This window comes from Hordeum vulgare, chromosome 4H (assembly GCF_904849725.1).
Source record: "Hordeum vulgare subsp. vulgare chromosome 4H, MorexV3_pseudomolecules_assembly, whole genome shotgun sequence".
Classification (NCBI taxonomy): Eukaryota; Viridiplantae; Streptophyta; class Magnoliopsida; order Poales; family Poaceae; genus Hordeum; species Hordeum vulgare.
The window spans coordinates 549665447-549737535 of NC_058521.1; positions in this window are offsets into that span (position 1 = coordinate 549665447).

Consider the following 72089-nt stretch of genomic DNA (forward strand, 5'->3'; position numbering starts at 1 on the left):
TTCCTTGTTATATCACCATATTAATGCTATCTAATTTAATGCACCTATATACTTGGTAAAAGGTGGAAGGCTCGTCCTTTCTAGCCTGGTGTTTTGTTCCACCTTTGCCCCCTTAGTTTTCGGCTACCGGTGTTATGTTCCATAAACGAGCGCTCCTAACACGATCGGGGTTGTTATGGGGACCCCCTTGATAATTTGTTTTAGATTAAAGCTGGTCTGGCAAGGCCCAACTTTGGTACTACTTTTGCCTAACCACTAATGAACTGCATAGGGAGTAATTAACCTGAGGATAATTTAATCAACCCCCGGGCCAGTGCTCCTCATGAGTGTTGGTCCAAATTGGCAGACTACGGGGCCACCGCGGGGCAACCCGAGGTTTGGTTCTCCTAGTGTGACCCATCCGTCGTGTCCTGAGAACGAGGTACGCGACTCCTATCGGGATCGTCGACACGTCGGGCGGCCTTGCTGGATTAGTTTTACCTTTGACGAAATATCTTGTGCATCGGGATTCCGGTGATGCTTTGGGTAATCTCAGAGTTGAGGTTTTCCACTAGGGAATCCGACGAGATCGCGAGCTTCGTGATTGAGGGTTTCTATGCGGCTTATGGTAATTTGTGATGGACTAGTTGGAGCACCCCTACAGGGTTAAATCTTTCGGAAAGCCGTGCCCGCGGTTATGTGGCAACGTGGATACTTTGTTTAACACTGGTTCTAGATAACTTGAAGTTAGCTTAATTAAAACTTGCCAACTGGGTGTGTAACCGTGACTGTCTCTTTCGTGAGTTCTTTCTCCGATCGAGGACACGGTGGGGTTATGTCTGACGTAGGTAGGTGTTCAGGATCATTCATTTGATCATCAGTAGTCACGTCCGCTATGCGTAGATCTTCCCCCTCTTATTTCTTGTACACGTAAGTTAGCCACCATATATGTGCTTAGCCGCTGCTGCAACCTCACCACTTAACCATGCCTCCCCCATTAAGCTTTGCTAGTCTTGATACCTTTGGAAATGAGATTGCTGAGTCCCCTCTGGCTCACAGATTACTACAACACCAGTTGCAGGTACAGGTAAAGGTTACTTGACGCGAGCGCGTTGATTGGCCATTTGGAGTTGCTTCTTCTTCTTCTTCTTCTTCTTCTTCATCGATCTAGGATGGGTTCCAGGCCGGCAGCCTGGGATAGCAAGGATGGACGTCGTTCTTCTTTTGTCGTTTGTTTTCGTCCGTAGACGGACCCTGCTCTTACTCTTGATGTTATGTAATGTACTGATGTGACTCTGATGTAGCTTGTGTCGAGTGTAAGCAACTCTTTATATATTTCTTCTTTTCAGTACATGTACTTGTAACGATATCCATTCTTGCGACACGACGAGATGCGCTTCTATCCCTGACAAGGCCCTCGTGCCAAATTGAGGATAGGGTCGCATCTTGGGCGTGACAATGTAGTTCTTGTCCCATAGGATGACTCCACCCAGTACTTCTCCGAGTGTCCTCTCATCTTCGGGTCCAGCTATGTCGAGCTCCATATCATGAAACCCCGTCATGATTTCATCCACCCCGAGTTTAGCAAAGCCAGCTGGAATCTCACGGCCATGCCAGCGTGCATCAGAGCCAGAAGGTAAAGCTTGTCCGACGGCCACCTTCATGGATATGTTCTTGAATTTCTGATGGAGTTCACATGATGTTGACTCCTTGATTCCATCCACGGGGTAGTCGGGACCACCCTCTATCATTCTTCGTGCATCGTCGGGCGGGGCCTCAGATTCAGCCACGCTGCTTTTCCGCTTAGATGGGGCGCCGGTAATATCAAGTGTAGGATCTTCCTGGCGCGCTACTCCTCTAAGCTCATCAATCTGCTTCTGTTGCTCGTTAATCCTGGCAAGCAACTGGTTGAACTTGTCATTCTCCTCATCCTGCTGCCGCTTCTTTGCTCTTTCTCGGCTTCTGTAAGTGTCTTGGTCTCTGGCAAACTCAAGCCACCATGGGTAAGAAAGACCGAAGCCTTGTGTTCGTCCTCCATGTTCGTCATTGCCGAGGACCAGTGTGAGCAAATCTTTCTCTCTATCTTCAGTGAACTTTCTTTTTCCCTCCTTAATTTCTTTCACTATCCTTTTCCAATTCTCCCTGGGTATCCTAAGACCGTCAGTGCAGATGAGGTCCCCTGTTTTTTCGTCGTACGAACCACCATGCACAAGGAACCAATTTCTTGCTCTCAATTCGCACTCATCACGGAGTGGTTCAGGTACGATGCCTTTATCTAGCAGATCTTGCTCTTTCTTATCCCAGTTTGGGATGGCAATCTCATAGCCCCCTAGCCCCAGCTTGTGGTGATATTTCTTCTTGTCGGCATTTATCTTGTTCTTTTTTGATAATGCCTGGGCATCTTCTGACTCCTTGTACTCTTGAAATGCCTTCCAGTGATTCGTCTGCTTGGCTAGATACCCCTCGAATACTGGCACTTTCTTTGTCTTCAGATAGTTTTTCCATAGCTTCTTCTTCCAGCTACGGAACAGTTCGGCCATCTTCTTTAGAGTCCACTGCTTGACTTTGGCCCTCAGTTTGTCTGCGGTGTCTTCATTCTCACATTCTGGCAGGTTGAAATGTGACATGAGATTATTCCAAAGATTATCTTCGTACCTTTCGGCGACATAGTCACTATCGGCTGCCTCTTTGCGCTTGTTCCACTCGCGAACGCTGATCTATTTCTCCTCTTCTTCTACTTCTTATTCTACTTCTACTTCTCCTCTTCTTCTACTACTTCTCCTCTTCTCTTCTTCTACTTCTCCTCTCTTCCTCTTCTAATTTTTTCTCTTCTTCTACTTCTCCTCTTCTTCTCTTTTTCCTCTTCTTCTCCTCTCCTCCTCTTATTATTCTCCTTTTTCTTCTTTTCTTCTCCTCCTCTTCTTATTTTCCTTTTTCCTAATTCTACATATTACTAACCCTAATAATGTAGCACAAACCTAATAACAATAGGAATTAAATGACAAAAAAAATCTTTTTCTTCCTTTCTTCTCCTTTTTCTTCCTTTCTTCTCCTTTTTCTTCCTTTCTTCCCTTTTTCTTCTTTTCTTCTCCTTTTTATTCTTTTCTTCTCCTTCCCTTTTTCTTCCTTTCTCCTCCTTTTTCTTTCTTTCTTCTCCTTTTTCTTCCTTTCCTCTCCTTTTTCTTCTTTTCTTCTCCTTTTTCTTCCTTTCTTCTCCTTTTTCTTCTTTTCTTCTCCTTTTTCTTCTTTTCTTCTACTGGCCGGAGTGTTGGGGAGGAGGGGGCGGGGGGCTTACCAGCCGGAGGTGTCGACGGCGGGCGGCGAGGAGGACGGCGGCGCGCGACGAGGAGGACGGCGACGGCGAGCAGGACGACAGCGACGACGAGGAGGACGGCAGGCGGCGGCGAGGAGGACGGCGGCCTGCGACGAGGAGGACGGCGGCGCGCGGCGGGGAGGACGACCGCGGCGAGCAGGACGACGACGACGGCAGGTGGGGGCGAGCAGCCTGACGGCGTTGTCGACTTCGTCGCTGTGCCGCGCCAGGCAGGAGAACGAGAGGAAGAAGAAGAGAAATGGACGATTTGGGTTCGAAATTTTCCAACTCCCGCTTATACAGGTGGATCTTTAGTCCCGGTTCGGGGCTCGATCCGGGACTAAAGACACCCTTTATTCTCGGTTGGAGCCACGACCCGGGACTAAAGGCCCTTTTTCGGCAGACCAAAAGGCGGGAAGCAGGGTCCTTTAGTCCCGGGTCATGGCTCGAACCGGGACTAAAGACACCCTTTAGTCCTGGGTGGAGCCACGACCCGGGACTAAAGGCCCTTTTTCGGTAGACCAAAATGCGGGAAGCAGGGTCCTTTAGTCCCGGGGCGTGGCAAGAACCGGGACTAAAGTGTTGCCTATATAAACCCTCGCCCCAGCCCACCATATCCCCTATTTTTTGGTTGTTGAAGTGTGACCATGCCATGCTCTTGCCACTCTAGTTCATGCACATGACGTGCTCGATGAAATGCCCGAGCCACTCTACTTAAGCTTTCTCCTCTCCAAGCTCGACCTCCAAGCTCCATTTTCCTTAATATTTGTCTAGGTTTGGCCGTGCACCAATTGCACAAGTGTTTTATCTTCTTTTTAAAAGAAAAAAAAATCTTCTTTTTAAAAGAAAAAAAATCTTACTTGTATGATTTAGATACATACTTGTATAAATTACTAACTTTCATTATTTTTTGTTATTATATAGTGTGATGGTTTTGGTATCCGCCTCTGTCGGCCCTCTTCCTGTCTATGATTCGGATCTGGTATATATTATCTTTTATAACTATTTGTTTTATTTAGTGTTTATGACAATTATGACGACCAACGTGACATATATTTTTTTAATCTAGGAGGTATGTGAACCGGAAATTCCAACCCACATAAAAATTCTTGTCGAGAAGTTAAATTTGGTTGAAAAAGAAAACAAATAATTGAATAAAAAATTGAAAATAATTGAGGATAAGAATATGGAACTGGAGTTGCATGTTGCCGATGTCATCGATGATCGCAAGATGAAGATCGATGCGATGCGGTTGAAGATGGATGCAATGCGCTTGAAGATGGATGAAATGCGCTTGAAGATTAGGAATATTAGAAAATATGCCATTGATAAAGAGGCTTGGTATCATTATGCTGTTGGGTCAATTGTTACCTTAGTTGCGATTTTGATCGCGTTTGTTGTTGCATTTAAATGTTTTACATAGTTGTATGTTGTTTTATGAGAGAACTTTATGTATTTATTTTTTGCAATAATAACATTTGATCACTACTGTTCTTTGGTTTTAATGTGATGATGAACTTGTACTAATTTGGTCATATGTTCTGCAATGGTTTTTTGATATATTTAATTTCATAATAGAGATGAATCGCCAATTTGACCCTGAAATTGAAAAGCACTACAAATGAACTCTGAAAATGTTGAAAGTTGGCATGCTATCATCATTTCACCCACATAGCATGTGTTAAAAAGTTGAGAGGGCTACGACAAAAACTGGATGCACTTCGTGTACAAAACAGATAATCTCTCTCGAAGTATCAGGGTTTCGAACGAGAACTCATCTCTTACATGGATACTATGTAAATGAAAAGTGTTTGAAATTTAGTACATTCCATACATGCATTACATAATAGGTTTAATACATTATTACATTATTGCACTAATATTCCTATCTATTATTTCTGTTTTCTTCCGGGTCGTAGCCATGGAGAATCTTCATCATTCAGTAGGATGCTTGGGTCAGTTTTCACTTTGAAGGGCGGAATTTCATGAAACTTATTATAATCTTATGACATGTCTGTCTTGTCATCTACTCCCACGATGTTTCTTTTCCCTGAAAGAACAATGTGGCGTTTTGCCTCATCGGACGATATCTTCTTTTGCTGATTTCTTTTTCTCGTTTTTGTAGACATGTCCTTCACATAGAAAACCTGAGCGACATCATTGGCTAGGACAAATGGTTCGTCCATGCACGCAAGATTGTTGAGATCCACTGTGGTCATGTCGTACTTTTGGTCTACAACTACCCCGCCTCCTGTCAGCTTCACCCATTTGCACCGAAACAAAGGGATCTTAAAAGTAGGTCCATAGTCAAGTTCCCATATCTCCTCTATGTACCCGTAATATGTTTCCAAACAGTGCCCATTCTCGTCTGTTGCATCAAAGCGGACACCACTATTTTGGTTGGTGCTCTTTTTATCTTGGGCAACCGTGTAAAATGTATTCCCATTTATCTCATATCCTTGGAAAGTACATATAGTCGAAGATGGTGGCCTGGCCAAACAGTACAGCTCATCTTCAACGGTGTCGTCATTCATGAGATGTGTTTGCAACCAACTGCCAAAAGTCTTCTCGTGTTCCCCTTTAATCCAAGAGTCAGCCTTCCCCGGGTTTTCGGAGCGTAGAATATTCTTGTGTCGCACGATATACGGAGCCACCATGGTGGAATTGTGTAGAACTGTGTAGTGTGCTTGAGAGAAAGAATGCCCGTCCATACATACTTTTGCTTTCCTTCCTAGTGTGCCTTTTCCTGTCAGCCTACCCTCATACCGAGATTCAGGAACACCAATCGACTTAAGGTCAGGAAGAAAGTCTACACAAAACTCAATGACCTCCTCTGTTCCATAGCCCTTGGAGATGCTTCCTTCTGGCCTAGCACGGTTACGAACATATTTCTTTAAGACTCCCATGAACCTCTCTAAGGGGAACATATTGTGTAGAAACACAGGACCAAGAATTCTAATCTCTTCGACTAGGTGAACTAGGAGGCGTGTCATTATATTGAAGAAGGATGGCGGGAACAACAACTCAAAGCTGACCAGACATTGGACCACATCAATCTGTAACCCTGATAGACTTTCTCGATCGGTTACCTTCTGAGAAATTGCATTGAGGAATGCACATACCTTCACAATTGCCAAGAGAACATTTTCCGGTAGAATTCCCCTCAATGCAACCGGAAGCAATTGCGTCATAAGCACGTGGCAGTCATGAGACTTTAGGGTTTGGAATTTTTTGTCTTTCATATTTACGATTCCCTTTATATTCGACGAGAAGCCAGTCGGGACCTTGATACTGAAAAGGACTTCAAAGAAGATTTCCTTCTCTTCCTTAGTAAGAGCGTAGCTGGCACGCCCTTGAAACTGCCCTCGATGCATGCCATCTCTTCCTTTATGACGTTCCTAGTCCTCCCGTGCTTCCGGTGTATCTTTTGACTTCCCATACAAGCCCAGGAAGCCTAGAATATTCACGCAGAGATTCTTCGTCAGGTGTATCACGTCGATTGCCGAGCGGACCTCATGGACTTCCCAGTAGGGTAGCTCCCAAAATATAGATTTCTTCTTCCACATGGGTACGCGCTTATCAAGGCCGTTAGGAACAGGTTGGCTGCCAGGACCCTTTCCAAAGATTACTTTTAAATCTTTGACCATATCAAATACTTCAGCACCAGTACGGATGAGAGGCTTCCCCCGGGGTTCTGCCTTGCCATTGAAATGCTTGCCTTTTTTCTTTAAGGGATGCTTGGGCGGAAGAAAACGACGATTGTACGGGTACACATTCTTCCTACATTTGACCAGATATATACTTTCTGTCTGATCCAAACAGTGTGTGCATGCATTGTATCCCTTGTTTGACTGTCCTGAAATGTTACTAAGAGCAGGCCAATCATTGATGGTTACGAAAAGCAACGCTCGAAGGTCAAATTCCTCTTGTTTGTGCTCGTCCCACACACGTACACCTGGTTCGGCCCACAGCTGTAAAAGTTCATCAACTAATGGCCTTAGGTACACATAAATATCATTGCCGGGTTGCTTTGGACCTTGGAGGAAGGTTGTAGATACATAGAGTAACGGGCCAGGTGCTGTGACTGCAACTCTGCTCCCCAAAAGGATTCATGCCATCTGTACTCAGACATAACCATAAGTTCCTTGCGTCAGCTACAAATCTCGGGAACTCTCTCTCCATTTTTCTCCACTGCCGACCATCAGCGGTGTGCCTCAACTTATCGTCTTTCATACGATCTTCCATGTGCCATCGCAACAACTTCGCATGATCTTTATTTCTGAACAGACGTTTCAACCGTGGTATTATAGGAGCATACCACATCACGTTGGCAGGAACCCTCTTCCTGGGTGGCTCGCCCTCAATACAACCAGGGTCATCTTTTCTGATCTTATACCGCAATGCAGTGCATACCGGGCATTTATCCATATTCTCGTACTTCTCACCGCGGTAGAGGATGCAGTCATTAGGGCATGCATGTATCTTCTGCACGTCTAATTCTAGAGGGCAGACAAGCTTCTTTGCTTCGTACGTGCTGGCGGGCAATTCGTTCTTTCTTGGAAGCATCTTCTTCATCAGTACCAGCAACTTTTCGAATGACGAGTCAGTCACACTGGTCTCTGCCTTCTACTTCAGCAATTCCAGTGCGCTACCCAGCTTCTTCTGGCCATCTTCACAAGTTGGGTACAACAATTTGTTGTGGTCCTGTAACATCCGCTCGAACTACAACCTCTCCTTTTTTGTGTCGCAACCTCGCCGTGCATCAGAAATGACCCAGCCAAGATCATCAGCGGGCTCATCTGGTTCCCGTTCTTCATCCTGATCTTCTTCTTCGTTGTCTTCCATTGCGGTATAAGCATACTCAGGGAACATAGATCAGTAGTTGTCATCATCGTTCTCTTCTTGGGGCCCACTCGGTAATACAACATCACACACACACAAGCCTTGCAAGCAATGTGACTTAGTGTAAGTTGCGGGATCTTGTATTACAGAACGAGTAAAGAGACTTGCCGGTAAACGAGATTGAAATAGGGATGTGGATACTGACGATCGAATCTCAGGCAAGTAACATACCGAAGGACAAAGGGAATGACATACGGGATTATATGAATCCCTGGCACTGAGGTTCAAATGATAAGATCTTCGTAGAATATGTGGGACCAATATGGGCATCCAGGTCCCGCTATTGGATATTGACCGAGGAGTCACTCGGGTCATGTCTACATAGTTCCCGAACCCGCAGCGTCTGCACACTTAAGGTTCGACGTTGTTTTATGCGTATTTGAGTTATATGGTTGGTTACCGAATGTTGTTCGGAGTCCCGGATGAGATCACGGACGTCACGAGGGTTTCCGTAATGTTTTCGGAGTTACCGGGAATGTACTGGGAATGACGAATGGGTTCCGGGTGTTCACCGGGGGGGGGGGAGCCCACCCCGGGGAAGCCCACAAGCCTTGGGGGTGGCGCACCAGCCCTTGGTGGGCTGGTGGGACAGCCCAAGAAGGCCCTATGCGCCAGAGATTGAAAATCAAAGAGAAAAGAAAAAAATGGAGGTGGGAAAGGAGATAAGGACTCCACCTTCCTATCCTAGTTGGACTAGGATTGGAGGAGGACTACTCCTCCCTTGGTGGCGCAGCCCTTGGGGCTCCTTGAGCCTCAAGGCAAGCCTCCACTCCCCTCCTCCTATATATATGAGACTATTAGGGCTGATTTGAGACAACTTTTGCCATGGCAGCCCGACCACATACCTCCACGGTTTTACCTCTAGATCGCGTTTCTGCGGAGCTCGGGCGGAGCCCTGCTGAGATTAGATCACCACCAACCTCCGGAGCGCCGTCACGCTGCTGGAGAACTCATCTACCTCTCCGTCTCTCTTGCTGGATCAAGAAGGTCGAGATCATCGTCGAGCTATACGTGTGCTGAACGCGGAGGTGCCGTCCGTTCGGCACTAGATCGTGGGACGGATCGCGGGACGGTTCGTGGGACGGTTCGCGGGGTGGATCGAGGGACGTGAGGACGTTCCACTACATCAACCGCGTTCACTAACGCTTCTGCTGTGCGATCTACAAGGGTACGTAGATCGGAAATCCCCACTCGTAGATGGACATCACCATGATAGGTCTTCGTGCGCATAGGAAATTTTTTGTTTCCCATGCGACGTTCCCCAACAGTGGCATCATGAGCTAGGTTCATGCGTAGATGTCTTCTCGAGTAGAACACAAAAGTTTTTGTGGGCGGTGATGTGCGTTTTGCTGCCCTCCTTAGTCTTTTCTTGATCCCCCGCGGTATTGTTGGATCGAAGCGGCTCGGACCGACATTACTCGTACGCTTACGAGAGACTGGTTTCATCGCTACGAGTAACTCCGTTGCTCAAAGATGACCGGCGAGTGTCGGTTTCTCCAACTTTATTTGAATTGGATTTGACCGAGGAGGTCCTTGGATAAGGTTAAATAGCAATTCATATATCTCCGTTGTGGTGTTTGCGTAAGTAAGATGTGATCCTACTAGATACCCGTGGTCACCACGTAAAACATGCAACAACAAGTTAGAGGACGTCTAACTTGTTTTTGCAGGGTATGCTTATGATGTGATATGGCCAACAATGTGATGTAATATATTGGATGTATGAGATGATCATGTTGTAATAGATAATATCGACTTGCACGTCGATGGTACGGCAACCGGCTTGTGCTTGCAGATACGTTTGTGCTTGCAGATACGTTTACTATTTTGCTAGGATGTAGCTTTAGTAGTAATAGCATGAGTAGCATGACAACCCCGATGGCGACACGTTGATGGAGATCATGGTGTGGCGCCGGTGACAAGAAGATCGTGCCGGTGCTTTGGTGATGGAGATCAAGGAGCACATGATGATGGCCATATCATGTCACTTATGAATTGCATGTGATGTTAATCGTTTTATGCACCTTATTTTTCTTAGAACGACGGTAGCATTATCAGGTGATCTCTCACTAAAATTTCAAGATGAAATTGTGTTCTCCCCGACTGTGCACCGTTGCTACAGTTCGTCGTTTCGAGACACCACGTGATGATCGGGTGTGATAGACTCAACGTTCACATACAACAGGTGCAAAACAGTTGCACACGCGGAACACTCGGGTTAAGCTTGATGAGCCTAGCATGTGCATACATGGCCTCGGAGCACATGAGACCGAAAGGTCGATCATGAATCATATAGTTGATATGATTAGCATAGGGATGCTTACCACTGAAACTATACTCAACTCACGTGATGATTGGACTTGAGCTAGTGTAAGTGGGTCATGAACCACTCAAATGACTAGAGATATGTATTTTTTGAATGGGAGTTTAGCAAATAATTTGATTAAGTTAAACTCTAGTTATCTTGAACATAGTCTAAGTCCACTTTTGAATATATTTGTGTTGTAGATCATGGCTCACGCGACAGTCACCCTGAATTTTAATACGTTCCTAGAGAGAGCGAAGTTGAAAGATGATGGAAGCAACTTTGTAGACTGGGCTCGTAATCTTAAGTTGATCCTACAAGCTGGGAAAAAGGATTATGTCCTTAATGCTGCGCTAGGAGATGAACCACCCGCTACGGCTGACCAAGATGTTAAGAACGCTTGGTTAACACGTAAGGAGCACTACTCAGTAGTTCAATGTGCAGTCTTGTATGGCTTAGAGCCGAGACTTCAACGTCGCTTTGAGCGTCATGGAGCATATGAGATGTTCCAGGAGTTGAAGTTTATCTTTCAGAAGAACGCCCGGATCGAGAGGTATGAGACCTCCGATAAATTCTATGCTTGCAAGATGGAGGAGAATTCGTCTGTCAGTGAACATGTGCTCAAAATGTCTGGGTACTCAAACCGTCTAGCTGAGCTGGGGATTGAACTCCCGCAAGAGGCTATCACTGACAGAATTCTTCAATCACTGCCGCCAAGCTATAAGGGCTTTGTGTTGAACTACAACATGCAAGGGATGAACAAGTCACCCGGTGAGTTGTTTGCGATGCTGAAAGTCGCAGAGTCTGAACTCTGTAAAGAGCATCAAGTGTTGATGGTGAATAAGACCACTAGTTTCAAGAGAAACGACAAAGGGAAGAAGGGTAATTCAAAGAAGAACGGCAAGCCTGTTGCCAATCCGACGAAGAAACCCAAAGCTGGACCTAAGCGTGAAACATAGTGCTACTATTGCAAGGGTATGGGTCACTGGAAGCGCAACTGCCCCAAGTATCTGGCTGATAAGAAGGCGGCCAAAGAAAAATCAGGTATATTTGATATACATGTTATTGATGTGTACTTAACCGGCTCTCGTAGTAGTGCCTGGGTATTCGATACCGGTTCTGTTGCTCATATTTGCAACTCGAAACAGGAACTGCAGAATAGGCGAAGGCTAGCGAAAGATGAAGTGACGATGCGCGTAGGAAATGGTTCCAAGGTTGATGCAATCGCCGTCGGCACAGTTTCACTTCAGTTACCATCAGGATTAGTTACGAACTTGAATAATTGTTATTTAGTGCCTGCGTTGAGCATGAACATTATATCTGGATCTTGTTTATTGCGAGACGGTTACTCTTTTAAGTCACAGAATAATGGTTGTTCTATTTCTCCGAGTAACATCTTTTATGGTCATGCACCCAATGTGAGAGGATTGTTCATATTGAATCTTGATAGTGATAATACACATATACATAACATTGAGACCAAAAGAGTTAGAGTTAACAATGATAGCGCCATTTTTTTGTGGCATTGCCGCTTAGGTCATATTGGTGTAAAGCGCATGAAGAAACTCCATACGGATGGACTTTTGGAGTCACTTGACTTTGATTCCCTTGACACGTGTGAACCATGCCTCATGGGCAAGATGACAAAAACTCCGTTCTCCGGAACAATGGAGCGTGCCAGTGACTTGTTGTAAATCATACATACCGATGTGTGTGGTCCAATGAGCGTGGAGGCACGCCGCGGATATCGTTATTTTCTCACATTCACTGACGATTTGAGTAGATATGGTTATGTCTACTTAATGAAGCACAAGTCTGAAACATTTGAAAAGTTCAACCAATTTCAGAGTGAAGTTGAAAATCATCCTAACAAGAAGATCAAGTTCCTACGGTCTGATCGTGGGGGTGAATATCTGAGTTTCGAGTTTGGTGCTCACTTAAGACAATGTGGAATTGTTTCACAGTTGACACCGCCTGGAACACCACAGCGTAATGGTGTGTCCGAACGTCGTAATCGTACTTTATTAGAGATGGTGCGATCTATGATGTCTCTTACCGATTTGCCGTTATCGTTTTGGGGTTATGCATTAGACACAGCTGCATTCACTTTAAATAGGGCACCATCAAAATCCGTTGAGACGACACCATATGAACTGTGGTATGGCAAAAGGCCAAAGTTGTCGTTTCTAAAAGTTTGGGGATGTGATGCTTATGTCAAAAAGCTTCAGCCTGAAAAGCTGGAACCCAAAGCGGAAAAGTGCATCTTCATAGGTTACCCAAAAGAGACAGTTGGTTACACCTTCTATCTCAAATCCGAGGGCAAAGTGTTTGTTGCTAAAAACGGAGCTTTTCTCGAGAAGGAGTTTCTCTCGAGAGAATTGAGTGGGAGGAAGATAGAACTTGATGAGGTTGTCGAACCTCTCATCCCTCTGGATGGTGGCGCAGGGCAAGGGGAAACCCCTGTCGTTGCGACGCTGGTTGAGGAGGAAGTTAATGATGATAATCATGAAACTCCGGTTCAAGTTCCTATCGAACCACGCAGGTCGACGAGACCACGTGCTGCTCCAGAGTGGTACGGTGATCCCGTTTTGTCAATCATGTTGTTAGACAACAATGAACCTGCAAATTATGAAGAAGCAATGGTGGGCCCAGATTCCAACAAATGGCTGGAGGCCATGAAGTCCGAGATAGGATCCATGTATGAAAACAAAGTGTGGACTTTGGAAGTACTACCTGAGGGCCGCAAGGCTATTCAGAACAAATGGATCTTTAAGAAGAAGACGGACGCTGACGGCAATGTGACCGTTTATAAAGCTCGACTTGTGGCAAAGGGTTTTTCACAAGTTCAAGGAGTTGACTACGATGAGACATTCTCACCCGTAGTGATGCTTAAGTCCGTCAGAATCATGTTAGCAATAGCTGCATTTTTCGATTATGAAATCTGGCAGATGGATGTCAAAACGGCGTTCCTTAACGGTTTCCTTAAGGAAGAGTTGTATATGATGCAACCCGAAGGTTTTGTCGATCCTCAAAATGCTAACAAGGTATGCAAGCTCCAGCGATCCATTTATGGACTGGTGCAAGCATCTCGGAGTTTGAATAAACGCTTTGATGGGGTGATCAAAGCATTTGGGTTTATACAAGTGGTTGGAGAATCTTGTATTTACAAGAAAGTGGTTGGAGCTCTGTGGCGTTTCTAATATTATATGTGGATGACATATTACTGATTGGAAATAACATAGAGTTTTCGGAGAGCATAAAGGATTACTTGAATAAAAGTTTCTCTATGAAGGACCTAGGAGAAGCTGCTTACATTCTAGGCATTAAGATCTACAGGGATAGATCGAAACGCCTGATAGGACTTTCACAAAGCACATAACTTGATAAAGTTTTGAAGAGGTTCAAAATGGAACAATCCAAGAAAGGGTTCTTGCCAGTTCTACAAGGTACGAGATTGAGTAAGACTCAGTGCCCAGCAACTGATAAAGATAGAGAGCATATGAGCACTGTCCCCTATGCTTCAGCCATAGGATCTATCATGTATGCAATGCTGTGCACTAGACCGGACGTTAGCCTGGCCATAAGTATGGCGGGCAGGTTCCAGAGTAATCCAGGAGTGGATCATTGGACGGCGGTCAAGAATATCCTGAAGTACCTGAAAAGGACTAAGGAGATGTTTCTCGTGTATGGAGGTGACGAAGAGCTCGTCGTAAAGGGTTACATCGATGCAAGCTTTGACACAGATCCGGACGACTCTAAGTCGCAGACCGGATACGTATTTATTCTTAATGGGGGTGCGGTAAGCTGGTGCAGTTCCAAGCAAAGCGTCGTAGCTGATTCTACATGTGAAGCGGAGTACATGGCTGCCTCGGAAGCGGCTAAGGAGGGTGTTTGGATGAAGCAGTTCATGACGGATCTTGGAGTGGTGCCAAGCGCACTGAATCCAATAACCTTGTTCTGTGACAACACGGGTGCCATTGCCTTAGCAAAGGAACCACGATTTCATAAGAAGACCAGACACATCAAACGACGCTTCAACCTCATCCACGACTACGTTGAAGGGGAGGACGTAAATATATGCAAAGTGCACACGGATCTGAATGTAGCAGACCCGCTGACTAAACCTCTTCCACGGGCAAAGCATGATCAACACCAGAACTGTATGGGTGTTAGATTTATTATAATGTAATTCGCATGGTGATGTGAGGGCTAGATTATTGACTCTAGTGCAAGTGGGAGACTGTTGGAATTATGCCCTAGAGGCAATAATAAATATAGTTATTATTATAATTCCTGTATCAAGATAATCGTTTATTATCCATGCTATAATTGTATTGAATGAAGACTTATATACATGTGTGGATACATAGACAAAACATTGTCCCTAGCAAGCCTCTAATTGGCTAGCCAGTTGATCAAAAGATAGTCAGGGTCTTATGACTATGTACAAGATGTTGTTGCTTGATAACTGGATCACATCATTAGGAGAATCACGTGATGGACTAGACCCAAACTAATAGACGTAGCATGTTGATCGTGTCATTTTGTTGGTACTGTTTTCTGCGTGTCAAGTAGTTGTTCCTATGACCATGAGATCATATAACTCATTGACACCGGAGGAATGCTTTGTGTGTATCAAACGTCGCAACGTAACTGGGTGACTATAAAGATGCTCTACAGGTATCTCCGAAGGTGTTCGTTGAGTTAGTACGGATTGAGACTGGGATTTGTCACTCCGTGTGACGGAGAGGTATCTCGGGGCCCACTCGGTAATACAACATCACACACAAGCCTTGCAAGCAATGTGACTTAGTGTAAGTTGCGGGATCTTGTATTACGGAACGAGTAAAGAGACTTGCCGGTAAACGAGATTGAAATAGGTATGTGGATACTGACGATCGAATCTCGGGCAAGTAACATACCGAAGGACAAAGGGAATGACATACGGGATTATATGAATCCCTGGCACTGAGGTTCAAACGATAAGATCTTCGTAGAAAATGTGGGATCCAATATGGGCATCCAGGTCCCGCTATTGGATATTGACCGAGGAGTCACTCGGGTCATGTATACATAGTTCTCGAACCCGCAGGGTCTGCACACTTAAGGTTCGACGTTGTTTTATGCGTATTTGAGTTATATGGTTGGTTACCGAATGTTGTTTGGAGTCCCGGATGAGATCACGGACGTCATGAGGGTTTCCGGAATGGTCCGGAAACGAAGATTGATATATAGGATGACCTCATTTGATTACCGGAAGGTTTTCGGAGCTACCGGGAATGTACCGGGAATGACGAATGGGTTCCGGGTGTTCACCCCGGGGAAGCCCATAGGCCTTGCGGGTGGCGCACCAGCCCTTGGTGGGCTGGTGGGACAGCCCAAGAAGGCCCTATGCGCCAGAGATAGAAAATCAAAGAGAAAAGAAAAAAAAGGAGGTGGGAAAGGAGAGAAGGACTCCACCTTCCAATCCTAGTTGGACTAGGATTGGAGGAGGACTCCTCCTCCCTTGGTGGCGCAGCCCTTAGGGCTCCTTGAGCCTCAAGGCAAGCCTCCCCTCCCCTCCTCCTATATATATGGAGCTATTAGGGCAGATTTGAGACAACTTTTGCCACGACAGCCCGACCACATACCTCCACGGTTTTACCTCTAGATCGCGTTTCTGCGGAGCTCGGGCGGAGCCCTGCTGAGATTAGATCACCACCAACCTCCGGAGCGCCGTCACGCTGCCGGAGAACTCATCTACCTCTCCGTCTCTCTTGCTGGATCAAGAAGGCCGAGATCATCGTCGAGCTGTACATGTGCTGAACACGGAGGTGCCGTTCGTTCGGCACTAGATCGTGGGACGGATCGCGGGACGGTTCGTGGGACGGTTCACGGGGCGGATCGAGGGACGTGAGGACGTTCCACTACATCAACCGCGTTCACTAACGCTTTTGCTGTGCGATCTACAAGGGTGCGTAGATCAAAAATCCCCTCTCGTAGATGGACATCACCATGATAGGTCTTCGTGCGCGTAGGAAATTTTTTGTTTCCCATGCGACGTTCCCCAACACTATCTACCTCTCTCTCTCTCTCTCTCTCATGTTCTTGATATGACACAATCTTGATGTATCACGGGCCTTATTAATCTAGTTGGATCATATGATGTTATTCCCTTGCTACCTTGTTGTCGGTGAATACTCACAACATATGCCATAGGTAGGCTAAAGTCGGTGAGAACCGAAGGGACAAATGTGGACGCTGGGAACGAGGTTGGTACACGCATGGGACGCACGATGTACCCAGGTTCAGGGCTCTCCGTAGAGATAATACACCTAATCCTGCCGGAGTGTTTGATGTATATGAACAGAGTACAATGTCGCTCCTGGAGCTGTGTTGGGAGGAGGAAGAGGGGAGCAGCCGGCTCGTCTCTGCCTCTCTCTCGGTGGTTGGTGAAGATGTTGTGTCGTATGGCTAGTGAGTGATCGGCCCCCCTGCATGGAGGGCGACCGGGGAGATTTATAGACGAACCCGCCGGCTTACAATTTGGATAAAGGGTACAGGTGTGGGACCCGGCTGGCAGCCTCGCCGGCTGGCCAGGGCCCCACAAGAGTCTTGTCTTGTCGCGTGAGGGGCCTGCCGGCTGCATGGTCTCGATTGCCCGTGGGACCCGCCGGCTGGCCAATGAGGCTCTCGCGTAAGGTTGACGCCGAGCACGCGCTGTATGCCAAGCGTCACCCCGCGAGATTCTTCATGGGCAGGTAGTACGGACGCCTCCACTGTTCCCCACGCCGAGTGCAGTAATGGAGTGGGAGTGTGACGGTCCGACACTATGCTAGGTGATGGATGAGAGCCGGGGTAGGTCAGCGGCGTGGCTGCTGACGCTCGTACCTTCCGGGTGCCCCAATCCAGTACCTTTGCTGACCCATAGCTACCTTTAATCGTGAGGTCTTATCCTAACCTACGATCTGATGTGACCTGTGACCTTCGGCCGGCTAGCCTGCTTGGCTAGCCGGCTTAAGTGTGGCCGCCTCCTCCCCAGTCCGGCTGGCGGGACCAGGCTGGCTCAGAAGAGGAGGCCGCCTTGACTCTAGCCGGCAGGGGTTGCCTGGCCGGCCAGAAGGATGGATGCCTCATCCTCTAGCCGATAGGTTATGCCTAGCCGTCCAGAAGACTTGGGCCTTGGGAATCTGTATACGTTCATGTCCATTGGGCCGGAAATGAAGGAATAGGCTTGATGAACCTACCCCGGGATTATCCCCCTGACAGTAGTCCCCGAAGCTGGCGAGGCCTGCCGTCTGCGGGCGGGCGGCCTCACCGGCTTGTTGATTTGTCTTGATATTTCGACCGCTATTCGCAACGAAGGACGCCGGCTTCGAAACCGGGTGGCTACGAAGCGACGCTTCGGTCTAGTCGTAACTTGCTCGAAGAACGCCATGTGCCAGGCCCCGCCTGGCGTAATGATGGCGATTATTGCTGACGGGACCAGGCCTGGGCCTTGGGTCCCGCCACGACGCCTCCTCGGCCTCCGTGCGGGAGATCCTCTGTGGATTTACTCCGCGACGGTTGGGCTTAGGGAAGCGCTACCGCCCGTAATACATGGGGTTAATGGGGCCCGGTGCGCACCGGATCCCCGCCCCACGATGCTTCGTGGGGGTTTAAATGGGATGCGAGGGTTCCGAGGAGGCCATTCGGACCCCTTCTTGCCCCGCATCCACGCTCTCTTCCTCCCTGTGCTCTGAGAAGAAGAGCTCGCGCCCTTCGTCTTCTTCGTCTTCGTTGTCGCGACATCGCCGACCACCTCGGGCTCTCGTCACTCGCAGCCATGGCCGGCGGTTCTTCCTCCAAGAAGTCCTCGGCGCAGAAGGCGTCCTCGCAGGGAGCCTGGTTGGGCAGCGATGTCGAGGAGGGGCACATCGAGGCGCTTCGTCACCATCGACTGCTGCCCCCGGCTTCCCAGGTATTGGTGCGCCTCCCTGGCGCCGAGACCGCTCCCGCACCCGCCGCGGGAGAGGTTGTGGTCTTCGTCGAGCACTTCTACCGGGGCTTTGGGCTCCTTGCTAGCTCTTTTTTCGTCGAATGGCTCGATTTCTTTGGCCTGCAGCCGCATCATCTCGCGCCGAACGCCATACTGCAGCTGGCTGCCTTCGTGGTCCTGTGCGAGGGCTTCATGGGGATCGAGCCTCGCGTCGATCTCTGGCGCAGCCTGTTTTTCTTCAAACAGCAATCCATCGCCATGGAGAAATCCAAGGTGGAGAAGCTCATAGGGCCGCGCCCAATGACGTCGTGCGGGGCTGCTTTGGTGCATCACCGCTCGAAGTCCGGCTTCCCCCAGATGCCTCTGCAAGAATCCATGAAGCATTGGCAGAAGGGTTTCTTCTACGTGAAGAGCGCCGACCCGGCCCAGGACGCCCTCAACATGCCCCCGTTCACCATCGCCCCGCCGACGCGGCGGAATTTGGATGTGAAGACTCCCAAGCCGATTCCTGAGGTGGCGCTTATGTGTGCCCACCTCGACATTTTTGAGAAGAGCGGCCTCCTTGGCCGCGACCTTCTCACCACCATGGTGGTCCGCCGGATCCTGCCCCTGCAGAGGCGGCCGCATCTGGTTTGCCAGATGGGCGGCCGGCATGATCCATGCCGGCTATCCACCAAGAGGTTCACCCCAGGCGCTGTAGCATGAAGGGTGAACCTGATCTCCATTGCCCGCATGGATGAGAGCGGGGAATGGACGTGGGGGATGTCCCCGTTCAACGGGGCTCATCCGCCTCCGATGGTAGGTGGCCTCTTTCTTCTCTGTTGTTTGTTCTTGAAGCCGGTTGCGTTGCTGAGCCTTTGGTTGAATTCTTTTCCGTAGCTGTTCAAGACCCTGCAGGGGTCCCTCCGTCCGCCCGCTCCCGATGTGGAGGTGTCCGATGCCTCGGAGATTGAGGACGAGGGCGTGATGGAATCCCGCTCAGACTCCTCCGCCGGCTCGGAGGATCCCCTGGAGTCGGAAGGGACAGAGCCGTCTGGTGAGTACGCACGGCCCGCCGGTGCAGACTGGACGGACGACGACGAGATAGCCTCATTCTGTTCTGGTGCATCCTTCGAGGAGGACTCTAATGAGGTGGAGGAGGTCACCAGCCCGCCACTGACGCGCGGCCGGCGTCAAAGGGGCGGAGCGACCGCTGCTGACGAGGCAATCGGAAAGAAGGGCAAGGGTGCCGCAGCTTCCCGGCCGGCTTCTGAGCGGCCGGCACCGGGTCCTCCAGCCGGACAGCGAGCAAGCAGCATCAAGAGACGCCGCGGTGCTGGCCGGAGGCAGGTCCCTGTGGTAGTGGGGTAAGATTTCCTCCTCTTTTCCTTTGTCCATCTTCTGATGAGCTTTGTCCCTTAGGAGTTTTGCTTGATAGGGAGGCGGAGGATGCGGATGAAGACACCGCCTCCGCAGCTGAGTGGGCTGGCTGGGCAGCAGCTGGTGCTGCCCAGAGAGAGCTTGAGACGGAGTCCAAGCACCGGTGGGACACGGCTGCGGGGAAGGCCGCCGTGGGCCAGCCTCGCCCCAGCCGGCTCAAGAGGTCGGTGGAGAAGCGTGCAAAGGCTAGACATGACCCCTCCGCACATGCTTGTGCGGAGGAGCCAGCTAGCGAGGCCATCTCCAGGCCAGCCCCAAGGGTTGAGGGGGCCCAGCCATCACAGCCGGAAGCCTCGGCGCAGGTGGACCTGGAGACGGTCCCTGACTCTCCTAGGGCCGAGGCGGCACCCGACGCGTCGGAGCTGGACTTGGCTGCGCCAGACACGGCCCCTGACATCCCAGGGGCGACCATCGATGCGTTGGACGCGGCCCATCCGCCTCCCGTGGAGGAGGTAGCGCCGGCCGGGATGGCGCCCGAGCCGGCTGCCGAGCCGGCACCAAGAGCCGGTGCCATCGTCGTTCCCCAGCACGACCCTGTTGCGCGAGGAGCCGAGGGCCGGGTTGGAAGACGGCCCATGAGGACATGGCGGGCGACGAACCTGGCCCGCCTACGACTGCCCACCGACACTGTGCTTTCCGGCATACCAGAAGTGGTGATGATGTTTTCCAGCAGCCGGTCCAAGGTGGAGCAGTCGGCCCGCGTGGTATGCAGCGACATGGAGCGCTTGGAGGCCCGCACCCAGGTAGGTGTTGCCTTTTTGGCTTTTTTTACTTTTTTCTCTTCCTTTGGCGTTAGTGGGGGCGCGACAGCGCACCCACTGGGTGTAGTCCCCGAGAATCGGGCGGGTCGATTGTCGACCTGTCCGAATCTCTTGGAGGCCCTTTTCCCTGCATAGTTTTCTTTAGTGGGGGCGTGCTAGCGCACCCACTGGGTGTAGCCCCCGAGAATCGGGCTGATTACGTCTTAACCAGGTCGAATCTTAATCCTGTTCCCTTTTTCACTCTTTTGGCAGGCGCTTTATGATGCTCAGGTACAAGCATACAACGAGCTACGGACCCAGCACCTGGGGGGCCGATAGCCGGATCGACGAGCTTGAAGCCCGGCTGGGTGAGGCTGCCACGGAGCGTGACGCCCTGCGTAACGCCGGCGACCAGCTCCAGGGGAAGCTGGACCTTCTTTAGGCGGAGAAGAAGGAGCTCGAGGCAGCCGGCCGGGTCGAGCTGGAGCGGCTGCATGCCACGTTGCAGGAGAAGGAGGCCTCCTACACTGCCGACGTGGCTCGCCTCACGTCGCTTCACCTGAAGGAGATGGACCTCAAGGACTCCACCTTGAGGGAGAAGGAGGATGCCCTTGTCCAGAAGCAAACACAGCTGGCCAAGGCTTTGGAGTCTGCGGCGACTCTCCAGGAGGAAGTTGTCCGCCTTATTCATGCAAATAAGGTGTGGGAGCGCGAGGTCCTCGAGGTCTCCCATGAGATCGATGGCGCCTTCCATCGTGGGTCTCCCTTCCTTGTCTTGTTTTTAGTCTTTTTGGCCGTCTCCTCTTTTTGTTGTGTCCTTTCGTCCTAGCTGCCGTCATTCCAGGTCTCTTCCCCGAGACCCGGATCGCGGCCGACACCGCCGTCGAGGTGTGCCGTGAGGAGCGCCGCACGGCCGGGCAGGAGGTAGACACTACCTCCGGCTGGAGTGTGGAGGAGATCGGGGTAGGCCTTCGGGCCTGCCTACGCGCCATGGGCGAATCTGTGGCTCAACTCCAGGTCGCAGGCTCGTCGATGGTGGCGGCCTTGTGGCCGGAGGGCGTGGAGCCAGCTCGCTCGCTTTCTTGTAGCGGGTGGAGAGCGCCTGGATGCCTGGCGTGCCTCTGCTGCGTGGGCTGGGGCTTACATGGCCCTACGCTTGGCCAAGTCCTGGTATCGGAACCTGAACTTGGGCAAGCTGGCCGCCCAGCGCGACGGCTCGGAGGCGGAGTTGCAAGGCATGGAAGAAGAGCTTCGTGTGAGGGCCAGCACCGTCGCCGAGTATGCAGCCTGGGATGACTTTGTTTTGGAGCGGGGTGAAGATGGCGTTGTGATCGCTGAAGATCTGCACGGCCTTCAGCCCTATGACGCCGACGGCAGCTCCGACGAGGCGACCCGAGCTACGGAATCTGCTGCCGCCTCCAGCGGTGCGGCGTATGCCGACTCCGGTGTGGACGGAGCCGGGAGCCCTCGCGAGGAAGACGGTGCAACCGCCTTAGGGGCAGCCGGAGATGGTGATGCTACCACATCAGGAGCAGCGGCCGGGGCGACTGATGAGGCCACAGCCCCATAGCCGGTGTCCTTTTGTGTTTTGTTTTACCCCCGGAGAGATATAATGAACGTGGGCCGTGGGCCAATGCTTTTGTGAATGTATATATTCAGCATTATATTCGTATGCCAAGCGTGTTGTCTTATGACCTTGTCTTTTGATTCCTGGTTGACTCCTTTTTTCGAAGCCATCAAGACTTAAAGAAGAAGACATAAGCCAATCAGAGGCCTACTTGAATGAGATCGTATATATGATCGAGCCAGCCCGAGCCGGCGACCCTTTGTAGCCGAACTTTGCATGTACCCGACCTGACCTGGCGTCACCTCGCAAACCAGGCGGCGGAGCCAGCCCACAGGCTCGTACGAGGTGACCAGGGATCAGCCGTTTATTCTATGTGTTCATTTACAATAGGGAAGGCGTCCGAGCAGCTAGCGAGCCCCCGAGCTTGTTAAAGCCAGCAAGGGGCGTGCGCTGCGTAGCCTCCGAGCTTGATTAAGCCAGCAAGAGGTGTACACGGCGTAGCCCCCGAGCTTAATTAATGAAGCGAGTCAGAGGGTGTACACTAGGTGAAAACTCTCAATAAAAAGAAACATGAAGCATGCTCTTTTTATTGCATTTGTTGTTGTTCCCTGAAGAGGGAGAAAGATACATGTGCATGCTCCTTCCTTTGCTTGACTTTTGCCTTTTAGCAATAGAACGGGCGAAGCAACGCCGCGTTCCATGGGCGTTCCGTTTCTTGGCCGGAGTCGTCCCTCTTGCGCTTCCTTGGCTTTTGGGCGTCAATCAGGTAGTAAGCATTGTTGTGCAACGCCCTACTGATGATGAATGGTCCCTCCCATGGGTATGAGAGCTTGTGCTGGCCGGCAGTGCGCTAGATTCTTCTGAGAACCAACTCTCCCTCCCTGAAAGAGAGAGGCTTGATCTTTTTGCTGTGGTAGTATCTCAGCTTCTATTGATAGATGGTCATCCGGCTCAAGGCCAAGTCCCTGGCTTCTTCGAGGAGATCCACACCGTCTTCTCTTGCCTCCTTCGCCTCCATTTCTGTGTATAGGGTGACCCGAGGCGAGTCGAACTCGATATCCGTGGGAATAATAGCCTCAGACCCATATATCAGAAAGAATGGAGTGAAGCCGGTCGACCGGTTGGGCGTGGTGCGGAGGCTCCATATCACAACCAGCAGTTCTTCAATCCAGCAGCCGGCTGACCTGACCAGTGGTGCCACCAGCCTTGGCTTGATGCCGACCAGAATCAAGCCGTTGGCCCTCTCTGCTTGGCCGTTTGACTGAGGATGTGCCACTGAAGCCAAGTCGAGACGGATGCCTACCTTGGAACAGTAGAGTGCCAGAGCACCCTTGGTGAAGTTGGTGCCATTGTTGGTGACGATGCTGTGGGGAACGCCATATCAGACAGAGATGTCTGTGATGAACCTGACAGCAGTGGGGCCGTCAAGCTTTTTGATAGGTCTGGCTTCGGTCCACTTGGTGAACTTGTCGACGGCCACCAAAAGATGTGTCATCCCTCCGCGAGCCGTATTGAAGGGCCCTACCATGTCCAGTCCCCAGACGGCGAATGGCCATGATAAGGGAATGGTTTTGAGGGCCGAAGGCGGCATGTGGCTCTGCGCGCTGAAGCGCTGGCAGCCTTCGCACTTGTCAACCAGATCCACGGCCTCCTCGAGGGCCGTGGGCTAGTAGAATCCATGACGGAATGCTTTGGCCACCAGGGTTCTGGAGGCGGTGTGATGCCCACACTCCCCCTGGTGGATGTCTCTGAGGTTCCCTACCCTTTTTCTGATTAGACACAGCGTTGGAACACACCGGTCACGCTGCGTCGTACCAGTTCGCGATTGATGATGGCGTAGGTGGCGGATCTGTGCTAGATCTGTCTCGCCTCCGCCTCGTTCTGAGGAAGTTCGCTGCGAAGAAGGAAGGCCAGAATAGTTTGAGCCCATGATGGAGCCGACACAAGGGTCGCCTCCGCTTCGTCTTGACTGTTGGGGGCTTCTGCAGCCCCCGAGCTTGATGGTGTCTCTCGTGCTATCATTGCGGCCGGCTCACCGTCTACCTCCATGACGTCCACCCACTGGGAGGATTCGATCCCGGGCCGAGCCGGGGTTGTTGTTGTAGCCGGCGCCGCCATTGGAGTCGGTGGGACCAATGGAGCCGGTATAGGAACTGCAGCCGGCATAGTTGGTGGAGCCGACGGCGCTTGCACCGTGGATTCAGTCGGTGCCGCATTTGGAGTCGGCGCCGTCAGCATAGCCGGCGTGGGGTCCGCAGCCGGCGTAACTGACAGAGCCGACGGCGCTTGCGTCGTAGAGTCGGCCGGCACAAAGATCGAGGCCGACTCGGGAGACGGCTTATGGAGTTGCTCGAGGGAGACGCCGGCTGGAATGGCCTGTCTGGTGGAGCCGATCTTCGCCAGTGTATCGACCGCCTCATTTTCCGCCCTGCGAACATGGTGAAATTCACAGCCCTCGAAAGGACCGCTGAGCTATTGGATGAGGAAGAGATAGCTTGCCATGTTGGCGTCCGTGGTGTCCCATTCGCCAGAGACCTGCTGCACCACTAAGTCTGAATCGCCGAAGCATATGAGCCGCCGGATGCCGATCTCCTTGGCAAGCCGGAGGCCATGAGCCAGTGCTTCATACTCGGCGACGTTGTTGGAGGTGGTGAAATGGATCTGGAGAGCGTACTTGAGCTTGTCCCCTTTTGGAGACATCAAGACGATGCTGGCTCCCAGTCCTGTCCTCATCTTCGAGCCATCGAAGTGCATTCGCCAATGCGTGGAGTCTGGAGGCGGTGGCTCAAACTGGGTCTCGGCCCACTCAACTAAGAAGTCGGCCACCACCTGTGATTTGATGGCGGTGCGAGGCTCGTACCGAATATCATGGTCCGCCATGGCGATTGACCATTTAGCAATCCTGCCAGTGGCATTACAGTTGCCCATGATCTCTGAAAGCGGAGCAGTGCTCACCACTGTGATGGCATGCTCTTGGAAGTACTGGTTCAATTTCTTTGCAGCAAGGTAAACATCATAACACATTTTTTGATAATGTGGATAGTTCTGCTTAGAGGCGGACAAGACCTCGCTAAGGTAGTAGATAGGGCGCTGTACTGGCAGGGCCTTGCCTTCCTCTTTACGCTAACCTACCAACACTGCGCTAACCACGCGAGTGGTCGCCGCAATGTATATGAGTATGGGTTCCCTTTCAGACGGGGCTGCCAAGATCGGTAGGCTCGAGATTACCCGCTTGAGGTCGCGGAAGGCTTCGTCCGCCTGGTCATTCCACTCGAACTTCGTCGTCTTCTTTATGATCTGGTAGAGTGGAAGGGCCTTCTCGCCAAGCCGGCTGACGAACCGGCTGAGGGACGCCAAGCAGCCGGCGAACTTTTGGACGTCGAGGATTCGAGCCGGCCACACCATTCGCTCGATGGTGCCGATCTTCTTGGGGTTCGCCTCGATGCCGCGGGCGGACACGAAGAACCCCAAGATCTTGCCACCTGGAACCTCGAAGACATACTTCTCAAGGTTGCGCCAGATCTTGTATTCGCGCAGATTGGCGAACGTCTCCCGCAGGTCGTTTAGGAGGCTGAAGTGCTGCTTCGTCTTGACGACGATGTCATCCACATAGACGTGGATGTTTCTGCCAATCTGTGGCAATAGGCACCGCTGCATGCAGTGTTGGAATGTCCCTCCTGCGTTCTTCAAACCAAACGTCATGGTGGTGTAGCAGTAGGCCCCGAAGGGTGTGATGAAGGAGGTCTTCAGGCGATCAGCTGGATCCAGCTTGATTTGATGGTAGCCTGAATAAGCATCCAGAAACGACATCAATTCGCAGCCTGCAATGGAGTCGATCACTTGATCTATCCTAGGCAACGCGAAAGGGTCTTTCGGACAGGCCTTATTCAGGCTAGCGTAGTCGATACACATTCACCACGTGTTGTTCTTCTTCAGCACCAAGACTGGGTTAGCCAGCCAGTCCGGGTGGAAAACCTCCATGATGAAGCCGGCTGCGAGGAGCCGGGTGATTTCTTCTTCGATCGTGCGCCGCTTCCCCTCGGTGAAGCGGCGCAAGGGTTGTTTCACCGGCATCGCATCCGGTCGCACGTGAAGTTTGTGCTCGTCGTACTTCCTTGGAACACCCGACATGTCCTTGGGGGACCATGCGAAGATGTCCCGATTCTCACGGAGGAAGTCGACGTGCTCGCCTTCCTATTTGGGGCTAAGGCCAGCCCCGATGGTGACGCACTGTTGCGGGTTGGCAGGGTCGAGTGGGACCTGCTTGGTCTCTTTAGCCGGCTTGAAACAGCCCTCGCCGGCCGATTGGGACGGAGCAGAAGGAATTGCCGGCTGCTCGGTCGCCTAGGCCACGAGCCGGTCGATCTGCCGCTTCTCCTCAGCAATCACCAAGGCGTCGGCGAGGCGGCTGCTATCTTGGGCACACTCGAGCGACTTCTTGTAGTCGCCAACAACAGTGATGATGCCCTTGGGACCCGGCATCTTCATCTTTAGGTAGGCATAATGCGGAATAGCCATGAACTTGGCCAGAGCCGGTCTTCCCAGCAGCGCGTGATACGGGCTACTGAGATCAACTACCTGAACCATATGGACTCACGGCGGAAGTGGGCTTTGTCGCCGAAGAGGATGTCCAGCTGGATCTTGCCGATGGGTGAGCAGGACTGCCCAAGGACGATGTCATGGAAGACAGTACTGGTTGGTAGCACGTCCGTCTCCTTGAGCCCGAGCTTGAGGAGAGTGTCGAGGTAGAGGATGTTGATGCTGCTGCCGCCGTTGACCAGCACCCGGGAGAATCGGCAGGTGAGCCTCTTGGAGGCGAAGGTGGGGTCGAGGACAAGTGCGTATGATCCCGGGTTGGGCATCACCGCGGGATGGTCCACCCGGCTCCATGTGATCGGTTTGTCGGACCAATGCATGTATTGGGGAACCGGGGGGACCGTGGCGTTTATCTCATGCCGCCTCTGTGGCAGGCTGTGCTTGTCGTCGCCTTTGCTGGTGAAGATGACGAACGCTCCGTCTTAATGAGGGTAGTCGTCTTGGTGGTGACCGTCGTCGCGAGGCGGCGGCAGCGGAGCCGGAGCATGGTTGGGAGCCGGGGCACGAGGGGCCTCCTGCACACCTGGAGGAGCCGGCAAGCCATCTCCTTGCGAAAGCCGGCGCGCGAAGCTGCACTGTCGAAGGGTGTGGGTTGACGGTTGCGCCCCAGAAAGTATCTTGCAGGGGGCGTCGAGCAGCTGCTCGAAGGACTGCTTGGGCAGCCAGTTGGTGTTGCTCCGGTTGGGACGCTTTTCGTGGAGGGCCGGCTTGAGGAGCCGATGCTTCGCCCTCCACACTGGCCACCAACTTGCTGTTGGAGCGGGGATCCATCTGATCCGCCTTGCGCTTGTAGTTGTTCTCGCCACCTCGGTTGTCCCCAGCCAGCTAGGGAGTAGCTGGCACAGGCACAACCTCGTCTGAGGCGGTCACCTTGACGCGCATTGCTGAGTCGGCCATGGCGTATTTGTCTGCCTTGGCCATGAGCACCGCCAGAGAGGTGGGCTCAGTGCACATGAGCTTGTGCTTGAGGAGGGTGTCGTCTCGGCAACCGTCGATGAAGTACTGGATGGCTTGTACCTCATGCACCCCCTCGCTGGAATTGCAGAGCTCAGTCCACCGGGTGACATAGTCGCAAAGGAGTTCGTCGGCCTTTTGGACGCACATGGCCAGCTCGCGGGGCCGACCAGGGCGCTTGTAGGTGCCCGTGAAGTTGCGGACGAACGCCTCCTTGAAGTCCACCCAGGAGTTGACACTGCCGACCGGGAGGCTGTTAAGCCAAGTCCGGGCCGAGCCGGTCAACATGAGTGGCACATAGCGGGCGGCTACGCGTTTGTGGCCCCTGGCGATGTCGACAGCCGTGGTGTAGTCAATTAGCCAGTCCTCTGGCTTGGGCGTGCCGTTGTACTTGGGCGTGTCCCGAGGTAGGGTGAAACCTCGGGGGAACGGCTCCCCTCGGATCCGGGGGCCGAAGCATGCTGGTCCGACGGGTCCGTCTTCCTCTAGGAGGGCTGATTGGGCGAGGACGATGAGACGCCGGCGAGCGTCCCGCTCATCCTGGGTGGCGGGAGCGCCAGCCCTGGTGGCGAGAGGGGAGGCGCCTCGTGAGCCAGAGACGTGAGTTCTTCACGGGGGAAGAATCTAACACTCCGAATCGCCCTCGTCGCCTCCGCGACGCAAGCCCGAAGTATGCTCGCTCTGGTGCTCAGAGTGCCGGTCATGGCTTCCCTCGCCCCTCCGGCTGGAAGGGCGATGCGAGGAAGATCCTTCTGCATGATGTTGACCTCTAGGGTTGCGGCGTGCCCCTGAGTTGGGTCCCGGGGACTCTGATTGAGCCTGACTGGGGTCAAGCCGAGCGTGTTGCTGGTTGGCGGCGTCAAGGAGGTCCTTGACCAGCTTCTCCTGGAAAGCGCGCTCCTCGCCTGCCCGGCTTGCCATCTCCTCCATGGTTTCCTGCGCCGCTCGCATGTTGGCCGCAGGAGTCTCGTTGGTGGGCAGATCGCTGCCTAGAACCTCGGCGATGAACCGGCCACGGCTGCGGACCGATCCAAACCGGCTAGGGGCCTCGGAAATCGGAATGAGGTCGTATGCGGAGTTATTCTCGCGCTGCATAGCCTCCAACCGACGTTTCGCCGAAGCTACGGTGATGCCCTCCTCCAAGATACGCTTGCGAGCCTCCTCCAGCGAGGCCCGAGCGTTAGCAGTGCTTGCGGAAGTGGTGATGGGTGTCTTCAGGCCGGCGATGGCATCCCGAAGAGTATCGGCCGTGGCAGCAGCGGGCTCGCCAGCGCCTGCGGAGGCCTTGCCGGGAGCCGTACTGGTGTCGGCGCCGATAACCATCACCTCCACGGTGTTGGAGACGAACGCAACGTGCTATGGGGTGAAGAACCCCACCGACGGCGGAGGGCCGTCGAAGATGTGGACGTTGCTGGGATATACGTCGTGGGCAGGCATCTCATCGATAGAGAGCCTGCTGAAGCTGGCGCGGAGCGCCTCAACATCGAAGTCCTCGCCGAAGTAGCGCGGGCCGTCGTTGAGACGAAGGTCGCTGAAGAGAACGCTGAGGTTCTCCATAGCAGCGACGACGACGCTAGGGAGCGCCTCGTCATCAGAATCTTCGTCCGAATCCGCATGGCGGACGGGGACGTCGATCATCATGGGTGTTGCCTCGTCGAAAGTGGGCTCCACGGGCATGCAAAGTAATCCGGACGCAATGCATCCGGTGGTGTAGGTGCGGGGCCCCGCCCAGCGCGTAAAGCCAGCCGATGTCGCGATCGGCCCCATGGTGGGCGCCAAATGTCGGTGAATACTCACAACATATGCCATAGGTAGGCTAAAGTCGGTGAGAACCGAAGGGACAAAGGTGAACGCTGGGAACGAGGTTGGTACACGCATGGGACGCACGATGTACCCAGGTTCAGGCTCTCCATAGAGATAATACCCCCAATCCTGCCAGAGTGTTTGATGTATATGAACAGAGTACAATGTCGCTCCTGGAGCTGTGTTGGGAGGAGGAAGAGAGGAGCAGCCGGCTCGTCTCTGCCTCTCTCTCGGTGGTTGGTGAAGATGTTGTGTCGTATGGCTGGTGAGTGATCGCCCCCCCTGCATGGAGGGCGACCAGGGGGTTTTCTAGACGAACCCGCCGGCTTATAGTATGGATAAAGGGTACAGGTGTGGGACCCGGCTGGCAGCCTCGCCGGCTCGCCAGGGGCCCACAAGAGTCTTGTCTTGTCGCGTGAGGGGCCCGCTGGCTGCATGGTCTCGATTGCCCGTCGGACCTGCCGGCTGGCCAATGAGGCTCTCGCATAAGGTTGACGCCGAGCACGTGCTGTACATCAAGCGTCGCCCTGCGAGATTCTTCATGGGCAGGTAGTACGGCTGCCTCCAGTGTTCCCCACGCTGAGTGCAGTAATGGAGTGGGAGTGTGACGGTCCGACACTACGCTAGGTGATGGATCAGAGCCGGGGTAGGTCAGCGGCATTGCCGCCGACGCTCGTACCTGCCGGGCGCCCCGATCCAGTACCTTTGCTGATGGTAGCTACCTTTAATCGTGAGGTCTTATCCTGACCTACGATCTGATGTGACGTGTGATCTTCGGCCGGCTAGCCTTCTTGGCTAGCCGGCTTAAGTGCGTTCGCCTCCTCCCCAGTCCGGCTGGCGGGACCAGGCCGACTCAGAAGAGGAGGCCGCCTTGATTCTAGCCGGCACGGGTTGCCTGGTCGGCCAGAAGGATGGTCGCCTCATCCTCTAGACGATAAGTGATGCCTAGCCGGCCAGAAGACTTGGGCCATGGGAATCTGTATACATTCATGTCCATTGGGCCGGAAATGAAGGAATAGGCTTGATGAGCCTGCCCCGGGGTTACCCCCCCGACACTTGTTATGATGAATTGAATCTTTCCCTTTAATATCTCGTTGTGTTGGATTGATTATTTTGGTTTGAGAACACTTGATGTATGTCTTGCATGCGGATACTCGTAGTGACATTGAAGTATTCAAGTGATTCACTTGATATATGTTATGGCATCAACTTGCGTATTCCGGTGACTTTGGGGATCTTTGCATAGGGGTTGATTACACATTTTCTTACTATGTTCTCTGATGGAAATCTTGGGGTGCTCCTTGAAGTTCTTTGTGTTGGATTGAATATGATAGATCTGAAGTTGTTTGATGCATGCCATATAATTTACCTACGGATACTTGAGGTGACATTGTAGTATCTAGGTGACATTAGGGTTGATTGATATGTATCATGGGTGTTATTCTAGTATGAACTCTAGGGCTATTTGTGACACTTATAGGAATAGCTCAAAATATTGATCAGAAAGAATAACTTTGAGGTGGTTTTATTACCTACACCTATTCCATCTATTTGTTCTCCGTTAGATAGGAATTTTGGTGTGATTCTTTGTTGCACGTTTAGGAATGATCATACGATTATATTATGTTAGCGTTGTTGAGATATTGGACTAGTGAAAGTATGAACCTTAGGCCTTATTACCAAGCATTTATACAACATTTTGCTCGCTGTTTTACACTTGTTACCTTGCTGTTTTTATATTTTCAGATTACAAAAACCTATATCTACTATGCATACTACATTTGTATCACCATCTCTTCACGGAAGTAGTGCACCTATACAATTTTCCTTTGTATGGGATGTGTCGGGGACACAAGAGATTTCTTGTCTTTGATTGGAAGGTTATTTGAGAGAGACCATCTTCATCCTACACCTTCCACATATTGATAAACCTTAGGTCATCGACTTTAGAGAAAATTGTTGGGGATCGTAGTAATTTCAAAAAAAATCCTACGCCATACAAGGATCTATCTATGGAGAACCAAGAATGAGAGAGGTTGTAGAGCATCTTCATACCTTTGAAGATCGCTAAGAGGAAGCGTTACTATGAACGCGGTTGATGGAGTCGTACTCGCAGCGATTCAAATCGCGATGGATTCCGATGTATGTGCCGAATCACAGCACCTTCGCGTTCAACACACGTACAGCCCGGTGACGTCTCCTCCTTCTTGATCCAGGAAGGAGAGAGGAGAAGTTGAGGGAGAGCTCCGGCAGCACGACGAAGTGGTGGCGGTGGAGCTATGTCGTTCTCCAACAGGGCTTCGCCAAGCGCTGCGGAGGACGAGGAGGAGCAGGACTAGGGCTGTGCCGTGGGAGATGAATTGTGTGTCTCCAAAAGGCCAAAACCATCCACTATATATAGGAGGAGGGAGAGGGAGGCTGCCTTGGCCCCTCCTCCAAGGAGGAGGAGCTTCGGCCGAAGCTAGGGAGGTGTCCACCTCCAACAAGGGAGGTGAACTACCTTGGTACACTACTAGGAAAAACCTTATAGGCAGGACCTCGGTAGTTGCGCCGGAAAAAAGAAAATGCTGCAGCTAATTAGCAGTAGCGTTGATCCAGTTAAGCGCTACTATTAACACCTTAGTAGTAGCGCTGCTCATTAAAAACGCCCTACTACTATGTGGGACCAGACGATGCCACGGACGGTAGCTGTAGCAGCGTTGCCCAAAATCCATTGCTACTGGTAAGTGTTTATCGGTAGCGCTTTGTTTTGCAGCACCGCTGCTGCTAGTGCCCCACTCAGTAGTACCGCTTTCTGGTATGCAGCGCTACTGCTTGTTGCGGCACCACCCCCCCGGTGGACCGCCTTTTTTAGTTTTATAGAAAATAAAAAAATGATAAAATCTTCAAAAAATAAAATCCTTTGAGATGTAGTTAGGTTTTAGTGCCTAGTTGGTATACAAATTTTGAAATACGAATTTTGACCATTTTTCCAAAGAAGGGAAAACAAATGTAAAACGACCATAACTTTTGCATACGACGTCGAAAAAAAGTTTAATATATCAAAAAAATAGAGAAAATTCGGGCTTCATTTTCACGAGGGCTTGCGCGGTGAACTTTTCTGAGATGCTCAAAATTCCAAATGTAAAAAAAATAAATTTAAAAATAATTTTTATTACTTATTTTATTTTCAATTGAAGTCCAATATTATTATTACTTAGTTTGTCTATTTTAATAATTATTTGGATTTCAAACAATTAAGTCATGTGACATCAAGACATAAGGGTTAATAGGATTGATAACTTACTATTGTCACGAAAACAACAAGTGCACACTTGGAAACTAGGGGCGATAAAACCAGGAAGTTAAGCGTGCTCGGGCTGAAGGAGCGACAGGATGGGTGACCGGCCACGAATGAGTGATCCACGGTGGAGAAGTGAGGATGGATGATTAGATATTAAATTGTTAAATAATTCAAAGATTTGAAAATTAGAATAAAAAATAAAAACAAATCAAAAAATATTCAAAAAATTTAACAAGCGCTACTGCTAGTTATCATTAGCGCGCACGCCTCCCAGGGGTCCTCCGGGACCCTGCCGGTACACTACCGATGAGCCCAAAACTTTTTCGACGACCAAAATAGGACTTCCTATATATCAATCTTTACCTCCAGACGATTCTGGCGCTGCTAGTGTACAACACAACTGGAGCGACGAGTTTGGTGTGCACTCATCTCCTTCTAAAGGCACACACAAGGCAACATTATCGGGTTCTAGAGAGAACATGTGGTTGCTACGTGGAATTCTAGTGAGGAACAAGTGATCGACCCATTTTAGCGGTGAGAGTGACCTGGGAGGTGACGACAAATGTGGGAACTGTCGGTGCAAAAGCCGACTCATCTCGGATAGGGGGGGGGTCCCGAGATGGTGATGACAAAATGATGGTGAAAAGGAAGTAGGGAAAGTCATATTTACCCAGGTTCGAGCCCTCTCTAAGAGGTAAAACCATACATCATGCTTGTGTTGTATTGATTGTGGATGGGTACAAAATATAGGATGATCTACCTCGAGATCGTATGGTTGTGTTCTAAGCTCTAAAACTTGCTCGTGTGAAGGCTGAAACCCCTCGGCTTACATAGGCAACACGAGTATCTAGGGTTTATATATTGTCAGCTACAAGGGGGATAAACATGCCAACTATACAAATATGCCTTGAAGTATACACCAAATTTTCAAAAGGATTCCATCTTGAGTACGCCGAGCGCCACACACTCTGGAGTCCGTCCTTGAATGGCCGGTAGGTTATCGGCCCGGCCCATAGACGACAGGCCAACATGACAAGTACCCCTTAATCCAAGACACTATCAGTAGCCCTTGAACTCATCTTCAAAGCCAAGGACATTGGTGCCCTTCTCGGAACAACTTTTCCTTCATATGTTATTTGGCTTGGCAAGTGAGTTCTTCCCACATTAGCTGGTATTTTGATATGAGGTCCTCCTTGGTTATCTTCATTATTTCTTTAGGAATTTGAGCATCTACACTTATTTAGACTACCAGTTTTTTACAAACATGCTTTTCTAGAAATCCAGAGGGCCTGCATCAACGAGTAATAGTAGGGACCCACCAAGCCACTTTTGGTTGTACCGACTTCCTCAATCTGTGTTTCAAGCACTTAGGAAACAAGCGTATTAATGGTTCGATACCCAAACATCCCACCATAACCTCTTTTACAATGGTATATAATTGGCGACATGAGTAATAAACTTCTTCCATCTAGCGACTTTTCCAATCTTGTCTCAAGACAAGACTTTGATGTGTCCCTGTTCAAGATTTCCAGAAATTGCAGCTTCTCCTCTCCGAGGTGACTCGCAGAGTTGCTCGGTCACCCATTCGCAACTCAATCAGGTTGAAACTCAAGGTTACTTGGTAGATCCGGATTTCACACTGACCCGACCCTTGGTAGTGTCTATAGATAACAAGGTGCGTGCGTGTAATTACCTTATGCCACACAAAGGGGAGCGAATATGCTTTGTCCCTTTTCTCCTTTGGGGTCTTGCCATCGCATTCCACCCTTTCCTTCGGGGTCTCGTATAGTTCTGTGGGATCCAACTCCACCATCTTTCTCCCAATTCGATCCTTCATATCTCCGTCTTTGTCACTCTTTGTGAAGCTTTCCTAGGTTGCAAGGGTCAATTTAGACTATGGCAAGATTACTTTTGCTTAGCCCCACGCTCCCGAGATTGCTATGTTCATGAGGTTGGAGGAGTCGAAATGTGTACAATTACTGAGGCTAGTTATCTCCTTGACACACCTAAGGCAGATGTTCATACATGGTCCACTGAGTGGATTTATATGACCGATGTACCACTTGAATATCTAGTCCAATCCGGGTGCCCCTCCTTTTGCCGAAGAAGAAGCGGTATAATTGGCTACCAAGGAGTCACTATCAAGAAGAAGATGCCGAAGTGACTCGACTAACAACTTAGGTCTTCTGCCTTGGCCGCAACAAGGTGGCCATCATCAACGTGATGTCAGTGTCCATTAGTGGAGGAGTTTAACCACTCCAATAACGTGTTTATCCACCTGAGCCATGAAAAATTCTTTGAGAATCATGTGGCCCTGACTGCCACATTGGAGGGCATATATAAGGGGGAGGGGACTTCGGCCAGCAACGGTTCATAGAAGCGATAAGACTTTCTCAGTTGCACACCTTGTCCAACCGGAAAATGTATGTATACTTTTGATTACATGTTCAACATATTCGAGAAGTGGTGGAAATATTGGATCGCGACGGTGAACTGCGAAGCTCCATAGTGGGAGTCCAATGCTCGTGAAGATGATCCTAGGTTTAATGAGGACCCCGAATTGTACCTCATCTTTAAGGATGGTGTGTTCTTTCAAGGGATCACTGATGGTTCCCTCTTTGCGCTTCTTCTCGATCACCCAGGGATGCTACGTTCCTCTAAGGTATGTGACCCTTGTGCTTGTTCACCAAAACGATCTGCTGATCATTCGGCTCACGTACGAGCACTTTAACTCATCCCCACAAGGGTCGTCGGGTTAGTTCTATATAAATTATATAAAGTGCATCAAAACCATATAAAAGTATTGCAATCATAGGCAAACATGGCATGAATACTTCATAAATTATCGATACGTTGGATACATATCACATGACAAATGTCTATTCATCTTCTTGCGGGTTATTTACAAATTTTTGAAGGAGAGGTTAGAACAACAAAAAAGAGACAAAATGACTGCATCCTCGAGTGACAAGTGCAGGTGCGCTCCTCATGCAGTTTGGCTGGTTGCTGGTGTTGGAAATGTGCCCTAGAGGCAATAATAAAGTGGTTATTATTATATTTCCAGTTCATGATAATTATCTATTATTCAAGTTATAAGTGTATTAGCCAGAAACAGTAATACATGTGTGAATACATATATCACAATGTGTCCCTAGTGAGCCTCTAGTTGGCTAGCTCATTGATCAATGGATGATCATGGACATTGGATGTCATTGATAACAGGATCACATCATTGGGGAATGATGTGATGGACAAGACCCAATCCTAAGCATAGCACTAGATCGTGTTGTTCATATGCTAAAGCTTTTCAAATGTCAAGTATGTATTCCTTAGACCGTGATATTGTGCAACTCCCGGATACCGTAGGAGTGCTTTGGGTGTATCAGACGTCACAACATAACTGGGTGACTATAAAGGTGCACTACGGGTATCTCCGAAAGTGTCTGTTGGGTTGATACGAATCGAGACCGGGATTTTTCACTCCATGTGAACGGAGAGGTATCTCTGGGCCCACTCGGTAGAACATCATCATAATGAGCTCAGTGTGACTAAGGAGTTAGCCACGGGATGATGTGCTATGGAACGAGTAAAGAGACTTTCCGATAACGAGATTGAAACAAGGTATAGGGATACCGACGATTGAATCTCGAGCAAGTATCATACCGATAGTCAAAGGGAATTGCATACGTGATTGAGTGAATCCTTGACATCGTGGTTCATCCGATGAGATCATCGTGGAACATGTGGGAACCAACATGGATATCTAGACCCGGCAGTTGGTTATTGGCCGGAGAGATGTCTCGGTCATGTTTGCATGCTTCCCGAACACGTAGGGTCTACACTCTTAAGGTTCGATGACGCTAGGGTTATATGGGAATAGTGTACGAGGTTACCGAAGGTTCTTCGGAGTCCCGAATGAGATCCCGGACATCTTGAGGAGCTCCGGAATAGCCCGGAGGTGAAGATTGATATATAGGATGAGGGGTTTTGGACACCAGAAATGTTTCGGGCGTCACCGGTAACATATCAGGACCACCGGAAGGGTTCCGGGGGTCCACCGGGAGGGGACACCAGCCCCAAAGGTTAACATGGGCCAAAAGGAGAAAGGGAACCAACCCAGAGTGGGCTGGTGTGCCGTCCCCTCTCAGCCCAAGGCACAAGGAGAGTGGGAGGGGGCAAGCCCTAGGCGCAGAGGAAGCCCAAGGCCCACCTAGGGCGCGCCCCTCCTCTCCACCCTTTGGCCGCCGCCCTCCCTGCCCCATCTTGGGCTGCCGCACCCTTGGGGGTGGGAACCCTAAGTGTGGGCACCCCCTCCCTCTCCTCCTATATATATCGGTGGTTTTGGTAATGTTGGAGACACATAAATCTCTCTCTCTCGGCGCACCCTACTCCTCCTGTTCCTCCTCTTCCGCGGTGCTTGGCGAAGCCCTTTCGGAATACCTCGTAGCTCCACCGCCACCATGTCGTCGTGTTGTCGTAGCTCTCCCTCAACATCTCCCTCCTCCTTGCTGGATCAAAGCGTGGGAGACGTCACCGGGTTGTACGTGTGTTGAACGCGGAGGTGCCGTGATTCGGCACATAGATCAGAACAGACCGCGATCTGAATTGCTGCGAGTACGACTCAATCGACCGCGTTCTAGTAACACTTCCGCTTAGCGATCTTCAAAGGTATGAAGATGCTCTACCCATCACTCGTTGTTGGTTTCTCCATAGATAGATCCTTGTTTGGCTTAGGATTTTTTTTGAAATTACTATGTTCCCCAACAGCTGGTGTAGTCCCCTTTGCCCAACAATCATTGCCTCACATGCAGTTCACTGTCCACCGTCAAAGCTAGCACCCGATGAGTAAGAGGAGAGGAGGTTCTCTACTCCAAGGCGCTTGCACAACCGATTTTCACTCGTGTTCGTGTGCACTATTTTTCACTGTTTTCTCTACTAAACACCTAACTTAATTAATCTTAAGCTAAACAAACCCTAACTTCTATTTACTTGTTCCTTATTTTCTTGCAAAGCTATCTTTTACACCTACTAAGTACGTCTAGTTTTATTCCCACAAAATAAGTTTCATACTTGTTCTAGGTAAAGTAAGCGTTAGCATGCGTACAGTTGTATAGGTGGTCGGTAAGACTTGAGTGAATATTAATTCTACCTTTATTTACTCGATGGGATTGACACCCATACTTATCAAAAAAAGGCTACAAATGATCCCCTACACTTGTGGGTTATCAAGAACTTTTTCTAGCACCATTGCCTAGCATAGGGGTCGACACTCTCATGTGTGCTTGTTTGCTTTATCAGTAAGTAATTTTATTTTCTATTATAAGTTTTTTATATCTTTAATTATGGATATGAAACACGAAACACAAATTTTTTTGTTGTACTTGCTACTCATGGAGATCGGGAATCTCCTAAACCCTCGATGATGGTTATGTGAAAAACATTAAATACTAATTTGATAATCCGAAGAAATCCCCATTCAACTTGATGATGGGAGACACATTGAATCAACATAAGTACTTTCAGGATCATCGCTTGTCCCAAAAAGGTAAACACTTAGGGGATCAAATTAAAATGTTGCGTTGGTATGCTTGGAATTTCTGATTGATATGTGATTCTACTTGTTTCTCTAAGATTAAGGGTCTACACCTCCCCTTTAAATGGAAATTTAATAATAATGAAACCTTGGCTTCTTACGTTATTGTTAGAGCATATTTCTCCATATGTGGTTTTGGTAATTGATGGCAATCCCTATGGACTAATGGTTTCCTTAAGTTATATTTGTAGGATTTGTCCCTATGCACTTCTTGAAGTCCATGTGTTGATTTCAAGGAGTTTATATGATGACCAAGGTGGCATTCAACGTTTTATCCAAATATTGGTCATAAAGACACAAGGTTGATAAAGACTAAGACAAACAGTAAATCAAGATGATCAACACACAAAGCATACAAGATGTACGGAGAGAGATCAAGTGATCCCATGGTATGGTAAGCATTGTCCATAACGCTTTTGTGTACTAACCCATGGTCTTCGTGAGAGTTCTATGTGGGGTTAGGTGTGTTTCCATGGGTTTGCGTCAAGAGGAATATCTCATTCAACCTATGAAGGATGACATCAAGTGGTGATCATCATCAAGATTGCAGTGTGGAAGTTCAAGTGGAGCATCACGAAGATATCATGCTTGAAGCTTGCCGTCCATTGTGGTGGCAATGGAGTTGTGAAGATGTATTGAAGAGTGGCTCACACATAGTGAGTATATGGGAGCAATCAACTAGTCTTCATCAAACCAACTCAATCAAGAAAGGTGGTCCATCTTGAGGAAGCCAAGATCATCATCATCTATCTCAAGAGGACTAGGTGCAAGTTATAGGTTTTCCCTTGATAGGTTTTTCTATTTTAGGATAGATTGTCGTACTGTCAAGGGGGGCTCTCAAGTGAGTAGCTTGATCATACCATTCGTTGAGAGATCAAACCATGTGCATCCTTGCATCATATTTCTTGGTTCTTGTTTGGTGTTTCTCTTTGTGAGCATTAAAGCTTATGGTCATCTTCATCACAAGCTCGAGTTCATCGAAAACGGAGTCCATATGCATCTTCTATGATGTTTTCGATGTTGGAAGTTTTTGCTCGTTCTTCATTCATAGAGGTTTCACATCTGTTTGGATAGCTCTTGTCGTCCTCAATCCGATAAGCTTGAGTTTGCTCAAAGTTATGGCAGTTTCAGTACCATGGTTGTTTTTCTCTAAACAGGCTGTCGTACCGCTCGGTACCACGGTAGTACCGCTTGGACGATACTTTCGCTGTGTATTACCGCTGCTACTTCCGCTTAAATATTTTCTCTAGCTTCTTCAGGGTCTTTTTACATTTTGAGCGGCAGTACCGCTTGGGGGAGCGGTAATACCGCTCCAGCGGTAGTATCGCTGGGGCATGCGGTAGTATGGCCTCGGCGGCACTATCGCCTCGATATCTTTGTCATTTGCACGTTTTCCTTGAAACTTCCGTTCCAGCGGAAGTACCGCTCGCCTCAGTGCTACTACCGCTTGTGCACTGACTGAGTGCATAACAGTTTGATTTGGGGAAGCCTATAAAAGGGGGTCTTCTTCCCCAATGGTTTTCTATCCATTGAGCTTGTGTTCTTCCCCCATTGTTGACCTTTTTCGAGCTTGCTAACACTCAATCCCTCAAATGATTCTTGCTAGTTCTTGAGGGAAAAGATATAGGAGATCTAGACCCACATCTCAACCAAAAACTTTCTCCTCTATGTGAGGGGAACCCCTTGGATCTTGATCTTGGAGTTCTTTGTGAGCTCCTTGTTCTTCCTCTCATGTTCCTCCATAGCTTTTGTTGTTGGGGAGGGACATGACCACTTCGTGTGTTCTTGCCATTGCATTAGTTGCATCGGTTTGAGTTCTCCACGGTAATACGTGGAAGTGAGAGGATGAGAAGCTTGTTACCCTTGCGTACTTGGCACCCTATAGATTGTTCTTCGTGGATGCTTTGGCGTCTTAGAAGCTTGGTGGTGTCTTGGATCTCAATCATTGTGGTGTAAAACCTCAGGCAAGCATTGGGGTCTCCAGTTAAGTTGTGGTGATTTCCCCGAACATTTGAGGCCACGTCGAAGCCATATGTCATTGTAGTGAAGCTTTGTGGTGTCGTTGGGAGCCTCCAATTAAGTTGTGGAGATTGCCCCAACGTTGTTTGTACGGGTTCGGTGAGCACCCTCAAGGGTCCCTTAGTGGAATCACAGTGTCTTGCATTGTGCGAGGGCGTGAGGAGATTACGGTGGCCTTAGTGGCATCTTGGGGAGCATTGTGCCTCCACACCGCTCCAAACGGAGATTAGCATCCGCAAGGGTGTGAACTTCGGGATACATCGTCATCTCCGCGTGCCTCAGTTATCCCTTACCCCACCTCTTTGCTTATGCACTTTACTTTGTGATAGACATATTGTTTCTTGTTATATCTTGCTTACCATAAGTTGTTGGTGCACATAGGTGATCCTAGTTGTTTTAGGTTTCATGCTTGACAAATTAAATGTTAGTTTTATTCAGCATTTGTTCAAGCCTAAACCATAATTATTTTAAAGCGCCTATTCTACCCCCTCTAGGCGACATCCACCTCCTTCCAATTGTTATATACGACTACTATGACGTGGAACAAATAGAAGAATTTGTTGCTTTTATGGGTGCTTATGAAATTGAATGTTTGTTTGAAAAGTGTGATAACTTTGAAGATGTTGTTTACACATCTGAAAATTATGCTATAGTTAAATATTGTTATGACAATTATGAATATAATGCCTATATTGATAAATTTATTGAGGAAGTCTTCGCTCCCAAGCAAAGACTAATACTTTGCAGGACTCTATGGACGAAGAAATTGTTGAAGTTGTGAGCTCATTAGATGAAAAAGATGGGGAGGAGAGCGAATAACAATAGGTGGAAGAGCGGATTGATCACGAGTGCCCACCTCCTAGTGATAGTTACTCTTCAACTCATACATTGTTTAATTTCCCTTTGTGCTTACTAAAGGATGAATGCTATGATCCCTTGGATACGTTTGGAATATCCCTTTTTGATGAACTTGATGCTTGCTATACCAATGGTCATGATGCCAAATTGAATTATGCTTATGGAGATGAACTTGCTATAGTTCCTTATCTTAAGAATGAAATTGTTGCTATAGCACCCAGACATGATAGTCCTATTATCTTTTTTAATTCTCCCAACTACACCATATCATAAAAGTTTTGACTTATTAATGATTATATGGATAGGTTGCGTTTTAGCATTATAAATAGTTTTTTTAATTTTTGTGCCCCTAGTTCCTTAGCTCTACTCATTCATCCCCGCGCTCTTAACTTTTGCTCAATTTTCCCCACTCCCTTGCCAGAAACCCTCATAACTGGGCACAACGGACGTTGTCGTCGGGTCAAAGGCTTGACCGTTAACTCTGACTAGTGAGGCCACGCTGGACTGTGTTGTCCGTTCGACCTGACAAGTGGGGCCGCGTTGGGTGGTGTCGGTGTTCGACCGTTGGGCCGTGGTTTCGTTTGGCCGTCCATTTCCTTAAACGTCTACGCGCGCCACTAGGACAGAAGCCTGCTATGCATGCACCCAGCAAACCCTGCCTGCATGCGTCGATCGAGCCTGCATGCGCCGATAGCACGATCCCACGATGCGCCGACCGAGCCTGCATGCGCCGATGCATCCGCCATGATGCACTGATCGAGCAGCTTTCTTGCACGCCAGCCGCCACGGATGCAGTGACGGTCACTACGGCTCGTTCCTCTCTTCTAGCTAGGTGGCTACATATTTGTGGCTTGTGTAAAAAAAGAGCCACTCCCTTGTTTAGTTGTACTCATTCTTCCCTACTAACAAAGCTTGCTTGCATGCACTAGGTGGTTACTAACAAGGTGTAATGCCCCAAGAGTGTATCTTGCCTTATTTGGAACCTTCTGTATGTGGGTCCATCTTGTCAGTGCCATGAGAGTTCAATGCATGTGTTATTTCATGTGATGCTTACCTTGTCATGTTTTTCCTTTGCATGCATGCATCACTATTTCCATGTCTTTTGTGTTTGTTGCCTTGTGAATCCATGTGATGCATGTGTTATGTCACGTGATGATGATATATGATGATGTGGGGTAGTGCATTTGAAAGTAAGGAGCACTATGTGGATTGCAATAGGATTCAAAACTTTCCCTTACTCTATTTATCTCAAGCTCAAGATTTATTTGCTCCTTCCATGTTTCAAAAATGCCCATGCCTTAGTATGAATTATGGTGGATGTGATGCTATGTATTTGTTGTTTTGAAGCTATGTTTTAGTGGTGCAAATATTCACAAAAGAGACCAACTAAATTCTGTTTTGTAAATATTTATATGCTCCAAATATTCCTTTTCCATTTTATTTTAACAGGTCATAATTCCTTATGACCAGGGCATTTTTGTTTTAATTTTAGCTTCAACAGATTTGCCTATGCATTTGTTTTGCCTCTGTTGGATTTGTAAATAGTAAATCCCTCTCTTTTCTCTATCTGGCGCCACCTAGTGGGCTTTCTCCCCCAGGCTGTCCCAACCTCCCTCTCGAGCATGGACCTTTCCCTGTATACGACGTCTTCTTCCTCTCCTTCTTCCGTCAGTTTCGGCAGAGAGAGAGACAGCGTGCCAGCGAGCAACGTCGTCTCACGGAGGTCGAGGTCGCGCATCCCTCGCCTCCTCCTCCTCCACAAATACCCCTTGGCGTCTGTGCTGAGCCTAGGGTTCCTCCCTAGCATCGCCACCTCTTTCCCCATCTCCTCCTCCCTCTCTGTCATCGGCATCAGGTAAGGGAACGAGGCCCTCCGCCATGGCCGTGACTTGATGAGATCCTCGCTGTCGCTGCCGTGGTTCCACGTCCTCTCCAACCCCCCGGCGAGCATGCGGGATCTCTAGGGAACCCATTCCCGCAGCTAGGAGGAGTGGATCTGCACTGCTAGCCTTACTTCGACGACGGCGGCTTCCTCCCCGACGATCTTCCTCGACGCGGCTTCTTCCACTCCTTCCTCTACTTCCTCTCCGACAGGCACGACACCCTCGTCCAGTGGGTGAGCCCAAGCCTTCCTTCCCCCTTCCTGACGATAGATCCAGCATAGGGCCATGATGTCTACGACGCAACCTTCTCCTTGTAGACGTTGTTGGGCCTCCAAGTGCAGAGGTTTGTAGGACAGTAGCAATTTTCCCTCAAGTGGGTGACCTAAGGTTTATCAATCCGCAGGAGGCGTAGGATGAAGATGGTCTCTCTCAAGCAACCCTACAACCAAATAACAAAGAGTCTCTTGTGTCCCCAACACACGCAATACAATGGTAAGTTGTATAGGTGCACTAGTTTGGCGAAGAGATGGTGATACAAGTGCAATATGGATGGTGGATATAGATTTTTCTAATCTGTAATTAAAAAACAGCAAGGTAACTAGTAACAAAAGTGAGCACGAACGGTATTGCAATGCGTGGAAACAAGGCCTAGGGTTCATACTTTCACTAGTGGAAGTTCTCTCAATAATGATAACATAATTGGATCATATAACAAGCCCTCAACGTGCAACAAAGAGTTACTCCAAAGTCACTAATAGCGGACAACAAACGAAGAGATTATTGTCGGGTACGAAACCACCACAAAGTTATTCTTTCTGATCGATCTATTCAAGAGTCTGTAGTAAAATAACACGAAGCTATTCTTTTCATTCGATCTTTCATATAGTTCGTACTAGAATAACACCTTAAGATACATATCAACCAAGACCCTAATGTCACATAGATACTCCATTGTCACCTCAAGTATCCGTGGGCATGATTATACGATATGCATCACATAATCTCAGAATCATCTATTCAACCAACACATAGAACTTCAAAGAGTGCCCCAAAATTTCTACCGGAGAGTCAAAACGTGTGCCAACCCCTATGCATAGGTTCCCAATGTCACGAACCCGCAAGTTGATCACCAAAAAAACATCGAGTACTCACATGAATCAAACGTGTGCCAACCCATATGCATAGGTTCCCAATGTCACAAACCCGCAAGTTGATCACCGCAGATAGACACGTGCAAGACATACATCAAGTGTTCTCAAAGACTCAATCCGATAAGATAACTTCAAAGGAGAAACTCAATTCATTACAAAAAGGGAGAGGGGGAAGAACATCATAAGATCCAACTATAGTAGCAAAGCCCACGGTACATTGAGATCAAGACATCTCAAGAACACGAGAGAGAGAGATCAAACACATAGCTACTAGTACATACCCTCAGCCCCGAGGGAGAAATATTCCCTCCTCGTCGTGGAGATCGCCGGGATGATGAAGATGGCCACCGGAGATGGGTTCCCCCTCCAACAGGGTGCCGGAACGGGCTCCAAATTGGTTTTTGGTGGCTATAGAGGCTTGCGGCGGCAGAACTCCCGATCTAGGTTTCTTTCTGGGTGTTTCTGAATTTATAAAAATTTATGGCGGTGGAATTACGTTGGTTGGGCCCATGAGGAAGTTACAAGCCTGGTAGGTGCGGCCTGGGGGGGTGGCCACGCCTCCCGGGCTTGTGACTCCCTCGTGGTTCTTCTGGCCTTCTTCCAAAGCTTCGGGGGTCTCTTTTGGTCCAAAAAAAGTCATCGCAAAGTTTTATTCCATTTGGACTCCGTCTGAAAAAGGGTCAAAAACACGGAAAAAATAGAAACTGGCACTTGGCACGGAGTTAATAAGTTAGTCCGAAAAAAGATATAAAATAGCATATTCATGCATATAAAACATCCAAAGTTGACAAGATAATAGCATGAAACCATCAAAAATTATAGATACGTTGGAGACGTATCAGGCCGTAGCTTCGTCGCCATTCCCCTTTCTGTCGTCGGCGCCGCCGCGCAACAAGGAGCCGTAGCAGTAGGCCGCCTTGTGGAAAGATACTAGTGAAATGGAACTGTGGGAGTCCCTACTCCCTTCCGTCGACGAGCCGCAGTGCAATTTGATGTGTAACGCTGGCGAGGTGCTTCCCCTGTTCCGGCCACCGTCGCGCAGAGGAAATACCAGAGGGGTTGCTCAATAGGGCGACCTCCTCTGCTCTGTTAAGATCCGAGCGCGTAGTGGCAGTTGGGTTTTGGTGCTGTAGGCGTTTGTGGGTTCGAGTCCCGCAGCGCGCACCCCTTTTTCTATTTCTTTTTCGGCTCAGTAGCTTCAGCAGAGAGCATACCCTGCTCTCTTCTCTATTCCTGTCGAACCAGAGCACACCAGCCCAGTGGTGTTAGTTGCTGGGGTGATCCAGGGGCACCTGGGTTCGAATCCCCCCATTCCTTTTACATTTTTGTTGACATTTCTTTTGTTGTTGTCTTTTGTTTTCTATGTAGTTGCATGTGGTGTGCTAGATCACCTTGTGAGGTATTTTTTTCTCCTCACAAACAGTAGGTGTTCCTAGTATTTTGCTAGCAAGTGTAGATAAGCATGTGTAGGCTTTATGTGCATGTGTGTGGTGTGTGTTTATGTGTGTGTGTGTGGGTCCCCCCACATACCTTGTGTTTATGATGTGCTTATGCATATGTCTATATGTCTATATGTGGTGCAACCCCTATGCATGTGTGCTTGTGTGGTGCAAGCACCCAAGGAGTGTGTAGGTGTATGTCATATGTGCATGTGACTGTGAGATTTCCATGTGTGTTGTGTGTGTGTTCGTGCATGTGTGCGTGTGTCACACATGCCCAAGGCATGAGGTGCCTTGATAAACACTATGTGCAAGCTTGTATGTGTAGGTGTAGGAAGAATGATGTGAGTATAAGTTAGTCGTGTGTTCTAACTAGCATGTGTAGGTGTTGGAATAGTTGTGCTTGATGTAAGTGTGTGTGTGGTGGTGTGCTAAGGCACATGGACATGAGGTCTACCCCTCATGTGCACATTGGAGTGATGAGTGTGTGCAAGTGCACGTGTAGGTGATGCTCTAGTGAGAAGCATGTGATAAGCACTATTTATCTCTATGTGATTCTACGTAGTTTTTCCTTTCAAGTTTGTGCCCTTTTGTTCTATGCAAGTGCCTATGTATCATATATGTTTTTAGGGTAGAATAATCCCAGGAATCCAATGGTGGGATCAGAATACACTCTCGAACACTTTATGGGAATGTCATATTTCTGTTTTGTTCAATGTTTAGAGCTTGGTTCCATGTGATGTGATGAGCCCAAGAGGTTGATTCCTTGTTGTGGCAGTAGAGGGTGAACCCCTCTATAGTATGTTGGTTTTGTTTTATGCTTAGGAATTTATATGTGCAAGTTGTGCCTAGTCAAAGTAGGCATGTGGCTGAAAATTCCAGTTTAGTGAAAATCTGTGATTTTCACTAAGTCCGAGAAAGTGATGTTATTTTCTTCCCTTGTAGTTGTGGTTGCAAAAGTTCATGTGTTGGGAATCAGCCCCTGCAATCAACTGAGAAGTTGTAGATTTTGTGTTTGTCTAGCTCTTTATCAATTTTCATTCCATTTCGCTTCCTGTAGATATTGTTTTGGGTGTTGTCAAAATGCTTCAGGGCATAAACAGCTAGTGAGAATCTGAGATTTTCACCAAGTCCCTGAAAACTGATATTTTTGTCCAAGTTAGCAGTCATAGATCTTTCTGTGTGTAACTCCTTTATATTATCTTTTTGCTCATGCTTGTAGTGCTTTTTAATAGCTTCTGCCACATATCCTATTTGGCACATTTGGGTGGTTGTAGGTGCTTTGCATGTAGCTCTCAATCTGCTATGATGTTGTTTAGGACAGAATGTATAGTTTTGATGTTGATGCTTGTGAGTGCATAGTTGATGGTGTGGTGAGTTTCTTTGCACCACCCCATCCATACTTGGTTGATTTGTGATTTGGCAACCTGGGAATACCAGAAGCATGCCATTGGAGTGTGTTGTGATGGATTTGATCCGTAGGACTCCATTTCTTGTTTCGTTGTTTTCGGTTGATCCGTAGCTCTGTTCATAACGTTCTTTATATGTTTTTGCATCGTTTTCACGTGATGCATCTGTTCATGACATACTCATGCATGTCAAGATAGCTTAGAGTGCAGTTCTGTCCATAAGTTGTATTTTCTTCTCATGCATGTGCAAGTAGCTAGAATAGAGATGCATGTCCATTCTCGTCTCATGCATCATGTTCTTGTTGCATCTTGTTGTGCTGTTGTTCATTGGATGCTATTCTTATGTTGGGTAGTGATAACCCACAAGTATAGGGCATCAATTGTAGACTTTCTCGATAAGTAAGAGTGTCGAACCCAACGAGGAGCTAAAGGTTGGACAAATATTCCCTCAAGTTCTATCGACCACCGATACAACTCTACGGACACTTTACATTCGCTTTACCTAGAACAAGTATGAAACTAGAAGTAGTTTGTAGGAGTGATAGCAGGCTTGCAAGAAAGTAAAGAACACGTAAATAAAACTAGGGGCTGGTTAGAAAAAGAAACAAATACGTTAGTCTAACGAGTGTAGAGGAGTGGTGGTAGGAGTTGTGGAATTGTCCCTAAGAATTGACTATGTTACTAGATCGATAGCAAGTATCATGTGGGAGAGACCTCTCCTAGTATGTCATCCCTTTCTTGGAATTCTATGCACTTATGATTGGAACTATTAGCAAGCATCCCCAACTACTAACGTTCATTAAGGTAAAACCCAACCATAGCAATAAGATATATTGGTCCCCCTTCAATCCCATATGCATCAATTTCTATGCTAGGTTTGAAGCTTCTGTCACTCTTGCCTGCCAATACATAGTACTATCAACATACAACTAACCCTATGGTGTCATCCACGCCGGCGATCATATGATGGGCACAAAAGGACAACAACATAACCCCAAGCAAATTAAACCAATCATAGCAATTCATCAATCACCGATAGGACAACGATAATCTACTCAGACATCATAGGATAGCAACACATCATTGGATAATAATATGTAGCATAAAGCACCATGTTCAAGTAGAGGGTATAGCGGTTTGGGGAGAGTGAACCGCTGAATATAGATGGGGGAAGATGATGGAGATGTTGGTGAAGATGACGGACGTGTTGGTGTATATCGCTGTCACACGATGATGTCCCGGGCGGCATTCCGGCGCCGCCGGGAGAGAGGGGGACAGAGCCCCCCTCCTTATTCTTATTCCTTGACCTCCTGCCTAGATGGGAGAAGGGTTTCCCTCTAGTCCATGGTCTCCATGGCGGCGGAGGGGCGAGAGCCCCTCCGAGATTGGATCTCTCTCTGTGTGTGCTTCTGTTTCTGCGCTCCCAGATTCCGCGTTTCACCGTTTCTTAAATTCCCGGAGATCCGTAACTCCGATTGGGCTGAAATTTTAACACGATTTTCTTCCGGATATTATCTTTCTTGCGGCGAAAGAAGGGAACCAACCGCCTTAAGGAGTAGCCACAAGCCTGCCAGCCGCTGTCGTACCTTCTGGTGGCGGCTACACGGCTTGTGGGCCCTCCGTGCATCGCCTCGCGTTGATTCTTCTTCCCAAAAATCATAAATATTCCAAAAAAATCCCCATAAGTTTTTATTACGTTTGGACTTTGTTTGGTATGGATATTCTACGAAACAAAAAACATGCAACAAACAGGAACTGTCACTTGGCACTGGATCAATATGTTAGTCCCAGAAATAGTATAAAAAGTTGCCAAAAGTATATGAAAGTTGTAGAATATTGGCATGAAACAATCAAAAATTATAGATATGACGGAGACGTATCAGCATCCCCAAGCTTAATTCCTTCTCGTCCTCGAGTAGGTAAATGATAAAAAAGATAATTTTTGATGTGGAACGCTACCTACCATAATCTTGATCATATAATCTAATCATGGCATGAATACTAAAACAAGAGTGATTCGAAGCAATAGTCTATCATTTGACATAAAGACAATAATATTTCAAGCATACTAACAAAGCAATCATGTCTTCTCAAAATATCATGGCCGAAGAAAGTTATCCCTACAAAATCATATAGTCTGGCTATGCTCCATCTTCCCCACACAACGTATTTAAATCATGCACAACCCCGGTTTTAGCCAAGCAATTGTTTCATACTTTAGTGTTCTCAAACTTTTTCAACTTTCACGCAATACATGAGAGTGAACCATGGACATAGCACTATAGGTGGAATAGAATATGGTGGTTGTGGAGAAGACAAAAAAGGAGGAGATAGTATCACATCAACTAGGCGTATCAACGGGCTATGGAGATGCCCATCAATAGATGTCAATGTGAGTGAGTAGGGATTGCCACGCAACGGATGCACTAGAGCTTATAAGTGTATGAAAGCTCACAAAAGAAACTAGTGGGTGTGCACCCAACTTGCTTGCTCATACAAGCCAAGTTATATAATGAAATTCCCACTAGTATATGGAAGTGACAACATAGGAGACTCTCTGTCATGAAGATCATAGTGCTATTTGAAGCAAAAGTGTGGAAACAGGATAGTAGCAATTGTCCATTCTCTCTTTTCTCTCATTTTTTTGTGGGCTCTTTGGCCTCTTTTTTTTCATTTTGGTGGGTATCTTTAGCCTTTTTTTGTAAATGGGCTTCGCTGGCCTCTTTTATTTCCACACATGGGACAATGCTCTATTAATAATGATCATCACACTTACAACTCAATACTTAGATCAATGATGACTCTATGTGAAATGCCTTCGGTAGTGTACCATGACAATGATTTAGCATAGTAATGGCATCAAAAAACGGACAAGCCATGGAAACATCATGCTAGCTATCTTACGATCATGCAATGGCAATATGGAAGTGGTGGCACAAGTCATGAGACGGAACGGTGGTAGTGGCATGGCAATATATCTCGGAATGGCTATGAAAATGCCATAATAGGTAGGTATGATGGCTGTTTTGAGGGAGGCTATATGGTGGGTGTAATGCACCGGCGAAAGTTGTGCGGTACTAGAGAGGCTAGCAATGGTGGAAGGGTGAGAGTGCGTATAATACATGGACTCAACACTAGTCATAAAGAACTCACATACTTATTGCAAAAGTCTATTAGTCATCGAAACAAGGCACTACACACATGCTCCTACGGGAAAGGTTGGTAGGAGTTAACCATCGCGCGATCCCGACCTCCACACAAAGGATGACAATCAATAAATAAATCATGCTCTGACTTCATCACATAATGATTCACCATACATGCATGCTAAGGGAATCACAAACCTTAACACAAGTATTTCTAAAAATATACATTTACTCACTAGCATGACTCTAGTATCACATATTCATGTCGCAAAACTGTTGCAAGGAATCAAACATATCATATTCAGTGATCTACAAGTTTTATGTAGGATTTTATGACTAACCATGTGAATGACCAACTCTTGTTAACTCTCTAAATAGGTATAAGTGAAGCATGAGAGTTTAATTCTTTCTACAAAAGATATGCCCCGCTCTAACAAATATAAGTGAAGCAAAAGAGCATTCTACAAATGGCGGTTTTCTATGTGTAGGGAAACAGGCAATCCAAACTTCAAATGATATAAGTGAAGCACATGAAGAATTCTATAAAGACAACCAAGGGCTATCTCATACCAACATGGTTCATAAAATAAAAAGGAAAAATAAACACAAAAGACGCTCCAAGCATTTGCACATATCATGTGACGAATTAAAATATAGCTCAGAGTAAAATTACCTATAGATTGTAGACGAAAGAGGGGATGCCTTCCGGGGCATCCCCAAGCTTAAACGCTTGAGTCTTCCTTGAATATTACCTTGGGGTGCCTCAGGCATCCCCAAGCTTAGGCTCTTGGCTCTCCTTATTCCTTCATCCATCGTGCTTTCATCCAAAACTTGAAAACTTCAATCACACAAAACTCAACAAAACTTCGTGAGATCCGTTAGTATAATAAAATAAATCACCACTTCAAGTACTGTTGTTAACTCATTCTAAATTCATATTAGAATTATATCTACTATAATCCAACTTCACCATGGTTCATACCCCCCGATACTACCCATAGATTCATCAAAATAAGAGAACAATGCATAGAAAACAGAATCTGTCAAAACAGAACAGTCTGTAGGAATCTGTATATTCCGTATACTTATGGTATCTCACAAAATCTGAAAAATTATGAACGTCTGGAACATTTGCATATTAATCAGCAGCAAAAAGAATCAACTCAAAATCTCTTCCGGAATAAAAATGAAAATTAATTTCGTGAGCAGAAAGTTTCTGTCTTTTCTCAGCGTGATCAAACAACTATCACCCAAACTGATCGTAAAGGCTTTACTTGGCACATTATTTTTAAAAACACAAAGGAGTTGTACAAGGCGATAATTATTTTTGTGAGAAACTTCCATGAAAAATTCGACATTGTTTCCATGAGCATGAACACAAGTGTTCAAGGTCGACCCTCACTTCCGCAATGCATCACCTTTCAATTGATTCTCTTTTTGAAAAAAATTTAAGTTCCCCTCTATATTTTTTTTGTTTTTAAACTGAATAAAAGAACTCAACAGAAATAAATGACTCTCTAAAACTTCCGGGTTGTCTCCCACGCAGCGCTTTCTTTAAATCCATTAAGCTAGGCATAAAGTGCTCAAGTAATGGATCCACCCGGATCCCAAGGTATATCAAAGCCAATTTTAATTAGCAATGATTTGAAATTTAGTAGTGAGCACAAGGTAACATATATCATGCAATGACGAAGTCTAACTCTCTTCCTATGCATTGGCATGTCATAAAAGAACAATTCATGCACATCAAGTAAAGGCCAATACATAGCATAAGCAGTTTCTTGCAATTTTATCGTATTGGAAACATAGAGAGGTGGAGAAGTAGTTCCTCTCTCATAATAATTGCAAGTAGGAGCAGAAAGCACATGCATATTATATTCATCAAAATCATCATGTGTAACATAAGGAACTATAGCTAGCTCATCTTCATAAGCATCAATCATATTGGTATCATGGCCACAAGCATAGCAAGAATCAAGTTCATCAAAAAGGGATATTTCAAACGAATCCAAGGGATCATAGCATTCATCTTTCGGTAATAACGAAGGGAAATTAAATAATGTATGAGTAGAAGAGTTACTCTCATTAGAAGGTGGACACGGGTAGCTAGTCCGTTCTTCCTCCTTTTGTTCTTCGCTCTCCTCGTCATCTTTTTCATCTAATGCACAATTTCAGCATTTTCTTCTTCCATAGTTTCCTGTAAAATAATAGTCTCTTCTTGGGCAGCATAGGATTTCTCCTTAAATCGTTAAATATGGGCATTATATTCATAATTAATATAACAATAACGAAGCATAGCCAAATTTTCAGATCGGTAAGGAGCATCATCATTATCATCATACCTTTTAAACAGAGCCTCAATTTCATAAGCACCCATAGAAGCAACAAACTCTTCTATTTGATCCACATCATAGTAATCATATATACCATTAGCATAAGAAGCCAAGGTTATATGATCATTAAACTCACAAGAAAAGGGAAGGTGTGGAGCCTTCATCCTAGAGCAACAAGTAACACCATGTCTCTTGCATAGTTCCCAAGCATACCATTTCAACAAATGGATTTGATCCCATAAAAGTTTCCCTTTTTGAGTCAAGCGATAATCCCTAAAGTATTCACGTTGATCCAATGTGCATCCCATTATATAATTGAATGGGGCTTTCTCAGGATTATTAAAGAAGTATATAATATTTTCCACGTAACGAGCATCGAGGGTTTTAGGAGGTTCCCCATCTCCATGAGTAGCAAGTACACCTAATTTTTTTGGTATTTCGTGTTCCATATCCATAACTAAAGATAGAGAACAACTTAGAATAGCAAATAAATCTACTTAGTGATAAAGCAAACAAGCACACACGAGAATATTCACCCCACGCTATTGCTCCCCGACAACGGCGCCAGAAAAAGGTCTTGATAACCCACAAGTATAGGGGATCAATTGTAGCCTTTCTCGATAAGTACGAGTGTCGAACCTAATGAGGAGCTAAAGGTAGGACAAATATTCCCTCAAGTTCTATCGACCACCGATACAACTGTACGGACACTTTACGTTCGCTTTACCTAGAACAAGTATGAAACTAGAAGTACTTTGTAGGAGTGATAGGAGGATTGCAAGAAAGTAAAGAGCACATAAATAAAACTAGGGGCTGGTTAGAAAAAGAAACACATACGTTAGTCTAACGAGTGTGGAAAAGTGGTGGTAGGAGTTGTGGAATTCTCCCTAAGCAATTGACTACGCTACTAGATCGATAGCAAGTATCATGAGGGAGAGGCCTTTGCTAGCATGTCATCCCTTACTTCGAATTCTATGCACTTATGATTGGAACTATTAGCAAGCATCCGCAACTACTAACGTTCATTAAGGTAAAGCCCAACCATAGCAATAAGATATATTGGTCCCCCTTCAATCCCATATGCATCAATTTCTATGCTAGGTTTGAAGCTTCTGTCACTCTAGCCTGCCAATACATAGTACTATCAACATACAACTAACCCTATGGTGTGATCCACGCGCGCGATCATATGATGGGCACCAAAGGACAACAACATAAACACAAGCAAATTAAACCAATCATAGCAATTCATCAATCACCGATAGGACAACGATAATCTACTCAGACATCATAGGATAGCAACACATCATTGGATAATAATATGTAGCATAAAGCACCATGTTCAAGTAGAAGGTACAGCGGGTTGCGGGAGAGTGAACCGCTGAATATAGATGGGGGAAGATGATGGAGATGTTGGTGAAGATGACGGAGGTGTTGGTGTAGATCGCCGTCACACGATGATGTCCCGGGCAGCGTTCCGGCGCCGCCGGGAGAGAGGGGGAGAGAGCCCCCCTCCTTCTTCTTCTTCCTTGACCTCCTCCCTAGATGGGAGAATGGTTTCCCATATAGTCCATGGTCTCCATGGCGGCGGAGGGGCGAGAGCCCCTCCGAGATTGGATCTCTCTCTCTGTGTCCTTTTGGTTCTACGGTCCCAGATTGTGCGTTTCACCGTTTCTTAAATTCCCGGAGATCCGTAACTCCGATTGGGCTGAAATTTTAAGACGATTTTTTTCTGGATATTATCTTTCTTGCGGTGAGAGAAGGGCACCAACCGCCTTAAGGAGTAGCCACAAGCCTGCCAGACGCCGCCGTACCTTGTGGTGGCGGCTACAGGGCTTGTGGGCCCTCCGTGCATCGCCTCTCGTTGATTCTACTTCCCAAAAATCATAAATATTCCAAAAAAAATCCCCGTACTTTTTTATTACATTTGGACTTTGTTTGGTATGGATATTCTGCGAAACAAAAAACATGCAACAAATAGGAACTGGCATTGGGCAATGGATCAATATGTTAGTCCCAAAAATAGTATAAAAAGTTGCCAAAAGTATAGGAAAGTTGTAGAATATTGGCATGAAACAAACAAAAATTATAGATACGACGGAGACGTATGAGATAGCCCCGGGATCGGAGAGCAATTACGTGGATTCGGGAGAGTACGTGCAGGACGAACAAGAGCAGTTCCAAGCTGAAGACATCACATGCAAGATGATATGACCTTGATACCATCTCTAGACTTGTTATGCTAGATTCACGTTCCCTTCGTCATATGCTCGCTGCCTACCATTGAAATAATTGCCTCCTGATATTTCCATGAAACCCAAACACTTTCCCCTCCTAGCAAACATTGAATGGCTAAGTAGGCTTTGCTCAGCTTCTAATGTTAGCGTTGCTAGTTGCAGGTGCCTTTGTCTCATGTGATAACATGAGTTTGATATCATTATGTTAAATCTGATATTTAATTAATGCACCTATATACTTGGTAAATAATGGAAGGCCTAGCCTTTTGCCGGGTGTTTTGTTCCCTTATTGCCGCCATAGTTTCCGCCTACCGGTGTTTGATTCCATAACTGATCGCTCCTAACACGTTCGGGGTTGTTATGGGGACCCCCTTGATAAATCGTGTAGTGTTAAGACTTGTCTAGCAGGACCCAACATTGGTGTTAATTTGCTAATCACTTAATAATAATATGCATAGGGAATAGCTACCCCGAGGAATTAATCAACAACCCGGACCAGTGCTCCTCATGAGTGTTGGTCCAACCCAGAGCAGCTTATTACGCTCCCCGGGGCAACTCGGTGTTTTGGCGTGGTAACCATCGCTCATCCGTCGTGTCCTGAGACTGAGATAGGCAGGTCTTATCAGGGACGTCGACATGACGGGAGGTCCTGCTAGTCTTGTCCTACCTTAGTGATATACCTTGCGTATAGGAATCCCGGTGAAGCTTTGGTTCTCCCCAGAGTTGAGGTTATCTTCTAAGGAATCCGACGAGATCACGAGATTCGTGTTAGATGATTACTTTGTGGCCCGTGACCGTTTGTGATGGACTAGTTGGAGCACCCCTGCAGGATATAATCTTTCGGAAAGCCGTGCCCGCGGTTATGTGGCAACTTGGAATATTTGTTAACATCCGGTTTTAGATAACTTGAACTAACTATAATAAAATTGCCAACCGTGTGCGTAACGTGTCCCCTTCGAAGACCTCTCTTCGATCGGGAACACGATGGGGTTTTGAATGACGTAAGTAGGTGTTCAGGATCACTTAGTGATCAGCTAGACTTCGCCCGCTAGCATAGACCACCATCTATATCTGTTCTACTTAAGTTAGCCACCATAATGCTTAGGATGTTGCAACCTAAACACTGAACCTTCCATACCTAATAACTTGACTAGTTCTGGCACCGAGGTCATAGATTGCTGAGTCCCCGTGGCTCATAGATTACTTCAACACACCAACATGTACAGGTACGCCCGACACAGGTGATCCCGACGGCAGGCAGCTGGCATGGCAGTATGATGAGGAGAATGACCGCTTGTACGTGAACTATCCAGAAGACCGAGGCATGCTCGTGATCATGGGCAAGCATGCAGGGTAGCATAGCCTTTTTCTCATGTTATGTAGTCCGTAGAGGAACTACCTTGTTTGAATAAATGTGTGATGTAAACTCTGATATTATCTATGAGATGGCAGATGAAGCCCTATTTGCCATTCTATTATTATGTATGTGCTATGTTATCGTGCTTGCGAAACGCTTAGATGCGCTTCTTTCCATTTGGGGGCCTCGTTCCCTAAATCGGAAAGGACCGCATCTTAGTCGTTACAAGTTGGTATCAGAGCCTTACGACAATAGGAGCCTTTGTGTGATCGTACTTGGCCGAGTCGAGTCTAGTACAATGTTTTGAGTCTTAGTTATATGAGAGAGTAGGATTATTTTTTCTCCTCTTCCATGCTCTGGTGAGGTTCCCGACTTAGGAAATCCTAATTGTACTCCTATTTTCGCTAAAAAATGTTTTTAGGATCACACGGGTATTTTTGAAATCTATATGATATCGATGTGACGGAGTTCTGTCTTGGTGCCTCCTGTCTGCCTTGATTTCTTCCGGGGAGTTGAGCTCCAGGGAATTCTTGTGCACATCGCCATCATTCAGATTTCTGAGTATCTCAGAACGAAGGATGTTCGTAATTGCTTCAATACTAGTAGTGGCGAGATAACCCCGATGTCCCCAGTACTAGTGCAGATTGTTCGGGAGTACTACCATACTCTATATCGTTGTGATCACGAGGGTCTGTTGTAGATGAAGGTCCGAGATTCTGGTTATGTGTTGATGGATGTTATACAGTGGACGGGTTAGTATAGGAGTTGTGTGAATATTACTCCTTGTATCCGTGTACCAGATTGCATGACCAGATATTTCGGTAATTCATAGGTGAGATATCAAGTAATAACTTATAGGACAGTCTTCCTACAGATGCATGATGTGAGGTTGGGATTCATCATTCAGTGGGTATGTTTGTTCACAGTCGTCTTACAGCGGTTCTCGTTCTGTCTTAAAGAGTCCTTGTAGCTTGCTACGACTCGGGGATACTCCGTAAGTCGTGTGCACTACCTTGCATAGGATGGCTGCTATAAATTTGAGCCCGTGCGATCTTATCCACGAAGATATCGGATGAAATCTCGATCATATGTTTGTTCTGAGCAGTTCTAGCTCATACTTGTTTGCAAGTGGTCTTAATCAAAATTTTGTCGACAGTCACTTTGAGGAAGCATTGTTACTATTTTGTTCGAGGGCAATTGCTATATTCCTATTCAGAATTCCTGCCTTTTTGATTCAGCTATACCGTCAATTTATTCTGTGGGCTAATGTGTTGTCCGTCTTCAGGATGGCTCCACCAACTCGTCAGAATCTAGGTCGTGAGGATGTGCAGCCACCACCTCCTCCGGAGAGTCGTCCTCCGCCGCCGCCTCCTCCTGCAGAGACTTGGCAAGCGGTGTTGGCTGCTACAAATGCAAACTCTCAGATGCTGATACAGTTGTTGCAAGAGAGGACTAATCAGCAGCAAGGCAACTTCAATCATGGTGTGTTGGGGATATTACCTGTGGGTAACCCGCCCTTAATGGGCCGGGTCACCAAAGGGGCGACTCACCATTATTTACGCGTTCCACGGCCCAGGAGCTATGAGGCGGTTCAAAATGATCGTGCGGATGATGGAACGTCAAGGAAACTCCTGATCGTGGGGAACACGGCGACTTAGAGATAAGGAAAGCTACCAAGAGTAGAATGGCAGGACTTTGTAAACCCTAGGGCCTCGACTTGTATATAAAGGCGAGTCCCAGGGAGAGGTCAGGCGAGTTAGAGAGAATCGAGAGCTAGGTCAGACGAGTTACGCCCTCCTTGGAATCGAAACCACAATTAATCCACACAAAGCAGGACGTAGGCTTTTACCTCCTCACGAGGGGCCAAACCTGGGTAAATCCGAGTCTCGCTTTCGCTCACCCCCTTTGAGTCGCCACCAAGGTGCGATGGTTCCATCTCTAAGTCCTTTCACGAGGACATCTGCCGTGACAAAACCACGACAGTTGGCGCCCACTATGGGGCTAGCGCACGGTGGAGTTGAGTTCTCGAAGGGAACCCTAACAGTGTTAGAAAGCTACGCGGTCGGCATCATGACTAAGAGCTGCCGCGGGAAGTAATACATCAAGAACTCGCTATGGGAGGCGGAGGCCGATTCCGTCGAATCTGGCTACCGAGTCCCCTTCGGCAAGATCAACGTCTTCATCGGCATGATCAGGACGCCCGTTCCTGAGCCGGACACCTCCACCGACATCGTCGAGCCGGCCAGGTACGTCCTCCCCGTTACACGGCGGAACAAGAGTCGCCAAGTTTTCATCGGTTTTACGCAGGGAAACGACGCGCGGGACGAAGTGGCGGGCCAGGAGATCACCCTTGTCAATTCCGATGGCGAGTCGTCCACGGGCGAGATGGAATCGATCCACCCTCTTGAGGAAGGACAGCTCGGGGGGCTGTCATTGGCTATGGATCCCGAAGTCCTCGAGAGGTCTCGCCGGAAAATCGCCGTCTACATGGCGGGGTCAGCCCACCCTCATCGGAATCCAACTGGCAAAAACGAGACCGGGGGAACATCCAAGCCCCCAGCGCAAACCATGTCGGAGCTAGCGGCAGAGATAGCCAGCCTTACGGCAACCGTGATCACGTCTGAAAATCAGGAGTCGGTCAACGCCGAGCTAACAAAACTGCGGGAGGCGATGGCCAAGGCACAGCGTGACATGGAAGCAGAAGCCACCAGGATCGAGACACAGCGAGCCGCGGTCGCTGCGGAGACGCAGCGGTTGAACACCGAAGGCTGGCGGCTCGAGATACAGGAGTGCGTGTCTGACACCGTCCATCAAAGGAGGCACAATGGGCGCGTCCCGGCTGACTAACACCCAACTCGCCTTTTCGACACTCCGTGCACCCCCGGGGCGGGACCTAATCGGCCTTTACAAACTGCCCCAAGGGGAGGAGCGGTTCCACCACCCAATCCGCCGCCGACTCAGCCGATGGACGCCCATGCGACTCGATTCCAGACGCCTCGGGGTCACTTCTCAAATCCCGTCGACAATGTGCTGGTAGCGACCCGTGATACGTCCATTTTGCATCAAGCTTTCATGTTGATATTTATCGGTTTATGGACTGTTATTATACTTTGTGGTACTATACTTATGCCTTTTCTCTCTTATTTTGCAAGGTTTATTTGAAGAGGGAGAATACCGGCAGCTGGAATTCTGGACTGGAAAAAGAGCAAGTTTGAGTCCTCTAATCTGTGCAACTCCAAATGCCTTGAAAATCAACGTGGAATTTTTCGGGATTATATAAAAAATACTGGGCGAAAGAAGTGCCAGAGGGGAGCTGCCAGGGGCCCACAAGCCTGGTGGCCGCGACCTGCCCCCCTGGCCACGGCAACAGGGCTTGTGGGCACCCTGGTGGCCCACTGGCCCCCCTCTTCTGCTATATGAAGGGTTTCGTCTGAAAAAAATATGAGGGCGGAGCTTTTTCGTGGATTCTCCGCCGCCAGGAGGAGGAACTTGAGCAGAACCAATCTAGAGCTCCGGCAGGACGATCCTGCCGGGGAAACTTCCCTCCCGGAGGGGGAAATCGTCGCCATCGTCATCACCAACACTTCTCTCATCGGAGGGGACCCGTCTCCATCAACATCTTCATCAGCACCATCTCATCTCCAAACCCTAGTTCATCACTTGTAACCAATCTCCGTCTCGCGACTCCGATTGGTACTTGTAAGGTTGCTAGTAGTGTTGATTACTCTTTGTAGTTGATGCTAGTTGGATTACTTGGTGGAAGAGTTTATGTTCAGATCCTTGATGCTACTCATTACACCTCTGATCACGATTATTATTATGATTTGTGAGTAGTTACTTTTGTTCCTGAGGACATGGGATAAGTATTGCTATTAATAGTCATGTGAATTTGGTATTCATTCGATATTTTTAAATGTTGTATGTTGTTTTTCCTCTAGTGGTGTTATGTGAACGTCGGCTACATAACACTTCACCATATTTGGTCCTAGAGGAAGGCATTGGGGAGTAGTAAGTAGATGATGGGTTGCTAGAGTGACAGAAGCTTAAACCCCAGTCTATGCGTTGCTTCGTAAGGGGCTAATTTGGATGCACTAGTTTAATGCTATGGTTAGACGTTGTCTTAATTCTTCTTTCGTAGTTGCGGATTCTTGCTAGAGGGGTTAATCATAAGTGGGATGCTTGTCCAAGTAAGGGCAGTACCCAAGCGCCGGTCCACCCACATATTAAACTATCAAAGTAACGAACGTGAATCATATGAACATGATGAAACTAGCATGACAGAAATTCCTGTGTGTCCTCGGGAGCGTTTTTCCTCCTATAAGACTTTGTTCAGGCTTGTCCCTTGCTACAAGAGGGATTGGGCCACTTTGCTGCATCGTTGCTATTACTTGTTACTTGTTACTTTTCACCTGCTACGTTTCACCTCACTACACCATCACTTGTTACCGCTACTTTCAGTGCTTGCAGTTATTACCTTGCTGAAAACTGTTTATCTGAACCTTCTGCTCCTCGTTGGGTTCGACACTCTTACTTATCGAAAGGACTACGATTGATCCCCTATACTTGTGGGTCATCAAGACTCTTTTCTGGCGCCGTTGCCGGGGAGTGAATGTTGGGGAACGTCACATGGGAAACAAAATTTTTCCTACGCGCACGAAGACCTATCATGGTGATGTCCATCTACGAGAGGGGATTTCCAATCTACGTACCCTTGTAGATCGTACAGCAGAAGCGTTAGTGAACGCGGTTGATGTAGTGGAACGTCCTCACGTCCCTCGATCCGTCCCGCGAACCGTCCCGCGATCATTCCCACGATCTAGTGCCGAACGGACGGCACCTCCGCGTTCAGCACACGTACAGCTCGACGATGATCTCGGCCTTCTTGATCCAGCAAGAGAGACGGAGAGGTAGATGAGTTCTCCGGCAGCGTAACGGCGCTCCGGAGGTTGGTGGTGATCTAATCTCAGCAGGGCTCCGCCCGAGCTCCGCAGAAACGCGATCTAGAGGAAAAACCGTGGAGGCATGTGGTCGGGCTGCCGTGGCAAAAGTTGTCTCAAATCAGCCCTAAAACCCCACTATTAATAGGAGGGAGGGAGGGGAGGAGGCAGCCTCAAAACCTAAAGGTTTGGCCGAAATTGGAGGTGGAGGAGTCCTACTCCAATCCTACTTGGAGTAGGATTCCACCTTCCCACTTGGAAACTCTTTCCACCTTGTGCTTTTTCCTTCTCAAACCTTATGGGACTTAGTGGGAACGTATTCCAGCCCACTAGGGGTTGGTTTATCTCTTCCCATAGCCCATGAGACCCCTTGGGGCATGACACCCCTCCTGATGGTCCCCGGCACCCCTCCCGGGACTCCCAGTACAATACCGATGAGCCCGAAACTTTTCCGGTAATGCACGAAAACCTTCCGGTAACCAAATGAGGTCATCCTATATATCAATCTTCGTTTTTGGACCATTCCGGAAACCCTCGTGACGTCCATAATCTCATGCGGGACTCCAAACAACATTCGGTAACCAACCATATAACTCAAATACGCATAAAACATCGTCGAACCTTAAGTGTGCAGACCCTGCGGGCTCGAGAACTATGTAGACATGACCCGAGTGACTCCTCGGTCAATATCCAATAGCGGGACCTGGATGCCCATATTGGATCCTACATATTCTACGAAGATCTTATCGTTTGAACCTCAGTGCCAAGGATTCATATAATCCCGTATGTCATTCCCTTTGTCCTTCGGTATGTTACTTGCCCGAGATTCGAAAGTCAGTATCCGCATACCTATTTCAATGTCGTTTACCGGCAAGTCTCTTTACTCGTTCCATAATACAAGATCCCGCAACTTACACTAAGTTACATTGCTTGCAAGGCTTGTGTGTGATGTTGTATTACCGAGTGGGCCCCGAGATACCTCTCAGTCACACGGTGTGACAAATCCCAGTCTCGATCCATACTAACTCAACGAACACCTTCGGAGATACCTGTAGAGCATCTTTATAGTCACCCAGTTACGTTGCGACGTTTGATACACACAAAGCATTCCTCCGGTGTTAGTGAGTTATATGATCTCATGGTCATAGGAACAAATACTTGACACGCAGAAAACAGTAGCAACAAAATGAAACGATCAACATGCTACGTCTATTAGTTTGGGTCTAGTCCATCACATGATTCTCCTAATGATGTGATCCCGTTATCAAGTGACAACATTTACCTATGGTCAGGAAACCTTGACCATCTTTGATCAACGAGCTAGTCAACTAGAGGCTTACTAGGGACAGTGTTTTGTCTATGTATCCACACATGCATTGTGTTTCCAATCAATACAATTATAGCATGGCTAATAAACGATTATTATGAACAAAGAAATATAACAATAACTAATTTATTATTGCCTCTAGGGCATATTTCCAACAGTCTCCCACTTGCACTAGAGTCAATAATCTAGTTCACATCACCATGTGATTCCAACGAATCCAACACCCATATAGTTATGGGGTCTGATCACGTCTTGCTCGTGAGAGAGGTTTTAGTCAACGGTTCTGAAACTTTCAGATTCGTGTGTTCTTTACAAATCTTTATGTCATCTTATAGATGCAGCTACTATGTGCTATTCGGAAATACTCCGAATATCTACTCTACTATACGAATCCGTTTCACTACTCATAGTTATTCGGATTAGTGTCAAAGCTTGCATCGACGTAACCCTTTACGACGAACTCTTTAATCACCTCCATAATCGAGAAAAGTTCCTTGGTCCATCTGTTACTAAGGATAAATTTTGACCGCCGCTAGTGATTCAATCATGGATCACCCTCTGTACCTCTCAACAGACTTTGAGTCAAGGCACACATCAGGTGCGGTACCCAGCATGGCATACTTCAGATTCTACGGCCAAGGCATACAAGACAACCTTCGTCTATTCTCTTTATTCTGCCGGGGTCGGGTTTTGAATCTTACTCAAATTCACACCTCACAACGCAACAAGGAACTCCTTCTTTGCTGATCTATTTTGAACTCCTTCAAAAACTTGTCAAGGCATGCATCTTGTTGAAACTTCCATTAAGCGCTTTCGATCTATCTCCATAGATCTTTGATGCTCAACGTTCAAGTAGCGCAATCCAGGTACTCCTTTGAAAACTCCTTTCAAACAACCTTGTATGCTTTACAGAAATTCTACATTACTTCTGATCCACAATATGTTAACCACATATACTTATCAGAAATTCTATAGTGCTCCCACTCACTTCTTTGGAAATACAAGTTTCTCATAAACCTTGTACAAACCCAAAATCTTTGATCATCTCATCAAAGTATATATTCCAACTCCGAGATGCTTGCACCAGTCCATTGAAGGATCGCTGGAGCTTGCATACTTGCTAGTATCTTTAGGATCGACAAAACCTCCTGGTTGTATCACATAACAATGTTTGCTCAAGGAAACCGTCGAGGAAACAATGTTTTGACATCCTATGTGCAATATTTCATAAATAATGCAGCAACTACTAACATAATTCTAACAAACTTTCAGCATCGCTACGAGTAAGAAAGTCTCATCATAGTCAACTGTTTGATCTTGTCGGAAACATCTTTGCGGCAAGTCGAGCTTTTCTTAATAGTGACTTATCACCATCATCGTTTGTCTTCCTTTTAAAGATCCATCTTTACTCAATAGTCCTATGACCATCAAGTAGTTCTTCCAAAGTCTACACTTTGTTTTCATAAATGGATCCTCTCTCGGATTTCATGGCTTCCAGCCATTTGTCGGAATCCGGGCCCACCATTGCTTTCTTCATAACTCGTAGGTTCATTGTTGCTCAACAACATGAATTCCAAGACAGGGTTACCGTACCACTCTGCAGTAGTACGTGACCTTGTCAACCTACGAGGCTTGTAGTAACTTGATCCGATGCTCAATGATCACCATCATCAGCTTCCACTTCAATTGGTGTAGGCGCCACAGGAACAACTTCCTGTGCCCTGCTACACACTGGTTGAAGTGATGGTTCAATAACCTCATCAAGTTCTACCACCCTCCCACTCAATTCTTTCGAGAGAAACCTTTCCTCGAGAAAGGATCCGTTTCTAGAAACAAACACTATGCTTTCGGATCTGAGATAGGAGATGTACCCAACTATTTTGGATATCCTATGAAGCTGCATTTATTCGCTTTGGGTTCGAGCTTATCATACTGAAACTTTTTCACATAAGTGTCGAAGCCCCAAACTTTCAAGAAACGACAGTTTAGATTTCTCTAAACCTTAGTCTATACTATGTCATCTCAACGGAAATACGCGGTGCCCTATTTAAAGTGAATGTGGTTGTCTCTAATGCATAACCCATAAACGATAGTGGTAATTCGATAAGAGAGATCATAGCATGTACCATACCAAATAGTGCATGGCTATGACGTACAAACACATCATCACACTATGATGTTCCAGGTGGCATGAACTGCGAAACAATTTCCACATTGTGTTAACTGCTTACCAAAACTCGTAACTCAGATATTCATTTCTATGATCATATGGTAGACAGTTTATCCTCTTGTTACAACAAACTTCACTCCTGAAACAGAATTGAAATTTTCAATATTTCAGACTTGTGATTCATTAAGTAAATACTCTTGTATCTACTCAAATAGTTATTGAAGTAAGAACATAATGATATCCATTGCGTGCCTCAGCACCCATTAGACTGCATACATCAAAATGTATCACTTCCAACAAGTTGCTATCTTGTTTCATCTCAATGAAAACAAGGCCTTGCTCATGTGGTATCATTTGCATGTCACTAGTGATTCAAAATCAAGTGAGTATAAAGATCCATCAACATGGAGCCTCTTCATGCAATTTATACCAACATGACTCAAGCGGAAGTGCCACAAGTAAGTGGTACTATCATCATTACCTCGTATCTTTTGGCACCAATATCATGAACATGTGTAACACTACGATCGAGATTCAATAAACCATTGAAGGTGATTATTCAAGCAAAATAGAGTAACCATTATTCTCTTTAAATGAATAATCGTATTGCAATAAACACGATCCAATCATGTTCATGCTTAATGCAAGCACCAAATAAAAATTATTTAGGTTTAACACCAATCCCGATGGCAGAGGGAGCGTGCGACGTGTGATCATATCAACCTTGGAAACACTTCCAACACGTATCGTCACCTCGCCTTTAGCTAGTCTTCGTTTATGCCGTAGCTTTCATTTCGGGTTACTAATCACTTAGAAACCGAACCGGTATCCAATACCCTCGTGCTGCTAGGAGTACTAGTAAAGTACACATCAATATCATGTATATCATATATACTTCTTTCGACTTTTGCCAGCCTTCTTATCTACCAAGTATCTAGAGTTGCTCCGCCTCACTGACCGTTCCCCTCATAACAGAAGCACTTAGTCTCGGGTTTGGGTTGAATCTTGGGTCTCTTCATTAGTTCAGCAACCGTTTTTCCGTTTCACGAAGTATCCCTTCTAGCCCTTGCCTTTCTTGAAACTTAGTGGTTTTACAAACCATCAACTATTGATGCTCCTTCTTGATTTCTACTTTCGCAGTGTCAAACATCGCGAATCGCTCAAGGATCATTGTATCTATCCTTGATATGTTATAGTTCATCACGAAGCTCTCACAGCTTGGTGGCAGTGACTTTGGAGAACCATCACTATCTCATCTGGAAGATTAACTCCCACTTGATTCAAGTGATTGTCGTACTCAGACAATCTGAGCACACGCTCAATGATTGAGCTTTTCTCCTTTACTTTGTGGACAAAGAATCTTGTCGGAGGTCTCGTACCTCTCAACAAGGGCACGAGCATGAAATCACAATTTCATCTCTTTAGAACATCACTTATGTTCCGTGACGTTTCAAAACGTCTTCGGTGCCTTGCTTCTAAGCCATTAAGCATTTTGCACTGAACTATCGTGTAGTCATCAGAAACATGTATGTCGTATGTTCACAGCATCCACAGACGATGCTCGAGGTGCAGCACACCGAGTGGTGCATTAAGGACATAAGCCTTCTACGCAGCAACGAGGACAATCCTCTTCAAAGTTTGCTACTATCAACTTTCAACTAAATTTTCTCTAGGAACATATAAAAACAGTAGAGCTATAGCGCAAGCCACATCGTAATTCGCAAAGACCATTAGACTATGTTCAGGACAATTAGTTCAATTAATCATATTACTTAAGAACTCCCACTCAAAAAGTACATATCTCTAGTCATTTGAGTGGTACATGATCCAAATCCACTATATCAAGTCCGATCATCACGTGAGTCGAGAATAGTTTCAGTTGTAAGCATCTTTATGCTAATCATATCAACTATACGATTCATGCTCGACCTTTCGGTCTCATGTGTTCCGAGGCCATGTCTGCACATGCTTGGCTCGTCAAGCTTAACCCGAGTGTTCTGCGTGTGCAACTGTTTTGCACCCATTGTATGTGAACGTTGAGTCTATCACACCCGATCATCACGTGGTGTCTCGAAATGAAGAACTGTCGCAACGGTGCACAGTCGGGGAGAACACAATTTCGTCTTGAAATTTTAGTGAGAGATCACCTCATAATGCTAGCGTTGTTCTAAGCAAGATAAGGTTCATAAGGGATTAACATCACATGCAATTCATAAGTGACATGATATGGCCATCATCATGTGCTTCTTGATCTCCATCACCAAAGCACCGGCACGATCTTCTTGTCACCAGCGTCACACCATGATCTCCATCAACGTGTCGCCATCGGGGTTGTCGTGCTACTCATGATATTACTACTAAAGCTACGTCCTAGCAATATAGTAAACGCATCTGCAAGCACAAATGTTAGTTTAAAAACAACCCTATGGCTCCTTCCGGTTGCCATACCATCGATGTGCAAGTCGATATTAACTATTACAACATGATCATCTCATACATCCAATATATCACATCACATCGTTGGCCATATCACATCACAAGCATACCCTGCAAAAACAAGTTAGACGTCCTCTAATTGTTGTTGCATGTTTTACGTGGTGACCATGGGTATCTAGTAGGATCGCCTCTTACTTACGCAAACACCACAACGAAGATATATGAATTTCTATTTAACCTCATCCAAGGACCTCCTCGGTCAAATCCGATTCAACTAAAGTTGGAGAAACCGACACTCGCCGGTCATCTTTGAGCAACGGAGTTACTCGTAGCGATGAAACCAGTCTCTCGTAAGCGTACGAGTAATGTCGGTCCGAGCCGCTTCGATCCAACAATACCGCGGAATCAAGAAAAGACTAAGGAGGGCAGGAAAACGCACATCACCACCCACAAAAACTTTTGTGTTCTACTCGAGAAGACATCTACGCATGAACCTAGCTCATGATGCCACTGTTGGGGAACGTCGCATGGGAAACAAAAATTTTCCTACGCGCACGAAGACCTATCATGGTGATGTCCATCTACGAGAGGGGATTTCCGATCTACGTACCCTTGTAGATCGTACAGCAGAAGCGTTAGTGAACGCGGTTGATGTAGTGGAACGTCCTCACGTCCCTCGATCCGCCCCGCGAACCGTCCCGCGATCAGTCCCACGATCTAGTGCCGAACGGACGGCACCTCTGCGTTCAGCACACGTACAGCTCGACGATGATCTCGGCCTTCTTGATCCAGCAAGAGAGACGGAGAGGTAGATGAGTTCTCCGACAGCGTAACGGCGCTCCGGAGGTTGGTGGTGATCTAATCTCAGCAGGGCTCCGCCCGAGCTCCGCAGAAACGCGATCTAGAGGAAAAACCGTGGAGGTATGTGGTCGGGCTGCCGTGGCAAAAGTTGTCTCAAATCAGCCCTAAAACCCCACTATATATAGGAGGGAGGGAGGGGAGGAGGCAGCCTCAAAACCTAAAGGTTTGGCCGAAATTGGAGGTGGAGGAGTCCTACTCCAATCCTACTTGGAGTAGGATTCCACCTTCCCACTTGGAAACTCTTTCCACCTTGTGTTTTTTCCTTCTCAAACCTTATGGGCCTTAGTGGGAACTTATTCCAGCCCACTAGGGGTTGGTTTCTCTCTTCCCATAGCCCATGAGACCCCTTGGGGCGTGACACCCCTCCTGATGGTCCCCGGCACCCCTCCTGGCACTCCCAGTACACTACAGATGAGCCCGAAACTTTTCCGGTAATGCACGGAAACCTTCCGGTAACCAAATGAGGTCATCCTATATATCAATCTTCGTTTCCGGACCATTCCGGAAACCCTCGTGACGTCCATGATCTCATGCGGGACTCCGAACAACATTCGGTAACCAACCATATAACTCAAATACGCATAAAACATCGTCGAACCTTAAGTGTGCAGACCCTGCGGGCTCGAGAACTATGTATACATGACCCGAGTGACTCCTCAGTCAATATCCAATAGCGGGACCTGGATGCCCATATTGGATCCTACATATTCTACGAAGATCTTATCGTTTGAACCTCAGTGCCAAGGATTCATATAATCCCGTATGTCATTCCCTTTGTCCTTCGGTATGTTACTTGCCCGAGATTCGATCGTCAGTATCCGCATACCTATTTCAATCTCGTTTACCGGCAAGTCTCTTTACTCGTTCCATAATACAAGATCCCGCAACTTACACTAAGTTACATTGCTTGCAAGGCTTGTGTGTGATGTTGTATTACCGAGTGGGCCCCGAGATACCTCTCAGTCACACGGAGTGACAAATCCCAGTCTCGATCCATACTAACTCAACGAACACCTTCGGAGATACCTGTAGAGCATCTTTATAGTCACCCAGTTACGTTGCGACGTTTGATACACACAAACCATTCCTCCGGTGTTAGTGAGTTATATGATCTCATGGTCATAGGAACAAATACTTGACACGCAGAAAACAGTAGCAACAAAATGAAACGATCAACATGCTACGTCTATTAGTTTGGGTCTAGTCCATCACATGATTCTCCTAATGATGTGATCCTGTTATCAAGTGACATGACCTTGCCTATGGTCAGGAAACCTTGACCATCTTTGATCAACGAGCTAGTCATCTAGAGGCTTACTTGGGACAGTGTTTTGTCTATGTATCCACACATGCATTGTGTTTCCAATCAATACAATTATAGCATGGATAAAAAACGATTATCATGAACAAAGAAATATAACAATAACTAATTTATTATTGCCTCTAGGGCATATTTCCAACAGTGAAGCGCCTTTGGTAAGTGGAATTTGGTAAGGAAACATTTATATACTGTGCTGAAATTTATTATCACTTGTCACTATGGAAACTGTTCCTTTGAGGAATTTGTTCGGGGTATCTTCACCACGAACGGAAGCACGAGGAGTTGCTCCTCAACCCAAGGTACCTACTGAAAATATCTTTTATGAAATTCCTTCTGGTATGCTTGAGAAACTGCTGGCTAATCCTTTTACAGGAGATGGATCATCACATCCAGACTTGCATCTAATCTATGTAGATGAAGTTTGTGGTTTATTTAAGCTTGCAGGTTTGCCTGAGGATGAGGTAAAGAAGAAATTCTTTCCTTTATCTTTGAAGGATAAGGCGTTGACATGGTATAGGCTATGTGATGATACTCGATCATGGGACTACAATCGGTTGAAATTGGAATTTCATCAAAAGTTTTATCCTATGCATTTAGTACATTGTGATCGGAATTATATTTATAACTTTTGGCCTCGTGACAGGGAAAGCATAGCTCAAGCTTGGGGGAGGCTTAAATCAATGCTATATTCATGCCCCAATCATGAGCTCTCGAGAGATATTATCACTCAAAACTTTTATGCTCGGCTTTCTCATGAAGATCGTACCATGCTTGACACTTCTTGTACCGGTTCTTTTATGAAGAAGGATATTGACCACAAGTGGAATTTATTGGAAAGAATCAAACGTAACTCTGAATATTGGGAACTTTAAGAAGGTAAGGAGTTAGGTATGAATTTCCAGTTTGATTGCGTTAAATCTTTTGTTGAAACAAACACTTCTAGAGATTTTAGCGCTAAGTATGGACTTGACTCTGAGATAGTAGCTTCTCTATGTGAATCTTTTGCTTCTTGTATTGATCTTCCCAAAGAGAAGTGTTTTAAGTATCATCCTCCTATAGAAGTCAACATAGTTAAACCCAATCTAGTTGAAGAGAATGTCATTCCCTACAATGATCCTATTGTTCCTTGTGCCTACACTGAGAAACCACCTTACCCTGCTAAGAAAAAGGTTTATTCTAAAGCTCCAACTGTGATACGTAGGGGTTACATTAGACCACTTGCACCACCTGAGGAAATTACAGTTGAACCTAGTGTTGCTATTATCAAAGATCTCTTAGGTGAATACATAGACGGGCATGCTATCAAAATCTGTGAGGACTCCGCTAGAATTGCTAAACCTCACGCGAAAGACAAATACGGACCTGTAGTTGGCCTGCCCGTTGTTTCTGTCAAGATAGGAGATCACTGTTATCATGGTTTATGTGATATGGTTTCTAGTGTTGGTGCAATACCCCAGTCCCTTTATGACAAAATCAAAGATGAGATTGCACCTGCTGAGTTAGAACCCATTGATGTCACTATTACGCTAGCTAATAGAGACACTATCTGCCCTGTGGGAATTGTGAGAGACGTAGAGGCCTTGTGCGGTAAGACGAAGTATCCTACTGATTTCCTCTTCCTTTCTAATGTGCAAGATAGCTTTTGTCCCATTATATTTGGTAGACCCTTTCTCAACACTGTCAATGCTCACATTGATTGCGTTAAACAAACTGTCACTGTTAGTTTCGAGGGTGTGTCTCATGAATTTAACTTCTCCAAGTTTGGAAGACAACCTCATAAAAAAGAGTCGTCTGGTAGGGATGAAATCATTGCTCTTGCCTCTATTTTCGTGCCTCCTACAGATCCTTTAGAGCAATATCTTCTTGAGCATGAAAATGATATGCATATGGATGAAAGAGATGAGATAGATAAAATTGTTTTAGAACAATATCCTATTCTGAAGAATAATCTTCTTGTTGAACTGCTTGGGGATCCTCCCCACCAAAGGGTGATCATGTGTTCAAGCTAAAACAGTTACCAGATACACTTAAGTATGCCTATCTTGATGAGAAGGAGATATATCATGTTATAATTAGTGCTCACCTCTCGAATCACGAAGAGAAGAAGTTATTAAAAACTTTGAGGAAGCACCGTGCTGCTATTGGATATACTCTTGCTGATCTTAAGGGTATTAGTCCCACTCTATGTCAGCACAAGATTAAAACTGATCCTGATTCTAAGCCAGTCGCTGATCATCAACGGAGGTTAAATCCTAGGATGAAAGAGGTCGTGAGAAAAGAAATAGTAAAGCTTCTAGAAGCAGGAATCATTTATCATGTTGCTCATAGTGATTGGGTAAGTCCAGTACATTGTGTACCTAAGAAGGGAGGTATCACCATCGTTCGTAATGATAAGAATGAACTAATCCCACAGAGGTTATTACTGGCTATAGGATGGTGATAGACTTCCGAAATCTGAACAAGGCAACCAGGAAAACCATTATCCTTTGCCGTTTATCGACCAAATGCTAGAAAGGCTATCTAAACACACACACTTTTGCTTTCTAGACGGTTATTCAGGTTTCTCGCAAATACCTGTTGCACAATCTGATCAGGAGAAAACCACTTTCACCTGCCCCTTCGGTACCTTTACTTATAGACGTATGCCTTTTGGCTTATGCAATGCACCTGCCACCTTTCGAAGATGTATGATGGCTATATTCTCTGACTTTTGTGAAAAGATTGTTGAGGTTTTCAGGGATGATTTCTCCGTTTACGGTTCTTCCTTTGAAGATTGCCTCAGCAACCTTGATCG